Source organism: Lepus europaeus, unplaced genomic scaffold (assembly GCF_033115175.1).
Source record: "Lepus europaeus isolate LE1 unplaced genomic scaffold, mLepTim1.pri SCAFFOLD_568, whole genome shotgun sequence".
NCBI lineage: Eukaryota > Metazoa > Chordata > Mammalia > Lagomorpha > Leporidae > Lepus > Lepus europaeus.
In genome coordinates this window covers 1-53,000 of record NW_026909448.1, presented here as the reverse complement: position 1 = coordinate 53,000, position 53,000 = coordinate 1, and the positions used below count along the sequence as shown (strand labels likewise).

Here is a 53,000-nt window from a genome sequence, read left to right as displayed (position 1 = left end):
ATTTATTCATTTGAAAGAGTTACACAGAGAGAGAGAGAGGTCTTCCATCCGCTGGTTCACTCCCCAATTGGCGGCAATGGCCAGAGCTGTGCCAATCCGAACCAGGAACATTTTTTTTCCAGGTCTCCCACATCGGTGCAGGGGCCCAAGGACTTGGGCCATCTCCTACTGCTTTCCCAGAGAGCAGAGAGCTGGATTGGAAGTGGAGCAGCCAGGACTCAAACTGGTGCCCATATGGGATGCTGATGCTGCAGGCAAGAGGCTTAACTCCCTGCACCATGGCATCGGCCCTTAGAAGCTTAATTTGTTTTAAAGATTTATTTATTTATTTGAAAGTCAGAGTTAGAGAGAGGAGGAGAGGCAGAGAGAGAAAGGGGGGTCTTTCATCTGGTTCGCTCCCCAATTGGCTGCAACAGCACTTCATGCAGTGGCTTTACCTGCTATGCCACACTGCTAGCCCCGATTCTTTTTTTTTTTTTAAGATATATTTATTGGAATTTTGCCTCTCTTGGGGCTCCCCTCCAGGCCACTCTGGCTGGAGGTTTCTGTCTTAAATAAATTTTGCTTTTCTTTAAAAAAATTTTTATTTATTTGAAAGGCAGAGTTATAGAGAGATAAGGAGAGACAGAGAGAGGTCTTCCATCCACTGGTTCACTCCCCACAAATGGCCACAATAACCAAGACTGAGCCAGGCCAAAGCCAGGAGCCAGGAGCTTCTTCCAGGTCTTCCATGTAGGTGCAGGGCCCCAAGGGCTTGGACCCTCCTCTGTTGCTTTCCCAGGTGCATTAGCAGGGAGCTGGATGGAAAGTGGGGCAGACAAGACTCCAGTTGGTACCCATATGGGATGCTGGTTTGCAGACAGACCCAGGCTTAACCCACTGTGCCACAGGGCTCACCCCCTAAGATTCTTTTATTTATTTATTTTTTTAAGATGTATTTATTTATTTGAAAGGCAGAATTACATAGAGAGACAGAGAGGTGTTCCATTTGCTGGTTCACACTCCAAGTGGCTACAACGGCCAGGACTGGGCCAGGCCAAAGCCAGGAGCTTCATCTGGTGGGTGCGGGGGGCCTAAGCACTTGGTCATCTTCCATTGTTTTCCCAGGTGCATTAGTGGGGAGCTGGATTGGAAGTAGAGCTGGCATCTACCAGTGTCACAGACAGCACCTTAACCCACTGCACCACAATACCAGTCCCTGTTCTAAGTTTCTTACATATAGTAAGTTGTTTCATTTTTACAACAACCTTAAGAGGTGGGTAATGTTACCCCTGTTTTCCTGAAAAGAACATCAAGGCACAAAATGACTTGTTCAAGGTCATCAACTAGCAAGAGCAGAACCCACAGGGCCAGCGCTGTGGTGTAGTAGGTTAAGTATCCACCTGCAGTGCCTGTATCCCACATGGCATCGGTTCAAGTCCTGGCTGCTCCACTTCCGATCCAACTCTCTGCTATGGCCTAGGAAAGCAGCAGAAGATGGCCCAAGTGTTTGAGCCCCTGCACCCACATGGAAGACCCAGAAGAACTGGTGCCTGGCTACGCATTGGCCCAGCTCTGGCTGTTGTGGCCATTTCAGGAGTGAACCAGAGGATGGAAGACCTCTCTCTCTATCTCTCCCTCTCTCTGGCTGTAATTCTGCCTCTTAAATAAATAAATAAGGAAGAACAGAACCCAGAATTTGAATGCAGAAATTCTAGGTCCAGAATCCACTCTGCCTTGCACTGGAGAAGCTAATCAACCATCCTTTATTCCCATTTCTAGAGTTTCTCCCTTATCAAAAGGACAGTGGGAAGCCACCCAAGGGAGGGTCAGACACGGACAAAGAGTGAAGCTGAGAGCCTCTTTGCAGTCTGGTCATAGCAGCGAGGCAGGGGCCAGCTTGCCATCGTAGGTGTGGAACAGAGGCTAAGGAAAAAGGATCGAGACAGCCACAACGGCGGAGTCCAGAGGATTGGTGGCTGATCGGCTGTGAGGAGAGACAGGATTCTAGGAGGATGTTGGGCCCCTGAGTGAACCCGATACCCTCCCCTGAGGCAGGGAACACAGCTGAGCAGCCTTGAGGTGTGCATCTGGTGGGGGCACACAGCTGGGGGTTGGGATGAGGCTCCTTCAGGTTGTCCAAGTGCAAGCTCTGTTTAGTGAACATCTGGCCTCACGGGAGCTAAAGCAGGTCAGAGGGAGGGACCGAGCCAGACGTCGGTGAGTCATCCCCTGTCCTTGGTGATGAAAGCCGTTGGCTGAGATGATCCCTAGGAGAGAGCGGGGCCAGTGCTCCTGGGCTTGCGTTAGGTCTGTGTCCCAGTGAACCCAGGCTAGGTTAGAAGTGCATCCAGGCCACTTACCCGGCCTGGCACCGTGGCTTAGCCAAGCCACCCTGACCGTGCTCAGGACACTTTACCTTACAACTGGGCAGAATCATCAGCACAAGCCCGGTGTGCAGTAAGGCGTTTATGGAATGCTGTACTGCAGTGACAAGCAGGGTGGTTGTGTGCGGGTTGACTTTTGCACGAGGTCAAAAGTGAAAGCAGCACGTGGTGGGGATTGTGTTCTGGTCGGCGGCCTTCAGCGGAGCTCTGAGGTGCATGGACATTGCAGACAGAGTGGAGGATGAGGAGCTTCAACAGAAGACAGAAAGGCGTCACTGCAGAGGGGCCGGGCAGTCTGGCCAGAGTGGTTACCTGGGAGCTGGGGAGAAGTCGGGATTTGAGAACGCAGAGGGGGGCCGGCGCTGTGGTGTAGCAGGGCATCATGCATGGACACCGGTTCGTGTCCACCTGCTGGTGCGGCTGTGAGGTTCTGCAGGGGGTGGCCCAAGTGCTTAGACCCCTGCTCCCACGTGGGAGACCTAGAGGAAGCTCCTGGCTCCTGGTCTCGGCCTAGCCCAGTCCCGGCTGTTGGCAGCTGTTTGGGGAATGGACCAGCGGATGGAAGACCTCTCTCTCTGTCTCCCTCTCTCTAACTCTACCTTTCAAATAAATAAAAGTAAACAACAACAACAACAAAAATAGAAGAGCACAAAGGTCCCAGAGGGGGCAAGAAAAGGCTTGAAAAGTGGATGTGGACCAAGCCTCAGCTAGACTGGTGCAGGGTGTGAATGAGATTTCAAAGGAAAGCTCACTCTACGGGGCTGACTGGCTAGGAGAGAAAGCACGTGTCAGAGATGCTGAGGCCAAGGGACAGTGTCGCACCAGGGAGGTACTTGATTGGAGGGGGGAGGGGCACTCACAACCTTGGATTTGATAGACAACTGGAGACATTGCACAGACAGGACTGAGGGTTCAGAGGTGAGAATGGTTCACATGAGCATGATGGTTAACACCATGGAAGTAGATAAGGGTACCCAAGAGATGGACAGATGATGTCTTAGGGGAGGAATGCCCTGAATCGCTCAGTCCCAATGTGGTGGCCTGGAGTCCCACAACCACGTTTGGAGGGAAACCAAAGGGGGCCGTGACTGGGGCCAGTAAGGCAGTTTGGGTCCCAGCACCCAACTTCTTTTTTTTTTTTTTTTTTTTTTTTGACAGGCAGAGTGGACAGTAGAGGGAGCCAGAGAGAAAGGTCTTCCTTTGCCGTTGGTTCACCCTCCAATGGCCGCCGCGGTAGGCGCGCTGCGGCCGGCGCACCGCGCTGATCCGATGGCAGGAGCCAGGTGCTTCTCCTGGTCTCCCATGGGGTGCAGGGCCCAAGAACTTGGGCCATCCTCCACTGCACTCCCTGGCCACAGCAGAGAGCTGGCCTGGAAGAGGGACAACCGGGACAGGATCGGTGCCCCGACCGGGACTAGAACCCGGTGTGCCGGCGCCGCAAGGCGGAGGATTAGCCTGTTAAGCCACGGCGCCGGCCCCAGCACCCAACTTCTGGGGCCAGCTTGGGAGACCCTGGGAAGGTCCGCATTCTCTCTTCTCTGTTGTTAAAAGGCAGGACCCTGCTTGTCAAGGCTGTTTGCATCTTGCAGTAGGGACACTGCAGTCTCAGCTCTTTCTCTCTGATCTCGGCTAGAGCCTGTCAGAGGCACTCACTGCGCAGGCGTCATTGCCGAAGCTCAGCTGGGTTTGCCGCCTGTGCTTTTCCCCCTAGGTACGAGGAGATTGACTTGGAAACTGGCATTTTGGAGTCCAGGAGGGACCCGGTCCCTCTGGAGGATGTCTACCCCATTCACATGATCTTAGAGAACAAGGATGGCATCCAGGGCTCGTGTCGGTACTTTAAGGAGAGGAAGAACATCACCAGCGACATCAGGACCAAGTCTCTGCAGCCGCGTTGTACGATGGTGGAAGCCTTTGACAGGTAACTGGTTCACCCCCGTCAGGAACCCCTCACGTCAGGGGTGTGGTCAGAGCACTCGGCTCGGGTCTTTGGCCCCAGCGTCTCTTGGAGGTTGCCAACCCTGCTCTAAGCCAGCTCTCAGCCCGCTTCACCCCACTGCAGCTGGGCTGATTGAGGTCAGGGCTCCTATCTGTCCCTCTGTTTGTGTGCATGGTTGCGGCAGGCAGCTGACATTTGGAAGTTGCCTTTTTGTTCTCTTGTCCTAGCTGGGCCCTGGGCCACAGAGCCATCCCTGTGCAAGTCCTCAGGAGGTCAGCCTCTTGAAGGTAGAGACCGGCTGTGTTTATCGTAGCGTTCTGGCACTTGGCGCAATGCTTGGGCAGTATCTGATGTCACAGTCAGCAAACCAGAACCAGCAGGAGTCACTGAGCCAGATAATTGCCAATGATGTCCAGAGTCATTGGAATTACAATGGTGTGGGCTAGGAAAGCCATCTGGGGAAGAAAACAAAGAGCAGCAAAGCCACTCCACTGCGTTCAAACTTTCTCCCAAGTGACCTCTTAGAATTTAACTTAGTGAGGGTTTTGAGAAAAAGGATCCTGAGTTTGTCACCCTGAGCGTCATGTGGACTCTGTTTACTATGTGTTAGCATCCACTTGGAAGACAGGCCATACGGTCCTCGCTGACTTACACAGACAACTCATTATAGGCCCAAACAGTGTATTGACACAGCTTCTTCCTTTTTCTTTTTGTCTGCGTGGTGGTGGAATCAGGGGGAAGGAAAGCCATCAGGCTAGACAGGTCTGGGCGGTGTGGCCAGGCTAGGGCCGGGAAGAAGGGAGAGGCGAGGGCTTGGCAGCCCATGAGCTGTGGCATGTGGACCCTTGGTGACTCCTTCACCCAGGAAAGGGAGGCCTCTGGTCCAGTAACATGATACCACGTGGTGAGCAAGGGGCGTGCTCTCCACAGCACCTCCTGTACAACTCCCTGATGCAGGGCCAGGGCTGGGCTCCTAGAGTGTGCATGGGGAGGGTCGCTCTGCCCCAGGCATGAGCCTAACTCAGGCCAGCCTCTGCTGGAGGTAGAGCTTCAGCTATCAGTGGGAGCGGTGGACAGCTTGGACTGTGGGTCCCTGCATGGGAATGAGGCGTCTTGCAGCACCTTGCTTGCAAACTTTTTACTTCTTTCTGGACATTATCTTTGACCCATCAGATCTGTTGTCCAGCAGAGAGAAGTCACTGACAGCACAGTTGGGTGTTGCTGACTCTGAAGGTCTATCAGTCCAGTGCACTTGGCATGGTCATTCACTTAAGTACACTTGCTGAGCACCCACCCTGTGCCCAGCTCATTCTAGGCACTCAGGGTATCCTTATGAACAAGTTGGGGGTGTGCCTGTGTTTGAATTAAGGAGGATGGACGAGAATGTTGCCCGCCCCCTCCTCCCCCCTTGGCTGTTTGTGAGTGCTAGGTGCTGTGAAGAGCCTGGGAATGGTTGAGTGGGACTGGAGCTCTGGCTGACGTTTTCTGGAAGGCCTGGGTGATGGGAAGGAATCAGCCATCTGAGGATCGGGGACAGGGCAGCAGCTAGGCAGACGGAAGAGCCAGGACAGTGACCCTGACACTTCTTACTGGCACAAGAAGGCCCCTGTGGGTGAAGATGAAGTGAGCGAGGCAGGGGGGGCCTTCCAGGCCGGGGCGAGGGTGTGGATTTGGTCTGAGTGCCTTGGCGAGCCCTGCAGGGCATCAGCCAGGAAGTAACAGGTCAGCCCTGTTCATTCAGCACACTGTGGGGTTCTAGGACGGCAGACCCACTTCGGAACATGATGGCCTTCTGGGAACCCAGAAAACGATAGTTCTAAATCTGCTTTTTCAGATTTCCATTTTCATAAAATCGCTTCGACCTGTTTCTTCACGTGGGTGTTTCTGACTTGCAGGTGGGGGAAGAAGCTGATCATCGTTGCCTCCCAGGCCATGCGTTACCGGGCCCTGATAGGCCAGGAGGGGGATCCTGACCTGAAGCTCCCCGACTTCTCCTACTGCATCCTGGAGCGACTGGGCCGGTCCAGGTGGCAGGGGGAGCTGCAGCGAGACCTGCACAGCAGTGCCTTCAAGTAAGGGGGAGGATTTGCATGTGGGGCTCACTGACCACCACAACCTGCCTCCCAAATGCAGGGGCTGCTGCCTTGTCTTCCCTGGGGATTTTTAAAAATCTCTGACTGTTCTCTTGGGTTGGCTGGGTCAGTGTGTGTCGGTGCGTACGTCTGGGGGAGAGACTCCCTACACTGTGGTGCTAAAACTACCAGCAAACCAAAACGACGTGACCCACACCCTCCTCCCCTTCCCCCTCCTCCTCCTCCAGGGTCGATGCTGGGAAGCTTCACTATCACAGGAAAATCCTGAACAAAAACGGGCTCATCACAATGCAGTCCCACGTGATCCGGCTGCCCACTGGAGCCCAGCAGCACTCGATCCTCCTCCTCCTCAACCGCTTTCACGTGGACAGGTATGCTAGAAGGGAACAAAGCCTTCGGCGACTTGTACTGCAGCCACGAGCGTGATGCTTTCAAAAATCATTAGAGGCCAAATGAGAATATGACTGTGGCTTTCCAAAGAAGACATTTAGTTGTCTGTTTCTGTTGAAAATAAGTCCTGCTCACTTAGAAAGCCTGGAAATTAGAAAAGGACAAAAAAAAAAAATGCCTGCTACTCTGTAGCTCAACAATGGGAACTTTTATCATTTTGGTGAGAACTTTTTTAGTTCTCATTAAAGGTGAGAACCAAAGGTGTAAAAAAAAAAAAAACATCAAACTTGAGTTGCTGTGGTGGCAGAGTTGTGGTTGGATTATGTCCATTTCAGATTGGAGGTTTTTGCAACACAACCGTGATAATCCACCCACTGGGATAAGAAGGCAAGGTTCTGCCAAGTGCTTACAGTGCAGGATACTCTAGCTGGGTATCATAGCGTGGGCTGTGCTATTGCACAGGCTGTTGTAATAGGCACACTCCTTTTTGAGGACCAGGATGTCTCTGAGAGTAAGTTACCTCTCACCCGTTAATCCTTGCTGTTGGGGAGACTAATTTCCTGGCACAGCGATGGGAGAAAGAAAGCTTCCACCACCCCGCAGAGGTCTCACTCTAATTCTGGCAGCCCCATGCCCTCCTGAGTGAGAAGAACAGAAGCCAAGTGCAGGGAGTGAAGGACAAGTGGGTGCCTTTGAGTGGCCCACGCCTGGCCACCAGTGCCTGGAGTGGAGGTGGGCAGACGGACAGGGTGGTTGAGGAAGTCCCTGCCCTTGACCCTGGTGGCCAGGGCCAGCCTCCAAAAGGAAGGGGAGTGAACAGTCAGGATTAAGTGTCCCTTTCAAGTTGACAGTGCCTACTGCCTTGCCCAGGGCTTGGCCCAGACAGTGCGTGATACTCATGTGCAGCCTGTCCTGACTCCAAACCTCCAGGAACAAAAGCCGCCCCTGTGCTCCGGTCACGTGTCTGGTAGTCCTGACTCGCCTTCAAGCACACCCACCATCAAAATGTCCCAGACTCCTAGTTTATCTTTCAGTCTCTGTTTTGGAAACCTGCATTGAAGAGAATTCTGTTTGGTGAATTGGTTTCTAGTTTCTAATTAGTCACACCATCCATTAGTTACATGATGCTGTTACTGCACTTGTAGTTGGTGGGCGGCCTGTAATCTACAAAGAACGTAGGGTGAGAATCCTGGGGAAGGGGAGGAAGCTCCGGATGAAGTCAGGCACTGTACTCCAGTTACTGCCTTTCCCTTGGGCAAAGGTGCTGACCACTATGGACTGTGGTTTCTTCTGTGTAAGATGGCCATGACTCAGTGCTCCTACGCATGGTAGTTCATGTGCTGTACATATCTGCCCCTTCATTCATTCTTTCACCGATTGAGAAGTGGGTGCAATGTTGAGGTCTCATCCGTGTGCTCTGCCTTCCCCTTGGATGTGAGTCAGGCCAAGCTGCCCTCATGTGGCTGACCTGTGTCCCTGCTCCGGGCTCCCCAGGGCACACGCAGCCAGGAGCCCTGAGCTCTTCAGTTGAGTCTTTTGGTGACCATGAGCTTGGAAGTATTTATTGTAACATCCGCTTCATTATAGAAATGAGCTGACAGGTGGAATCGGGCACGCTGTGAAGTCAGATGGAAAGCAGCTCCAGATTGAGCGAAGTGTCAGGAGGGCGTGAAGTAAGCACTGGGTTTAGGGAAGGAAGACTCAGGCTAGCGTCTTGGACCTGAAGTTTGGAAAAAGCTGATTCACTTCTCGATGTAATTATCTCCATCTTTCTTTGCCGGGTGATTTATAAGGAAATGTTGTAAGAAAAGCTTCCTAGACTTCAAAGTGTTATAAAAATGTCAGGGCTCAGGGCTCACATTGTGGTGCATAGAGCATGTTGAGCCACCACTTGGAACACTGGCGTTCCATATGGGTGCTGGTTCTTGTCCCAGCTGCTCCACTTCCAACCTGGATGATGGTTGAGACCTTGAGCCTGGGCCAGACGGTGAGTTTGAAGAAGTCAACTGTGTGGTGTCTCTCGCAGGAGGAGCAAATACGACATCCTCATGGAGAAGCTGTCGGTGATGCTGAGCGCACGGAGTAACCGCATCGAGACACTGGGCAGGCTGAGGGAGGAACTGGTGAGCTGGGAGGGGGGGGCGTGGGGGGGGGGGCCCGGGGTGCCAGGCTGACCCTGACCTGTGCCCAGCCTGGCGAGCTGCCTCAGCCTAGACAAGGAATTGCAGCCCCGAGCCCTGCGGTGCACCCCAAAGGATCGGGCTGTCTTCCCTTTTGGAGGGTGAGAAAAGGCTCAATGCCAGGGCCCGATTTCCCTGCCCTCCCAGCCGTTGCTCTTGGCCCAGCTGTCAAGGTTCACACGGAGAGTGGTAAATCCTCAGGTTTATACTTCCTCCCGTGATTGTCCCCAGCGGGCTTAGGCTGCGATGACGGAGCAGAAGAGGAGAGGACAGGGCCCAGAGCACCTCGGCCCTGCCTCATCTCTGGTCCAGGAGCAGTGACTGAGTCACAGAGTGAGCACGAGAGGAAGAGCAGAAGGGAGGGGGGGTGCTGCTCCCTGCAGGAGTGCACGTCAGGAACAGGAGGGCGCCAAGACAGCCCTGGAGGTTGGAGCACAGAGCGTCGCATGTGAGGTGAAGGTTCGTGGGGACCTGCTCTGTGGTCACATATCACAGCCACGAGGACTGTCGTTGCCACTGGTCCTCCTGTGCCACACTGGTGCAGCTCTGGTCTCCGATTTCCTCGTTCGGAAATCAGAACTCGCTGCAGGGTCACTGCACGCCCAAGTCTCTTCAAAGCCAAGGTTATAAACCAGAGGCTTGTGGGTCACACCTGGCTTGTGAAAAATCAATTTGACTTAGCTTTTTCTTTTTTTTGAAAATGGAGATTTCATATACACACCTAGGTGTGTATTTGGGGAAAAAAAACCTCCATTTTCCTTTCTCCAGCTTCCCTTGAAAAATCTGCAGCTCTGAGCCTGCAGCCTGTCCTGACAACAGTGAGCTGGAGCTAGGTGTGCACTGGGCAGCCCCCGCCCCAGCCCCCTCCTTTGTGTGACCCTCAGACCCCGAGGCCGAGCGTCAGCGCCATCTGTGATCACGTGCACCGTGCTTTCTAGCTGACTAACAAAAGTAGGAAATAAAAGGCCGCTTGAGAAGGCCTCTCTCAGGAGACCCTAGCAGAGGTGAAGGAAGTCCCGACCCCCCACACTGGCCCTGGCTGACTTCGGAGATTGGAGACTTCTGCCCTGGAGTTGCTGGGGCAGGGAGCTGGGGCTGCTGTGCCCTGGGGTCAGCACTGTGGGCTGCATGAGAGACAAGAGTTGACTGCTGCAGGCCATTCTTTCACTTATCCATTCAACAAACACCGTAGCAGGTGTCTCCTTTGAGTCAGAACCGTGCTCCACCCTAAGAGGGCAACAGCGAACCAGGGTCACGGGTCTGTGTCACAGAGCTGTTCTAATGGAGGGGCAGGCGAAGAATGCCTCCGAGCTCAGTGACAGAGGCCGGGGACAGCTTCACAGGGCAAGTGACACTCCAGGGGGGCCCTTGCCCAGGCGGACAGGTGCATTGGCATTTCAACCGAGGAGAGCAGCTCACGCAGAGGCCCGGAATTGGGGAGCCCATGGGACGTTTGTAGAGGTCACTGGGGGTGGCTGATGCTGGGGTGCTGGGGGGATGGCTGGAAAAGAAAGGGGACCTATGATGCTGGTCCTTGGGCCAAAGCACTGCTGAGTGTTTGGGGAAGATGGACAGGCCAAGGGAGGGCCATTGAAATGGGTGGGGGTGGCAGCCGTGGCCAGGGAGGCCTGAATTGTTTTGAGAAGCATTTTAGGGGTGAAACGAACCGGTGAGTGGCTGAGCCAGGATGTCGAGGCGCAGGAAGCAGAAGGACCTGAAGATGAAGTCCATGTAGCTTCCATGGTCAGAGCGGGTGCTGCTGGCCAAGGTGCCTGGCCGTGTTGGGGCCTGGTGGATGTTTGTCAGATGGATGCGTGAATGAAGCACACAGCAGTTGGGAGAGAAGGAGGCACAGGACAGATTTGATTTTTTTTTTTAAAGATGTATTTATTTATTTGAAAGGCAGCATTACAGAGAGGCAGAGAAAGAGAGAGAGGTCTTCCATCTGCTGGTTCAATCCCCAAAAGGCCGCAAGGGGCGGATCTAGGCTGATTCATTCCAAGCCAGGAGCCAGGAACTTCTTCCGGGTCTCCCACATGGGTGCAGGGTCCCAAGGACTTGGGCCATCTTCAATGGCTTTCTTCAGCCACAGCAGAGAGCTGGATCAGAAGTGGAGCTACTGGGACTCGAATCGGCGCCCATATGGGATGCCAGCACTGCAGGCAGAGGCTTTACCCACTACACCACAGCACTGGCCTGACAATTTTGATTTTAAGATTTATTGAATGTGCAGATCTTCTGGGACATTCTGCTGGCCATGGCTGTCAGCAGCAGGAGTCAGAGAAGGCTGAGAGGGGTTTGGTGAAGAGTCAGTCTGGGATGAGGCTGGGGCCATGAACTTGGGTGCTGTCTCTTGAAGAGTGAGGAGGCTCCTGCTGCTGCTCCCTCTCTTTGCTGGGCAGATGGTACGAGTCCTTGATGACAGCCCCTGGAAGGCAGGATTACATCATCCTTGCTCACTTAGGGTGGTCCAGGCCTCATGCCATATGTTGAGGGCTGGGGGATTGATGGATAAGTTTCCATAGGGTCTTTCTGTGATGCTGGGGACCCGGCTAGATTAACGATGGACGCCATTTACAAGCCACTGGGTCTGAATGGGCCCCGTGGGAGTCATCTGTGGTTTTGGGTGCCCATATGTTCTGCTGAGCGTCCACCTGTGTGGAGGAAGCCACCCCGGGCGTCTGTCTGCTCACTGCCTCTCTCTTGGAGGGTAAGAGGAAGCCTAGGAGAGGCACAGAGCAGCCCTCAGTCCTGCGTGCCTCCTCCGGTCCAGTCTACCTTAGAGCAGTGGCACCTTGCCTTTCTCTTCCAGGTGCTACACAATCCAATAGCAGCAGTGGTCAGGAGGGTGGGACACAGGAGCCAGATGGGCCCAGTGTAGGACAACGCTGTGATAGCGGTCGCCTTAGGAAATGCCCTTTCCTCTCAATGACAGCTACAGAAAAGCAGCCCAGAAATGGGAATAAACAGCAGCTGACCTTCGGTTTCACCATCCGTGGTTCTGATAGGGAGCATGAAGGCCGCGGCCCTGGGGACAGCATGTCCTGCTGAACGGAAGCAGCCGGTCCTCAGCTCGCGCCAACTCCAGGGGCAGTGGGGGCTCGGGCAGCTGCACTTCTGGCACTGGTTGCCAGATCTTACATCTTAAGGGAAACCAGAATCTGGTTTCTGGTTTTTTGTCCCCCTGATATGAAATCTTCCACCCTGATGTTGGGAAGTGAATTACTTTTTTCAGAAACATGTAGCCGTGGGCATTTGGCAGAGCAAATGAGACGCTAGTTAGGATGTCTGCATCCCATATTGGCGTGCCCGGGTTCAAGTCCCAGTGCTGCTATTAATTCCTGCTTCCTAAGCTGGGGATGGCTCCAGTACCTGGGGCTCTACCGCCCACATGGGAGATCTGGATGGGGTTCCTGGCTCCTGGCTTTGGCCTGGCCCCGCCGCCATCTGTTGCAGGCATTTGGGGAGTGAATCAGTGGACAGGAGCACCGTCCTCTGTCCCTGTCTTTGACTTGCTCCCTCTTTGTCTCTGCCTTTCGAATCAATACATAAACACGTAGAGGGAAAGGCGTGCCTTTGACGGCCCCTGCGGTGAGACAGTGAATGCGATCGTTGTGGTCCTCTCCTCCTGGGCAGAAGTAGGAGCAGTACCCTGGATGTACCCTCATCGTTTGTTGTAACTTCATAGCTGAACGACTTTCTTAAAAACATCCCAAAAGGCATTTTAAGATATATTTTCTCCTATTTGTTCCCCTACCTGTAGGAGATGTATGATTAATATTCTTACATGGTTAAAAAGATCCACACACTGTGCAAGGGCCCATGTGGAAAGTCTGCTTCCATCTCTGTGGCCACCTGCCTCATTCCCACCCTGTGGTCCCCTTGGGGATCTCGTTAGGCAGACACCTGTCCACGTCTTGGCCTCAGAAGGTGGTGTTTGGAAACCAGGGCTCTGGGCCTCGTTTTATTCCTTGAGAGCATTCCTTGGCTGTGTTTGCTGGGCAGTGCCTCCAGCGTTTCTCCACTCGAGAGCCCAGTAGCTCAGGTCCTGCACTGGCTCACGTCTGCAGCTCCCCAGTGGTTTCGGATTCCTCGCTTGCGCCTGACAGTTGCTTTTGTCTTGGCAGGGGCTGTGTGAAAGGACGTTTAAGCGCCTGTACCAATACATGCTGAATGCCGGACTCGCCAAGGTCGTGTCTCTTCCCTTGCAAGAGATTCACCCTGAATGTGGGCCCTGTAAGACCAAGAAAGGTAAAGATCCGAGGCTCAGCTCTGGTCCCGGGTGGGCTGGGCTGGGCTGGCCTATGGCTCCTGTCCGTCTTCCCAGCCCAGCCTTTCTCTCCGGGTACCCTCTGCCCTGCAGTAGGATGATTCACTTATTTATGCAACTCTTTACCCCTCCGTGCCTGGCTCAAGTCCTTCCCTGTAAGAAGCGTGTGGGGAATGTTTGCCGAATGGAAGCGGGGCAGGCTTGTACCCCCCAACATGCCAAGTTCGTGGTGTCCTTTGCTCCTTTTTTTTTGGGGGGGGGACTTAAAAACATGCTATTTTATTTTTACATATTTGAAAGGCAGAGACAAAAATCTCTTCATCTGCTGGTCCACTTTCCAAATGCCTGCAACAGCCAGGGTTGGGCCAGGTGGAAGCTAGTAACCATGAAATCAATGCAGTCTCCCACGTGGGTGCAGGAATCCAAGTATTTGGCTTATCACCACCGCCTCCCAGGGTGTGCATTAGCAGAATCTGACGCCAAAGGTCGGATCCACTCTTTGCTATTTAGGTCAAGTCTCCAGAGGTCATTGAAAGCAGCATTGCAGCTACTCTGGGTGCAGCCTCCACTAAGCCTCTCTGTTCTTCAGCCAGCCTTCTCCAAGAACCTCTCTTTGTGCCACGTGGCCTTGTCGCCTGGCCCCGGTGCTGTTGTCACTGTTTCACATGTCAGAAAATTCAAGTGAAAATGCCGAGTAACTTAGGAGAGGTCAAGCGCTCTGTATGGTAGAGATAGGATCTGAAGCTTCTAAAGCAACGAAATGAAAGACGGGACGCCCTAAAACCTCCTGGGGTCCCTTCTTGATCACTGTCAGTCCGGATGAGCCAGAACCATTTTAAAAGCTGGGAGTCAGAGCTTTCAGTAAAAGAGGAGGAATAAATGCATTCATTTGCCCTCTACCCAGACACCCCGGTCGTGAAGAGAAGGGACTGGCAAGAGAAGATGGGACAGGAAGTGGCGGGGGGAGGGCTGGTGACAGGATTTTGACGTCAGACACAGGTGGACTGATGGTGACTGACTGAGCAGCTGGGGGAGCTGGGCGCCTGTGAAGGGTGGCAGTGTGGATGGATGGCTCAGAACCGGAAATAAATGGAACAGCTGCAGGTTGCAGGCACCTTGGAAGGCGCAAGGGTGGATGGGCCTGGCGGGGAGAAGACTGGTTGGCAATCTGTGGGAGAAGACGTCCCCCTGGGCCCCCTTCCCTATAGTGCTCAGCCTTTCCCACAAAGACAGAAGTCTGGCGGTATCCCAAGGCAGACATAGGACCAGGCCGGGGCCACTGCGGTGCAGAGAATGGGGACAGTGACAGTCTCTGTTGGTGAGAGTTCCCTCAGTCTCCTTTCCCAGTGGCGCTGCCTCTTGGTCTCTCCTGTCGTTTGATGGTGACATCCTCTGGTAGCTTCCTAAGAGGGAATGTGGACTCCTGGGACACTGACAGGCAGACTGCAGCCCCCTAGACCAAGGCTGGAGGCTGGCTGTTCTGAGAGAAGAGTCCTCCCAATACTGAAATCTGGGGGTCTCCCAGCAAAACAGCCACCTGTGCTGGCTCAGCCCACACTGGTGCCCACTCGATGACAGCCTGTCTCCTCCTGCTCCCCCCACTCCACAACACAGGACCTCGGCAGTGTTTTAGTTTATGTATATATGTATATAGTTTTACTTATTTGAGAGGCAGAAAGAGAAAGAAATAGAGAAAGGTATCTCCCAGCCACTAGTTCACTCCCTAAATGCCCCAACCACTGGGGCCAGGAGGCAGGAATGCAGTCCAGGTCCCCAGTGTGGGTGGGAGGAGCTCAGTTAACTGAGCTATCTCGCTGCCTCCCAGGGTCTGCATTAGCAGCAAACTGGAGTCAGAGTCGGATGTTGAACTCCACTGTGAGGGGCAGTCCCAGGAAGCTAGGCTAGCGAGCGGTGGAACAGGTACTCTACTGTGGGATATGGGCATCTTCTTTTTTTATTTTAAAGTTTTATTTTTTATTTGAAAAAGTTACAGAGAGAGGTAGAGAAAGAGAGAGAGGTCTTCCATCTGCTGGTTTACTACCCAGATGGCCACAACAGCCAGAGCTGCACCGATCTGAAGCCAGGAGCTTCTTCCAGGTCTCCCATGCAGGTGCAGGGGCCCAAGGACTTGGACCGTCTTCTACTGCTTTCCCAGGCCATAGCAGAGAGCTAGATCGGAAGAGGAGCAGCTGGGACTAGAACTGGTGCCCATATGGGATGCTGACACTTCAGACCAGGGCTTTAACCCACTGCGCCACAGCACAGGCCCCATGGGCATCTTAACCACCTGACAAAATGCCCACCCCTAGGCAGCATCTTAATGCTTCACCAAATATTTGTGGAAACTAACATTAAAAGAGTGGCGGGAGCCTGTGTTGGGGCATAGCAGGTTAAGCTACTGCCTGCCATGCCGGTATTCCATATGGGTGCTGGTTCCAGTCCGGGCTGTTCTACGTCTAATCCAACTCACTGCTAATGCACCTGGGAAGGCAGAGGGAGATGGCCCAAGTGCTTGGGCCCCTGCCACCCACATAGGAGACCTGCATGGAGTTCCTGGCTCCTGACTTCAGCCTGGTCCATCTCTGGCTATTGTGGCCATTTGGGGAGTGAACCAGCAGATGGAAGAGCTCTGTCTCTCTTCATCCCTCTCTGTCAATCTGCCTCTAATTAAATAAATCTAAAAAGAAAGAAAATAACAAACAGGAAGTAGAAACAAAGTGGGGAGCAGAAGAAAATTTACAAATAAGAAAAAGATCCTCAGAAAAGAGAAGGTATAGCATCCATGAAAGTAGAGCAAGGGGCTATGAGCAGAAAATAAGAAAGAACACTTGGAAATAAAAGAATTCGGACTAATCGCAATGATAGATTTAGTGAAGAAAACCATCAGATAAAGTCAAATCTCCCAGAGAGAACAAAAACTCAGAAGAGATAGAACATGGGAGAAGCAAGTTGAAGAGACTGAGCTTAGAGGCCCTCCACCTACATAATTGGGGGTGGGGAGGAGGGAGCACACCTAGGACTGAAGAGGAGGTTATGAGAAACGACGCAAGGCGTTTTCTCGGCTCTGAAAGAACTACGTTTCCAGATCCCGAGGCCTGTCAGTGCCTGTCCTAATGAACACAAAGAAATTCACGCCCTGCAACTTCAGAAAACCTAGGGTAAGAAGCCTCCAGAGAGGAGACCTCCGAGGGCCCTGGGGTATCCGAAGCTGGGGGAGTTGGAAGTTCGGGGTGTTGAGCCTTGCCATCGGTCAGGAACCAGGACAAGTTCAGGCATGTCTGTACTCAGGGCCTCCTGTTAGAGGCTCCTGGCGGATGTACACCGTGCAACGATGGGTGACACCAAGAGATGGGGAACTGTGGGGTTCTAGAAGCAGGGGCAGGAAGCCAGGCCAGCGAGTGGCTAGCGAGATGGCCCTGGGGAGAGCAAAGCCCTGAGTGACAGGTGCCTGGCTCTGTGTGTGTGTCTAGGGTTAGCTACTCGTCTGTCAGAGTCAGCATGAATTAGTGGATGGCACGCAGGAAACCAAGCAAACATGAAAAAGCAAAGGCACTGACTCCAAGGAGAAGGAAAAGGTATACAAGAAAAAACTGCTTTGGACCCATGGGCTTGGCCTTGTGGGTGGAGACTGGTTCCAGCAACGTCCTCAGTAGGATGTGCACTGAGCCAGGGCCAACCCACAGCGTCCCCAACACTTAGACCAGTGTCCTCGCCAGGGCCGGCAGCCCCATTTGTTGAGAGAGTGCGAGTGCCGGTCTATGGGAACTCTGCCCCTTGGTTTCCCGGCCACCCTGTCTAGCTTCCCTGGGGCTAAGCAGTCTTGTAGGGGAGATGGTGGGGCCTCAGTAGTACAAGGCCACAGGGGTGGGCACACGGAAGGAAGCCTCTGGGAGGTAGGGCAGCCATCCTGGAGTGGAACTTCATCTCTGGTTGTTCACACCCCCTTCAGTGCCGCGAGGACATGTGATTGACTAAATGACGGGCTCGCGGGGGGCGGGGTGCTAGCCTTGACGTGGGGAGAAGGTGAGGAGGGAGGGCTGGGTCCCATGGTGAGGAGGAAAAAGCTCCCGGAACCGAGCGGTGCCTTGGAGAACACGGCTGCTAAGGGATTCTCCAGTGCCTGCCGCAGAGGTGGGCTGATCCACTGGGGCCTGTCTTATTCCCTGACCTGCAGGATAAAGGTTGTTCGGTGTAGACTGGTTTGGGCTTTGTTTTTTTGTTTGTTTGTTTGTTTGTTTTGCTTGAAAGTGGAAAGAAAGCAAGGAGCAAGTTCAGTTCCCTAGAGAAGCCCAGGGAAGGCTGCTGTGTGACTGCAGGCCCCTGGAGATGCAAGGAACCCCTTGAAGGTCACAGGCGCCTGAGCAGACTGACGCGAGAGCCCTGTGCGCAGAGATCTCGTCTCCTCACTTCCTGTCAGGGTGACCTTCGGCACCTCAGTTTCCCCACAGTACACGTATTCCAGGGGTGTTGTGAGGCTTACAGGCCACGGCGTACACAGAACAGGGGCCGCACACTGGCCGCCCGCAGGCCAGCTGTCCCAGTGTGTTTGTTGAGGCTCCCACTGTCTCCTTTCATGGAGTTTGTTGCGGGTATTTAAGAAAAATTTTCACCCAAAAAGTCTGACCCCGAAGTGCTCTGTAAAAATAACATGAGGCAACCTTGAGTGACAGTTTGTTAATAGCGATTGGCTGGGCAGAGAAGCACCACCCCCTTTGCTCTCTGCCTGGCCCCCGGAGGGGTATCTGTCCATAGAACCTATCCATGGGAATGGGAGAAGGAGACTTCTGGAAGAAGGGTCAGCATGACTGGGAGCACCAGGAATGGGGGCTGTGTCTCCTCGCGTGATGAAGAGGGCAGGCCTCCGGTTAGAATGAGTAACACACGTGCACGCAGAGGCTCGCCCATTCCCAGGTGGTCCCAGCACCCACCCCTGCTGGCACACGGAGTCTCAGTTACTTATCTGTGTGGCTTTTTCCCAGCTAGGACGTGAGCTTCTCGAGGGTGGTAGCCGCACCCTATGTACTTTCTAACCATAAGGCCTGTGCAGTATCTCCATGGCACAGCTCAAGCGCTAAGTCGGTGCGTAGCCAGTGTGATTTAATTAAGCACCACTTCAGTTACTTTTCCTGCACAGGTGGAAGGGTTGGCTGCAGTTTACAGGGGGTTTTGCCTTGAGCCTTGTCATTCTGGTTTGCAGATTAACATAAAACCTTCCTTCTAGGCATTGTGGGGTAGCAAAGGCTTAAGTGATAAATAAAGATGATGCATCACGTCATGTAAATTTGCAGGTGTGCCTGAATACACACGAATTCGCGTGAACATTCCTGAAACAAAGAGTTTGGGTTTAGGCACCTTCCAAATGCATATTTCACTGTGTGAAGAGATGCAGTGCTCGGTTTTGCACAAAGCTAAAAAACCTTGGTCTTGAAAACAAGCACCCTGAGCTGATCTGTTTTGCAAATCGGGATTCTTCCCTGCAAGTGTTACCAGTCATCCTGTGTTTATTAAATTGTGTAGAGAAGGAATGCAGGGAAATAGATGTGAACGTGACAGTCCCGCAGAAGCACAGTAGAATCAGGCAGTGCAGAACTGCATTGATCACAGGTGGGAGTGACTGACGGGCATTGTGCTCCTGCAGCCTGAGGCCTGCGGCTGTCATTTGTAGACTCTCCCGTTCGGTGACAAGGAGAGTCCTGCACCGAGGTGCGTGGCAGATGGTGAGGGTCCGCACTCCCCTGGTGATGACGTGGAGTTCTGCCTTGCTGTGAGGATGGCTGGGGCCGGGCTGTTGTCTGCATTGCCAGAAGGAATTCAAGGATGTAACTTAGATGAAAGGCAGCAAGGAAGCAAGATTTAAAGAGTGATTTACAATCAAAGTGGGTGTAACAGGAAGGAGTGTGGGCGTGCTCACAGGACAGCTGCACCGCACCAGGTCAGGGTCCATCCCTTTATTTGACCTAGAGGCATACAGAGTGTGTCTGGGGCAGGATTAGGGTATAGCCTTTTCTAGAAATCGCCGAAGCGTCATGGCGTCAGGTGCCTGATGGGAGTGGGAGTGTCAGCCATGGTCATTTTAGCATAATGAGCAGAAGGTTAGCACAGGGATGCAGCCAGTAGCTGTATCGGATGCTTTTAGCCAGTGCCAGTTCTAGCAGCAAACACTGCAGAAGTTGCATTGTTTTTTGCCACGTGGACGGGGTGGAGGGTTTGGATGCCGCAGGTGGGGCTACAGCCCAGGGGAGGCTTCAGGGAAGTGCTGGTGGTGTCAGCTCCTCCTTGCCAACATCACAGCGACTCTTCAAAAATAAGCAAGTTCAACAAAATCTCAGGACACCAGATGTTTGAAAATCCACTTTATTCCTAAATACTACTAATGAGCAATCTGAAAATGAAATTTGGAGAACAATTCTGTTCCCCATAACTTAAGAATAAATTTAACGAAAGAAGAACAAAATGTATACCTTGAAAACCGCAGAACGTGGTGAGTAGAAATTTACAATTGAAGTCAATGGAAAAACATCCCATGTTCCCAGGTCGAAAGGCTTAACATCATGAGGATGGTAATTCTCCCCCAAATTAATCTGATTCCACACAGTCCATTTCAGAATCTCAAGCTGAGTCCTTTCTGGAAGCAGTCAGACTGTTTCTAAATTAAAATTCATAAGGAAAATCATAAGGGACCCAGAAAGGTAAAACAATCCTGAAAAAGAATACACCAGAAGAACTCACACTTCTCACTTTCACAGCTCACTGCAGCAGACATGGGGAGCCTTTTTCTGCCACGGGCCATTTGGGTAGTTATGACATCATTTGCCAGCCATTCAAAATTATCAGCTTTGTTAAAATTAGCTTGCTGTAGATTTATTGAATTTCGAGTTCTGCCTGTGGTTGCCTTGGCGGGGCCAGACCAAATGGTCTTGCAGGCTGCAAATGGCTTGTGGGCTCACTGTTCCCCAACCCCGCACTGTAAAGTCACAGTAAGCAGAACAGTGCGGTCTAGCTCAAGGACAGACATGTAGATCAGTGGAGTAGAATCGAGAGTCCAGAAATCAACCCATTGGTCTGTAGTCAGCTCATTTCCACAGGGTGGCAAGGTCATTTCCTGGAGAAAGAGTGACGGCTCACAAAGGGCCATTCAGATTCTGTACGGAGTCGCTGGTAGCCTTTGATGTGGATTTTATCAGGCCCAGAACCTCAGCCCACAGTGCCCCTGGAAAGATTAACTGGGAAGCTAAGGGAGTGGCGTGATTGAGGAAGGTCTCAGTGCTGCTTCTGTAAATCAGAGCCTCTGCGAGAACCCACAGGCAGGATTGCAGGCCTTAAGGTTCATCCGTCTCTCCCAAAGCCGATATCCCGGTGTTAGACTTCAGATGTTAGACTTCGAGATGTTTTCAGGAACTCACAGCCCTGATCAAACAAACTAATATCCAGTCTACCCTTAGAGCCATATGGATTGCAGTCTACCTTTGCCATTCCAAAGGAAGCAGGCTGGCCAATCAAAGGAAGGCCACATGTACTGTGGACCAACCAGAGGCCCACACACAAGCAGATCCCACCGTGCCTCCCCAGCTTGGAACTCTAAGATTCACTGCCTTGACTCCCGTGGGGAACCCAAGTGTTGAGCCTTGGCTGCCTGACTCTGTGCTGTGTGTTATGCAATAAATGTCTCCTTTTTTCCAATCACCCGATGCCCATGATTGGTTTACTGCACTCTGGGTGTGCAGGCCCAGTTTGGGGGGTTCTTTGGCAACCCCTCAGCTAGTTTTGGGGTAATTCTGTAACAGTTCCACTTTACAGGCAAGTCCAGAATAGGGACATGTGAAAGGAATTAGTGATTGCTATTTGTTTTTATAGATTTATTTATTTATTTGAAAGAGTTACACAGAGAGAGAAGGAGAGGCGGAGAGAGAAGTTTTCCATCTGCTGGTTCACTCCCCAGTTGGCCGCAATGGCCAGAGCTGTGCTGATCCGGAGCCAGGAGCTTCTTCCAGGTCTCCCACGCAGGTGCAGGGGCGCAAGGACTTGGTCCATTTTCTGCTGTTTTCCCAGGCCACAGCAGAGAGCTGGATCAGAAGTGGAGCAGCCGGGATTCGAATTGGCACCCATGTGGGATGCCGGCTCTGCAGGTGGCGGCTTTACCCACTACGCCACAGCGCTGGCCCCGATTGCTAGTTCAAGGGTAGAGGACTGACAGTTAAATGGGTTGGAGTAATGAAAAGGTTCTAAAAGGGACAGGTGAGGAATGCAGCCTGAGAATGCACTAAGAGCCATTGCCATGTACACCTTAAATGGGTAAATTCAATAAGACTGTTAAATTTTTAAGTAAAAACAAAGTGAAGAACAGGGTGCAGTAAATTACAGTCATTAAAATGGCAAAAGGGGACATTTGTAAAGCTGTAATAGGATTAAAGTGTACAAGCTGAGAAAAAAGAGAAATGAGTCATATTATGAATGACTACAGTGAAATGAAATAAAATGTAAAGACTTATACCACTTTGAAGCCAAAGAAACTGAAAATCAAACAAGAAGGATAAAAGGTGAAACAAACATAAAAGGAATAGGGAAAAATGATCAGAAGTTTTAAAAGCCTCTCAAAGTAGTGGTGATAGTGGGAAATGGTTAAAACAATTAAAATTAGCATAATTTCTTTAAGTTAAAAGTGACAAAAGTGGCATTAGCTTTAAAAAAAAAGTAATTACTGTAAGTAATTAAATGAGTAAAAGAAACAAGAACATTTTAATACCATTTTTAAAAAGTAAAAGAAAGGTAAGAACTGGAACTCAGGAAGAGTAACATTCCCCTCCTGCAGTGGAGAGGCCTGAGACGGCTCTCCCAAGGATGCCCGGGCACCCGGGAAGCGCTCTGTCAGGAACTGGGCTTTTCCTTCCTCTTCCTTAATCCTGCTTCTGTAGGTAGGAGGGTGTGCCTAATTAGCTATTCAGATGGGGTGGGGTTTGGGTGGGGCTTGTACTGCTCACTTCCCTGGCCCTTTGAGAATCTCAGGAGCATCCATGGTAACTCTGCAGGGGCTGGAGCACACCTGCCGTCATCTCTAGGGAAGGTGTCATGGGGTCTGGTACGTGGTGGGGAATGGGTGTGGATCAGCAGGTAGGGGGCGGGGGCTGTGCAGTGTGCGGCCACAGCGCAGGTGCTGCTGGCAGGCTCTTAGTGCCTCGCTGCTTACTTAGCTACCTCCTTGCTTGCCTCAGTGGGAGCTATCACCTCTCAGCAGGAAAACGTGCTTGGCCAAACTGCTTTGGAAAGCTCCTGCTGGGGGCAGGTGGGAGGCCAGAAGGGACTGGGAAAAATCCCCGGGGATCAGACTGGGACAGGAGGGACCTTTCTAGGATGTGGCCTGCTGATGGCTTAGGGGGATTGAGAAGTGGTGCTTCCTGAGACAGGAGGAGCCAAAGGCAAGTGCAGGCCCTTGTGGGCACATGGATGTCCATCCAGGGTGACAGGTCTGGCAGCAGAGGTGTGGTTGGCTGCTGTTACCTTCTTAGACTCCGAGCCCTTGAGAAAGGTCCGCTACGGTCCTTGGGGTCAGTCACTAACTCGGCCCCCGGATTTGGAGGGGTGATGATGCACAGGGTGTCTCCTGGTGACACTGAAATGCTAGACCAAAAACGTTCAGACTCGTACAGGTCCCTAAACCTTCACAAGCCCCCGTGTGGATTATTGTCAGCACCCTTCTTTGCTCAGGTGATTAGGAAGAAAACCGTAGATTCTTGCTGTCAGACATCCCCAAAACTGGTTGGCGGGGTTGGCTTAGAACCGCAAAACTGGGTCCACTTGCCTACCGCAAAGTGAGGCAATGCCTGGCAGGGGGGTGGTGGGAAAAGATGTTTATTGCAAGGTGCAGGGCAAGGAGTCGGCTGCCAGTGCACAGTCTGGGGGAGTCAAGGCAGTTGGGTGTTGCCATTCAAAGCTGGGTTGAGCCCTGTGTGGGTAGGCTTGGGTGTGGGCCTCTGGTAGCTCCCAGTGCGCTTGGCCTGCCTTCCATTGGTCAGCGACGAGGGCCAGCTTTCCTTTGAGACGGCAAAGGTGGACTCCAGTCTGTCTGGGTCTGAGAATCGCTTGGGGACTAGTTTCTGAATTGTGACTTCCTGTGAAAACTCTCAGAATAGAGGTTAGCATTGCCATGCTCACTGTAGGGGCAATCACAAAGTTACCATAAGTGGTACATTTGTTGCCCAGTGGAAGTCTTTATAGGTGTCCTGTATATAAGACGATGGGACATAATTGCTTAAAAGAGGAAGGGACAAGGTGAGATAATGGCAGATTCTTCTGTTCTACTGTGTTCCTTCTCGGGCGGGCAAGGGAGTGGGGATAGAAAGCCCATCAAGACCCTGTGGCAGACCCTGCGGCAGGCCCTGCGCTGCGTGTTCTCTGTTTTACTCTAATCCTTCTACCAGCCCAGCCTGCCGGTTATTCTTTTCTCTCACTGCTCAGAAGGCAGAGGCACAGTTCAGTAGCCTAAAGGCCGCAGAGAGGGTGGAGTGTGTGTCTGGAGCCTGGCAGCTGTCCACACCCTGTGCTGCCTCCCTGGGACACTGGGCGGGACTCCTGAGAAAGGGGGAGTCAGGCAGGGGAGTGCCTGGGGTCTGAGCGAGGCTGAGGACAGCTCCCAGGGGCCTGAGAGTCTGCAGGCGGGGCCTCCCTTCAGCCTCCATCCCACCGGCCCGTTGTCCTCATCCACCACAGTGACAGCTGCCAGTCAGGCCTGAACATCAAGCCTACAAAATAAAAATACGGTGGCCTTTGCATGGCACGCACAACTTCCGCTGTCTGCCTTTCTCCTCGTTCTTCTCTCTCCTCCCCTCTGCCCCACCACCCACTTCCCAAGAGGCCTGGCCGTTTCCACCTCTGAGCCTTTGCTCAGACTGTTCCTCCTGCCCAGAATGCCTGTCTGCTTCTGTCTCATTAGCCCGATGTTACATGTCCTTTAATACCCCACCCAGATGTCGTCTCCCTGCTCACCCTTCCCCTGCCTGGCCCCAGCCTGTCTCTTTGTCCTTTCCAAGCTCTATGCATGCAGGAAATAAGACCCTGCAGTTCTACTTTCTTGCCTGCTTTTATTTGGCCACGGTTATACAGCCAGCAAAGACTGGTAGAAGCAGGTGCACACCACACACTGACCCTGGAGTCCGGGCTTTTAACTTGGGTGTTGCCCTCCTCCATTATTCCAGTGCCACCCTCACTTCTGGGCTCCCGGCCTCTGATCAGGTCTCTGTGCAGTCATCTAAAGCAGTCACCTCCTCCAGATTGTCCCTGGAGCACGTGTAGGCATTTCCCAGACTGTCAGAATGATTCCCAGCACCGACCAGCCGAGCCCTGGGTCGGTGTGTGTGTGTGTGTGTGTGTGTGTGTGTCTGTGTGTGTCAGGGCAGGGAAAAGGGGATGACTGTCTGCATTCTGGGGCATCTGCCTAGCTCACCAGTCAGACCTTGCCTCTGCCTGTGACCCTGGAGTCCCTCTGTTCTCATCTGGCCCTGGTTCTTCCCCGGGCTACTCACGCCCTTTGGCTAGGCACCCCGATGCGCATGCTCGCTGGGAATGTGAGAAGCGCTGGCTGCTGGGTCCCCTTCACAGCCACACTGGCTTTTCCTGGATGCTGAGCGGTGCTTTCTGGCAGAAACTGAAATTGAAGGTAGCCTCGCCAGGTGACCTCACCTGCAAGACCCAAGCCCGATCCCACGACCCCTCAGAACCTCATCTTTTTCCCAAAATGGCGGTCATGGCACAGTTTGTATGATAGGTAAAATTGGTTTTAAAAGCACCTTGCATGATGCCTGGTTCTTCCTGGGCACTCGGTAAGGATTTGCTGCATCCCCTCTCCCCCTCTGCACCTTCGGAGTGTCTGGATGTATCCCGCTCTGCTATTGTCTTGCCAAAAGCCCCAGGTGTCTGTGAGCATGCGTGGTGGCTGGCTGCCCCCTCCAGCCTTAACTTGTGTGGGGACCAGGCAGGCCCCAATTCCACCCAGGGCCTTCCTTGTAGTGGCGGGGCAGCTCAGAGTGACAGGCCCATGAGCCAGACGAGAATGGTTCACCATGAAAATGGAAAACCCAATGCTGGTACAACTCTGGACAGTGGGGAAGGATGAGAGGGCTGTGAAACTCCCTGAGCATGGCCCTGTGGACTCAGGACATGTGGGTGGCACTGTTCTTCCTTTACCTGCTTTGTCTCTCCGGGTGCCCCCTGCAGCCCCACGAGGCTGGATGCCATCACTAGCTCCAGTTTGCAGGCAAGATGGTAGAGGCTGCTGGAAGTCCCCCAGCCTCCCAAGCTCTCTGACAGAGGCAGGGCTCACACCCCAATCCGTGAACTGCTCTGCTGCCATGGATGCCAAACGACGAGGCCCCGGGAGAGAGCTCCGTGGTCAGCGTGACAAGACAGACGCAGCCTGGGAAGTCAAACAGGGCTTGCTTGTCTGACGGAAACAGCAGCACATCAGAGCCACACAGCACGTGGCCTTAAAAGCTCAGCAGCTGCCCTGTGGGTGCAGCACTCCAGGCCTCCCAGAATCAGCACACCTCACTGGGCCCAGTGTAGATGTGCGTGAGCAGACCCACCTGCAGCTCTCTTCTGCGTGGGGTGCTCCTTGTCAGTCCTGGGCTGAGGTGAAGGCTGGCAACAGCTCGTAGCTCTCAGCTGTCACCCTCAGCCACCTTTGTCTTCCTAAACCCCGTGCTCTGAAGCAGAGCAGGAATGAGGTCCCACTCCTGTCCAGGAGCCAGGCCACTGTGACTACTGTCCAGCAAGGGGCTTGGCCTACAGAAAGATGGGACCGATTTCATGCTAGGTGTGGTGAGCTCATAGTGGCTGAGAAGCTTGTCTGGAGGCAGAGAGCCTGGGCTTAAATCCTAGTTCTGCCGCCTTGAGCCATCCTCTTACCACTCTGGGCCTCAGCTTCCACTTCTGTAAAAATGGAGCCTAGAGGGTCCTGCCTGCCGCAGGCTTGTGAGAGGTTAAGTTGTGCACTGCGCTGGTATGGTGCCTGGCCCACAGCAGGTACTCGGTTCCTCCCTACCCACACCTTCTCTCTGAGCCCCTAACGTTTGTCATTGTGAGCCCGTTTACTGACCGGAAAGTGAAGGGTGTTACACTCAGGGACTCCCAGGGCCCCTGGAATAGGAGGCTGCAGAGCTGGGCTGAGAACCCTGCCTGCCTGCCCCCGGAGCCCAGTTTATCCCTGCACCCCCTGAGACACCCACCCCGGCTGTCAGTAGAGGAGGCTGTGGCGCCCTTCCAGGATGGCAGTGATGGCAGATGCCAAGGCCTGCCGTAGGGTGCGGGCAACTTGGCTCCCTTACCGTGAGAAGAGCAGGAGCCGCCAGCCACGCTGCTCCGCTTCCCCCCATGTTTCCTTTGGGGCTGTGTCCTTTCCTGGCTCATCAGCCCCCCAAGGAAGGAATGATGCTGGCTGCGGGCTGCACCTCCCAGGTCTGCCCCCCACCCCCCCACCCCCCCCTGTGCTGTCTTATACCACTGCTCAGGCAGAGGCTGGAGCCCCTGGCCTCTGAGCCACTCGGCTGTCCCCAGTGCCCTCGCCCTCCTGGAACCAGGGTGCACCTCATCAAAGGTTTAGACCTGAGGCTGCAGAGCCACACAGCCCGGTAAACCCCAGCCCCTCACCGTCTCAGGGATGTGGGTTTGGCAGATCCACTGCTCCTAGGTGTCACGTTCACCCCGTGGACGATGGGCATGATAGCGCCTCCCTAGGGTTGTAGGATGGTCATCGTGGGTCATAGAGAGCTGGGGCAGTGCCCAGGACCTGGTTCACGCTGACGAGTGGTCCGAGTATTGTTATCAGGAGCAGTCGGTCGCCCCTGTGAGTGCCATGGTAGGGACAAGGGGTTGGGAGGGGTTTGACCAGAGGAAGAGCCAAAGGGGCATGGCTGGGTGGGTGGTGGCCAGTGCCAGCTGCCTTCACAGCATTGCACTGTTACAACAGCCCAGGCAGTTTCCCCACCAGCCTTAGTCAGCAGACTGATGTGTACACACAGGGATGCTACACAAGGATGGAGCACTGAGAGACTGGGCCCTGTAACCCAACCCCTCTTGGCAAGCAGTAAAGTAGTTCAGGGTACTGAACATCAAGGCCACCTTCGGAGACCTCTGGGAGGGCTGGCCCAGGGCAAAGGGTTCACAGGAGAGTGGGGACGATGGCCTCGGGCATCAGCTTGGCACGGAACGCTTCCCTGCTCACAAAGACAGGAAGTTTCCCGTCCCCAATTTTTGGCAGAATAAACACAAAGCTCAGGGAGCCTTCATTCCCGCCATTCTTGCCTGGTCCTCCACCTCCCGGAGCTGGCCCTTACTCCTGACGGAATCGGATCCCACACTGCTGGGGGGAAAGTGCTTTATCTTCAGTGTACAGGTTAGGAGCATGAGGCTCCCAGAGGCCACGCGGCTTAGCTGAGGTCACACTCAGGAAGGGGCAGAGGCAGGACTTGAACCCACAACCCTGGGGTCCAGAGGCTGCCCCTGCATGAGTCTCCTCCCCTCTGCACAAGCCAGAAGGAGCCGGGGTGCAGGGGCATGGGGTGCGCGTGTGAGGTGGACACACATGGGAGGTGGAATCCACTCCACAGGGAGGAGGGGAGTCTGTCTCCATGGTTACGCTGCACCTGAGCAAAACACCACACACAGACTGCCGTAGCCTTGAGCGTCAGGCTACGTCCTCCCGGCAGCAGCCTGCGAGAGCCGACTGCCAGGGCTTCCACCCTGCCCGCCCGCTCCCAGCGCCTTCCTTTTTCATTAGTTCCGTTATTAAACCTGGCACTTGATAACAGCCCAATGTCTTCTAATTATTTACGGGTTCACCTTCAGAGCACCCCGCGAGAGAGGATCCTGCTGTGCATTTCTGTAATATTCTGAGTTACCAAGATTGTCTCATTGATCCTCCCACTTAAGGCCCTGTCGGAGCTCCGGGAAGCAGTCTGGATGGTCCCCACGCACACCCGCAGGGACACCGAGGCCCAGAGGGGCAGGGACCGTGGTTGAGGGCTTGACTGCAAGTCAGTTCTTCTCCCACTCCTAGAAAAAGGGAGAGTAAAGGGGCTTCCTCTAACTGCCAGTCCTGGTCATTGACAATGGTCCCTGGGCAGCTGTGTTAAGAAGGATCCTGAGGCAGCATCCAAGATCTGTAGGAATCAGTCAGGGATGCGGGCTGTGTCGAGGAAGGGGCGGGGCTGGCACCTGTGCCCGTATTTCCCATTCCTTCCTAGGACAGCAGCCAACGTGCCTATAGAGGTTTCACAGTGGTTCCCATGCAGAAGACGCCATGGAGGCTCCCGGACACCCCACAATGCACGGGATGCCCTCACATCCAAGAACGGTCTGATCCCAAATGTGAGCACCCCACCGTGGGACACAGAGGAAACAGTGTCCTGCCTAGTACTCAGGACCAAAGTGACAACAAACAGGGCATGGTGGGTGGGTCCAGCAACATGTGAGACTCGGCAGGCCTGGGGTCATCATCATCAACAGCAACAGCAATAATAACAGGGTCTGGCAGCTGATCGAGAGAGAGGAGTCTGGGTTTTTATATTATTGTGGTTGTGACTGTGCCTGCTCCTGTTCTTGTGCACCAATAGTCAAAAATGGTTTCCACAAACCAAGAGTGTGTCCTTGGGGTCTATCAATAGGACCATTACCTGTAGCACAAGGGAGGGGACACTCTCCTCTCTGCTCTTGGTGTTTAGATTCAGTCCCGGCTGCCCTCCACTGAGAGTAGTGCTAGTGAATGGGACTTGGACTTCTGGAGGGGACCGGGGGTGGGGGTGACTTAGCTACAGGGAAACTGAGGCTGTGTCTTACTCCTCCACTAGCAGCCTGTGGTTCTCATGTTCAAGAAGATGCAGAGACAGGTCCTGCGCTCGTTGACTGCACACCTTCCAGGGAGTGTAAACCAGGCACATGACTCACGGTCATGGGGAGTAAAGTCAGAAGGGGGTAGGGGGCAGGGCTGGGGGGAGAAGTGTTTTAAACCAGGGAAAGAGAAGTATGGCCCTGGGGGCGGTCTGGGAGCATCTGGGGCTGCCTTCAGGTGTGTCAAGGGCTTCTGTGCGGCAAAGGGTCCTGGCTTGGCCTCTGCCACCCCAGAATCACTGCAAGAGAGAGGGAGAAAGGAAACTGAGCTCCAACTGGACAGGGCTATTCAACTCCTCTGTCCAGGGAGGCCCCAGAAGCTGACCCTGAAACTAGGATTTGGGGATTTGATGAGCAGTTTTCTTGGGGGGTGGGTCTTCAGCAACCCCTAATGAAGGAGGGGACAGTGAGGTGGGAGAGGGTGGCAAGCCAATGCAGTGTGCATCCCTGGGCAGGTCCCTCTGGGAAATGGGGGTCCTTGTGGAGGGCCTGGGACACTGAGAGCAGGATGAAGCTGGGGTCTTTGTGGACCAACATCCATTGAGACCAGAGCAGAGGGAAGCACCATGCTGTGCAGCAAGAAACCTGTGGCATTGGAGGGCCTGGGCCACTTTGGGAGCTGGCCATGGGGTGACATGAGTGGTGCCTGCCTGGCTGCCCATTTGGCAGGGCGGCAGACTGAGTCTCCTCTGTGAGCCCGGAGCCTCCAAGGGGCATTGGCCACTCGAGAGATGACGTCATCCCAGCCCTTCTCCTCCCACAGATGTGCTGGGTGTGTGCAGGTGGGTGGGCGTGGGGAGGAAGAACTTTCCCAAGCTGTTCTGTGTTTCCCTAAGCCACCCGCTGCAGCCTCACTCCAGAGAGTCCACTCCGTCGCCCAGCTGCTGGCCACATGCCCAGTTTGCTGACCCAAGCAGACGCTGTGCTGATTAGCGGTGCTTTCTCTGGGGCCTGAGGTCTCCTAGGAAGCCGGGGAGGAGTGGCTCTCCTCCCAGCCTTCTCTCTTCTGAGCCTGGAGACTCCAGCCAGGTCACTTCCCTCCCCATCTGCACTGTGATCCTGCCTCTAATCCCAGAGCTGGCATTTACAGTCCCGGGCAAACGTTGGCTAAGACTCGAGATATACTTATTATCTGAGCTCCTATGGAGTGGCAGAGACGCTGGGCGTGGTTGTCGGGACTATTACTGGGATGTAGCCTTCCCCCTACTGTTTTATTAAGCATTTTTGGAATAATAATAAGTGGACATGGTTTAAAATTCAGAGGAACAGAACCATGCATGGCACAAAACTCCCTTGTGCCCAGACACATACTTCCTCTCCTAGGGGCAGCCATCAGTAGCATTGTTCAGGCCTTCATTGGCTTCTATGGTTAATAAGTGGTGTTGCTGTCTGTCCTCTATTCTGCCGCTGTCCTGTCGGGGGCAGACAGAGAAGGCCTCTCTGGAGCGGTGACACTGGAGTTACCTAGAGGATGGTGCAAGAGTGGGATAGGATGGGGCAGCAAGTGCAAAGGTCCTGGGACAGGAACCAGGAGGCAGATCTGGAGGACTCTAAGGAGGCCCGTGAGCTGCTGCAGACCGGGAGAGACCACATCACGTGGGAAGGACCTGGCGTGCAGAGCCTCATGGGCTGCGGTGTCAAATTTGGACTTTCTTGTAAAGGCACTGGGGGGACTCCGAAGGCTTTGGTCAGAAATGACTTGCGCTTGATCAGAGATCCTTCTGCATGAGTGGGGATACCGGGTGAGGCAGACAGAGCAGGGTGGGCAGGTGGTGGTGTGGGCGAGGCACACTGGTGGCTTGGCCTGGGGCACAGATGGAAGGAACCTGAAGGCTGCAGGATATGGTTTGAAAGGAGAGCCAATAGGACCTGCTGAAAGATTGGAAGTGGAGTGAGGGAAAAAGGCTCTGAGGACGCTCCTCAGAGGTTGTGCCCATTGCTGAGATGGGGAAGACTGAGGTGGGAGTGGGTTTTGTTCTGGTTTGGTTAGGTAGTGGAGCAGAGGGGTCTTGAGTGCTGAGCTGGATGTGTGAAGTTTGTTATGTCCTTGGACAGCCTGAGAGAATGTCAAGTCTGCAGGGGAACAGCAAAAAAATGTCCCAGAGGCCAGAGAGGGGCCCAGGCCGGGGACCACAGTCTGGAAGACGCGCCCTGCACTGTGTTTCTGTTGGTTTCAGCCTAGCCACACAGGCTCTGCCATTCTCACTCATGTTTGTGACTTATTTGGTACTTTTAAAAAAAGATCTATTTTTATTTATTTGAAAGGCAGAGTTACAGAGAGAGAGAGAGAGAGAGAGAGAGAGAGCGAGGTCTTCTATCCACTGGTTCTCTCCCCAAATGGCCACAACACCAGAGCTGCGCCGATCTGAAGCCAGGAGACAAGAGCTTCTTCTGGGTCTCTCACATGGAAGCAGGGGCCCAAGCACTTGGGCCATCTTCTACTGCTTTCCCAGGTGCATTAGCAGGGAGCTGGATGGGAAGTGGAACAGCTGGGACTTGAACCAGCGCCTGTATGGGATTCCAACACTGCAGGCAGATGCTTAACCCTCTACACCACTGCGCCGACCCCTATTTTGTAATTTTCTAATTTCCAAAAGCAGACACGGCCTGTCGCGAATGTGAAGAGGTTGTGTGGCTGCTTGTATTTGGATTCTAGAGGCTTCCTTATTTGTTTGATTGGTATGTATTAAATCGGATTTTTATTTTATTTAAAAGGCAGGCAGACAGGAAGAGAGAGAGAGGGAGAGAGAGAGAGAGAGAATTCCAGCCATTGGTTCATTGGTTCCCTCCCCAAATGACCACAATGGCCAGAGCTGCACTGATCTGAAGCCAGGAGCCAGGAGCTTCTTCTGGGTCTCCCACATGGGTGCAGGGGCCCAAGCACTTGGACCTTCATCTGCTGTGTCCCAGGGGCATGTGCAGGAGGCTGGAGCCCGGCCTGGAACCCAGGTGCTCCGATATGGGATGCAGGTATCCCAGGGGGCTGGCTGGCCGCTGAGCCAGATGCCTCCCCCTTTGCTGAGTGTTTTGGTGACTTCACCTAATCCAGGCTGGGAACGAAAGCCTACAGATGCCGACGTTAAGGGAAAAAAAAAAAAAAAGGCGCCCGTCTGGTTTTCCTGTCTCTGTCACACACCTGCAGCTACTTCTGGCCTGGAAGCCAGGGGTGCTGAGTGGGCAGGAGCCTCCCAGCAAGGAGCCAGCACTGCCTGCTCGTCCGTGGCTCCCGTGTCCCCAGGAGATGCCACCTTGCCGGGACACATCCTGCTCCCTCTCCCTGAGAAGTCCTCACTCTCTCCCAGCTGGGTGTTTTCCAGCTCTGCTTACCCGAGTCCACGGGGCCCTGGGGTGTGTTTCTCCCCACTCAGCTGGCAGGCGTGGCACTGGGAAATGCTCCTCTCCCCCCGCCATGCCCCCATACTCCGTGGCTGCTTTTTGCACGTGGCAGGGAGTCCGCCTTCTGTCACGAACAGTGTTGCTCCCATTCGGGAAAGCGAGTCTTGACTTTATGTTGAGATTTGCATGTGGTGGCATTTGTGTATTCCTCTTATGTGCACAGCACCCTGCCCAGGCTGGGGTCACAGGGCCACAGGCCACCTCCACGGTCAAGTGCACCCGTCTGTTTATAGCCTGCACAGGCCCCGAGCTCTGGGGTGTTTTGCCCTGGGAAAGTTCATAGGGTGAGCACAAGGAGCAGCATTCCCAGTCTCAGTGTGGTGTGGGTGTGGTTAGCATCGTGGGCGGGGCTGAATCTTGTCCAGTCTGGTACCTTCCCATTCCATTCCCATGGTCCTGAGTTCCTAGGATGGCCCCTGGAATGCGAAAATGAATGAAGAAACTTGGTCAGTCCCCAGTGACAGAATCTGGCTCAAGCCAGAGTAAGCAAAATGGTCCATTTTTTATGAGTTCCCTTGAGGACAGTGGCTGTGTGGCTTCAGGCTTGGCTGGATCCAGGTGCTCAGAGAATGCCACTGGGTTTCCTTCTCTCTCTGTGTCTCAACTCCTTTGGTCCCTTTTTCTGTTTTTCTGTCTCCATCTCTCAGTTGATTTTGCTCGCTTACAGCCCTGATTGTGCAGTGATGTGAACGGCTCCATTTTTTTGTTTGTTTGTTTGTTTTGTTTTTTGACAGGCAGAGTACACAGTGAGAGAGAGAGATGGAGAGAAAGGTCTTCCTTTACCGTTGGTTCAGCCCCCAATGGCTGCTGTGGCCGGGGCACTGCAGCCGGCATGCTGTGCTGATCCAAAGCCAGGAGCCAGGTGCTTCCTCCTGGTCTCCCATGCAAGTGCAGGGCTCAAGCACTTGGGCCATCCTCCACTGCCTTTCTGGGCCACAGCAGAGAGCTGGACTGGAAGAGGAGCAACTGGGACAAAACTGGCGCCCTGACTGGGACTAGAACCCAAGGTGCCAGTGCCGCAAGTGGAGGATTGGCCAAGTGAGTCACGGCACTGGCCAAATGGCTCCATGTTTGTGTCTCCCCAAGTCAGGGGAGGCTCTCTTTCACCAGGTTTGGGTCCAGTGCCAGGCCCTGTACCTGCCACTGAGGCCTGAGCAGTGTGGAACCGTGATGGGCCAGCCCTGTGGTGAGGTCAGCATTCAGAGTGTCATGGACGTGGATGCGGCCATCCCCGGTGGTGTCTTAACCGCTGCACCACAACGCCTGCCCCTCCCTGAACTTTTTAAAGAACTCTTTTTTTTTAAGATTTATTTATTTGTCTTGAAAGGCAGATGGAGAGAGAGAGAGAGAGTCTTCCATCCACTGGTTCACTGCCCAAATGTCTGTAACTGCCAGAGCTGCACCAATCCAAAGCCAGGAGCCAGGAGCTTCTTCCGGGTCTCCCACACAGCTGCAGGGGCCCAGGGACTTGGGCCACCTTCCCCTGCTTTCTCAGGCCATAGGAGAGAGCTGAATTGGAAGTGGAGCAGCCAGGACTTGAACTGGTGCCCATATGGGATGCCGGCACTGCAGGTGGCGGCTTTACCCACTACGTCACAGTGCCAGCCCTGTAAAGGACTCTTCATATGTCCAAAGTTGTTGGTTTTTTTTAAAAGATCTGTTACTTTTTTTTTATTTGACAGACTGAGTTAGTGAGAGAGAGAGAGAGACAGAGAGAAAGGTCTTCCTTCCATTGGTTCACCGCCCAAATGGCCGCTATGGCCCGCATTGTTCTGATCCAAATCCAGGAGCCAGGTGCCTCCTCCTGGTATCCCAAACTGGCCATCCTCCACTGCCTTCCTGGGCCACAGCAGAGAGCTGGACTGGAAGAGGAGCAACCGGGACTAGAACCAGGCACCCACATAGGATGCTGGTGCTGCAGGTGGAGGATTAACCAAGTGAGCCACGGCGCCGGCCCAAGATCTGTTACTTTTTAAAAGATAGATTTATTTATTTATTTATTTATTTATTTATTTATTTATTTATTTGAAAGACAGATTGACACAGAAGAGAGGGACACACACACATGAAGAGAGAGAGAATCTTCCATCTACTGGTTCATCCCCAGCTGGGGTTGGGTCAGGCTGAAGCTGGGAGTCTGGAGCTCCATCTGGGTCTCCCTGTGGGTGGCAGGGGCCCAAGCACTCAGACCATTTTCCACTGCCTTCCAGGGGTGCATTAGTAGGGAGCTGCATTCGAAACAGAGCGACCGGGTCTTGAACTGGTGCTCCTATAGGATGCCGGCGCTGCAGGTGCTGGCTTAACCTGCTACACCACCACACCAGACCCCCAAAGTCATTTTTAAATACATTCCTGTTTGATCACCCCACCTCACCCCCACTCCTTGTGGCTTGTGTTCTCTGCCACATTCACCCTCAGGACAGCACAACCTGCAAGGCCACACAGGCACGTACATACACACGCATGCACACACATACATACAGACACATACACACACATACACACTATCCTTGTAGTGTGAGAGCTTTGCGTGTCAGTATTTGGTACCAGAGTAAGGTCTGGTCTCGGCCAAGGCTTGTATCCTAGAGAGCACTTGGATGTGGTCTCCCTCCGTCCCCCATCCAGCTCTCCCTCCATCAAGCACCCATCACCCAGGAATCCATGGTTCTTCTGCCTGCCCAGCCCCCATCTGTTCATGTACCCAGCACACCCCTTCCATCTGTCCATCACCCTCCCTCCCTCCACGCATCCCTACTCCTGCTCCTCCAGCTGCCCATTTAAGCCCACATCCTCCCCTTGGACAGATGTTTGTTGATGGCTGTGTGATGCTGGCCACTACTCTAGGCAGTGAGTGACCGGGGTGGGCAGGATGAGGCCTGCCCCCGAGGAGTGAGGGAGGGAGGGGACATGGAAGCTGAGCCCTCGGCGCCCTAGTGCCAGCCACTTCCTTCAGGTCAGATAACGAAATGGGCAGCGGTTGGCAGCTGTTCTTGGAACCATGCAATGCTTTCTCAGGCCCGGCCTCGGCTAAGTTCAGGGTCAGTTTTGGGGGTCAGGCTTGGTATTGCTGTTTCTCAGGAGGAAGACGTGGTCCTGAGAGAGCAGGGGTAGTTCCAGGGTGCTCAGGTTGGCTGCGGAGGGGCGTGCGCTTGGCTACAGGCCCTTGGCCCTTGGCTGAGGATCTGTGAGCAGGTGCGGGTGGTGTGATGCCCCTTGTGATGTCCTCTGGTGCCTCCAAATCACACCCAAGAGCCTGGCTGGCTGCTGGGGGCCTCTGTGGGCCCCAGGAGCTCCCGGAAGCCAAGACCTCCTGCTGTGAGGCCATTGGGAGCCCCAGCACCTCTGGAGGGAGGCGGCGCCCGCATCTGCCTGGAACAGGGAGCAGCCAGGCTAAGCATGGGCCTGGGGAATCCCCTCCAGAGAGTTCAATGTGCTCTGAGCTCGACGCTGGCTGTCCCTCAGTTCAGAGGAGCGCTTAGCAGGTGCGAGAGGCGTTCCAGATGCTGCAGCACGGGGCGGGCGGAGGCTTGCTCCCGCGGATGAAGACAGGAGCAGCAGCAGTGTTAACAGGGGCGTAATTTTCTTTCTCTGAGAGTTAACGCCTTACACTCTGTAGCCATCCTGCCCTGGCTGTCAATTCCTGGGTGTACAATGAGCGCCAGCCCTCCTGAAGATGATGCCCCTGGCTCCCGGGGACAGCATTTAAAAGCCACAAGCAGGATCATGTGGCGGTGAAGCTTTTCCTCCCGGCCGCAGAGGCCCTCAGTCCAGCCCCAGCCCTGTCAGTTCTAGCTCTCGCATCCAGGATGGTGACTTACCCCTCCCCCTGCCCCTGCCAGCCTCATTTGCATACCTGGAGGGTCAGGTGGCAATCACAAAGACAGGTGACAGGAGGGGACTTTTCCTCCCTGCCTGCCCTGGTCCTGGGCACCTCACATGGGAGACCTGGCCCAGCCCCACCTTGTCACCGCTGAGGGCCAGATAAGGAAACTGAGGCAGTGAGTGCACCATACGTTGCCTCAAGGCCCACAGCCTGTAACAGGTGAAGGCAGGGTTCACGCCCGGGCCTCTGGCTGCCCAGCTCCCTGTGGGTTTATGTGCAAAGACTGACATAATGACGTGTGAACAGTGATCGGCGATTGGCAGCACACAGTAGGGCTGAATCAGTAGAGGTGATGCTGCTGCTGGCATTAGCAGACTCTTCGGCTCCTAAGGGAGACTCCTGAGTATTTTAAGCAACAAGAATGAAAGTACAAAGTCGAGCTGGGAGTCAAGTTCAACTAGTTAAAGAGTCCCAAAATGTCACAAAAGATTTTTTTTTCTTTGAAAGGCGGAGTCAGAGAGAGATCTCTTCCATCTGCTGGTTCACTCCCCAAACAGCCCCAATGGCCAGAGCTGGGCTAGGCGGAAGCCAGGAGCCAGAAGCTTCTTCCAGGTCTCCCACCTGGGTGCAGGGGCCTGAGCATCTGGGCCATCCCTCATTGCTTTCTCAGGTGCATTAGCAGGGAGCTGGATATGAGTGGAGCAGCTGGAACTTGAACCGGTGCCCGTACGTGATGCTAGTGTTGGAGGTGGTAGCTTAACCCATTTTGCCACGATGCCAGCTGCACAGAAGATTCTATTAGATAGATTGTCTCTATCTGTTCCATGCAATGGCAGCCTCTAGCCACTTGCGTCTATTAGTTGGAAATGTAAGTTAACGAACATCAAATCAAGCTTAAATTAAGCCCCAAATAAAATGTGAAATTAAGAGTTGCTCACCGGCCCCGGGCACATTCCACTTGTGACCAGCAGCCACTGGGTGGGAAAGCTCGTGGAATCTTTGCTGCTGCCGCCGGCTCGGGCTATGCTGCTCCCTGCAGCCCTATCTCAGGCTGGAGTTGGAGGGCTTGTGGCATTTGGGGAGGTCCTCTCCCGATTCCTCTCCCTTCCTTCATCCAGTCACCACTGTTCCCTGAGCCCCTGTGGCTTTGCCCGCACCCTTGTCCTTACCCTTCCAGGGCTCCCAGCCCATGGGAAGACAGAGCCCCAGGCAGGTGACAAAGGCACAGGAGGCCCCAGGCTGCAGCGGCCCCATGCCCAGGCCCACCCAGGAGCTCGGCATGGCTGAACATGGCCAGCCTTGGACCCAGAGCCTTTGCTCTTCCAATTCATCTCTTTGCAAATGACCCTGACCATGCTGATGGTCCAGCGAGGCGAAGGGACCCTGCAGGTTCTTCGTTTCATCCAAAGACTCAGCTGCCAGAGCTCACCCAGTGCCTGCCTGGTGCTTCTCTGCCTGGGCTGCGGGTCACCCTTTCCCCCTGTCGCAGTCCCTGGGCCACAGGGAACAGGATTGTCACACCCAGCTGTAGCCCTCTCCTGTCTCAGACCCTCCCTGTCCTAGTATATGAAGGGTCAGTTGGGGGAGGGGTTCCCTGCTCTTTCACATGGCCCAAGAGGCACACGCCTCTCTCTCTCTCTCTCTCTCTCTCTCTCTCTCTCTCTCTCTCTCTCATTCATTTATCCACTTTGTATTGAAAGTAAACTGCATCTCGTTGCTGGAGAGGTTGCAGAGGTGTCTAAGACACTGCCAGCTCTTGTAGTCATGGTGAGGGTTCTGGGAACCAAGGAGGGCTTCCTGGAGGAGGGCTTGGGAGGGGGGTGGGCACCTTTGACAGAGACCAGCCCAAATGAAGGTGCTGGAGGTGGGGCTCCCGTCCTCCTGCATCTGCTGCTTTTCCCAGGCAAGGTCATGACCCCAGCAACAGTGGGCTCCCCCGCTTCCCTTCTGGCACCCCCGGGCCTGTTGATGTGGTCCGCAGGGCATGATCTTGGTTCATTTGCTCTTCTTGGGACCACTCCCCTCCACCCCAGCCTTTCGTCTGTGGCTCCTGTGCAGTTCATTCCCGGTGAGGGTTGCTGTCAGGACACTGGAGAGCTCCGGTCGCTCCAGGGGTCAGAAGAGCCCGAACCCCAATGTGGGATCACAACACTCCTGCTTAGGGAGCACCTGCCACGTGCCGGGCACTTTGGGGGGCTGCTGTGCTGTATATGGGGCTTTGGTAAATTTGGGAAATCCCCACTTTGTTTATTTCTAATTTGGAAGAGAGAGATGTCTCCCATCTGCTGGCTCAGTCCCTAGTTGCCTTCAACACCCAGGGCTGGGCCAGGCTGAAGCCAGGAGCCAGGAACCCCATCCGGGTACTTGGGCCATCACCTGCTGCCTCCCAGAGGGTGCATCAGCAGGAAGCTGGGTGGGAAGTGGAGGAGCCAGGGTTTGAACCAGGCCCTCTGGGCATGGGACATGAGCATCCCAAGTGGCGACCCAGCTGTGGCGCCCAGTGCTCACCCCAGCCCCCAGCTCTGGGCATGGAAAATGGGTTAGTTTGCAGCCCTTCTCAGTCTCAGCTCTAAGTGCCCTTGTTTTATGCACAACCGGAACAGCTATGCTTGGTGGCCCCGGCTGGTGTGTCATCTGCCCGTGTCTCATTTAATCCCGTTTGTCCTGTTTTCATTCCTGTTGTACGGCCGAGGAAGCTGGGTCTCCATGAGCTTCAGGAACAGGAGGTCCCCAGCCAGCAAGCGCGGGAGCCACCCCCAACCCCCACCAAGACATCTCCGCCTGCAAGTTTAAGGCCACACTCAGCCACTCTCCCCACTCCTGCCATCAGCATAAGCTCTTAGCTGATTTCCCAATAATCCTCCCCTGCCGTTCCGGGGCCTGTTATCATTCATTATTGCGTTGTGCAGCCTCATAGATTGTTTTATTTTCCCCTCCCAGCGGCTGTTGCCTGGGAGCAGCCAAGAGCCCGGCGGTGCGCGGTTCTGAGTGCCTCGTGCCAGAGGCACGCTGATCTAATTTACCTTCCGAGTCGGCAGCAACACCTTGTCCATTCCATTTCGGCTCATTTCCTCCCTGAGGCTTTCCCGGGAGGTGGTGGTCTGCTCGGCGCCCAGGATCTCTGCCGGCCCGGGAGCTGGGTGCCACACACTTCCCCTGCTTGTGCGCTCCGGGTCTGTGAAGGCGCCATTGCTCCCACAGCAGTGAGCCTCGAAGGTTGAGCTCAGGAACGCTTGTTCTTTGAGGAACAACACCCTCCTACCTTGGCAAGCACTTGGCTTTGGGGGCAAAGATCTGAATCCAAGTCCCTTTCCTGTGTCTTTCTTGCTTTGTGATCTCGGGCAAATTCTTGAAGCTCTCTGAACCTCCACTTCTTCACCTGTGAAATGGGCACAAATGAGGCACTTTTTGTTCTCCTTGAGATGGCAAAACAGAAGGAGTGCTTTGAGGATACCACAGGTGGATAAGGATGTGGGGACGCGGGGCTCCCCACCCGGGGCTGCTGGGAGAGCACCTGGAGTAGCTGCAGTGGGAAATTTTGGTCATGTGGATTAGAACCACACCCAGCCATCCCTATGCCTCCGTGACTGCCGCTGACTGATGCTGACCTGGAGGCCTGTGCAGGTGCACAAGGCGTTCACGGCAGCCTCGCCCCAAATAGAGGGAAATGTGGACAGACCCAGTGCCCGTCACGGTCAGTGGTGGAATCCTCTCTCCAAAGAGCAGGCTGCAGCTACTAACAGGAAGGGAGCGACCCTGTAGGCAGCCGAAGTGGACTTATTGTCACCTGAGAAACAGCAGCATTAAGAAAGAGACAGGGGTTGCTGGCACCGCAGCTCACTAGGCTAATCCTCTGCCTGCGGTGCTGGCACCCCAGGTTCTAGTCCCAATTGGGGTGCCAGATTCTGTCCAGGTTGCTCCTCTTCCAGTCCAGCTCTCTGCTGTGGCCTGGGAGTGCAGTGAAGGATGGCCCAGGTCCTTGGGTCCTGCACCCGCATGAGAGGACCAGGAGGAAGCACCTGGCTCCTGGCTTCAGATTAGTGCAGTGCACCAGCCATAGTGGCCATTTGGGGGGTGAACCAACAGAAGGAAGACCTTTCTCTCTGTCTCTCTCTCTCTCACTGTCTAACTCTGCCTGTCAAAAAAAAAAAAGAAAGAAAGAAAGAAAGAAAGAAAGAAAGAAAGAAAGAAAAGAAAGCTACAGGGGGAAAGCGTAGAACAATACATTTGATCTGAAATAAACCCAGGGAACAGGATTGTGTGTCTTCTTAAACAAAAACCATAGCAATTTTTATTCATTTATTTTATTTTGTTAAAATATTTTATTTGTTTGAGAGGCAGAATTACAGGAAAGAGAGAGAGAGGGAGGGAGGGAGAGAGAAAGAGAGAGAGAGAGAGAGGTCTTCCAGCTGCTGGTTCACTCTCCAAATGGCCAGGGCTGAGCCAAACTGAAGCCAGGAGCCAGGAGCTTCTTTCGGGTCTGCCACGTGGATGCAGGGGCCCAAGCACTCGGGTCATCTTCTACCACTTTCCCAAGCCATAGCAGAGAGCTGGATTGGAAGTGGAGCAGCCAGGACTCAAACCAGCGCCCATATGGGATGCCAGCATCCCAGGTGGCAGCTTTACCCGCTATGCCGCAGCACCAGCCTCTTTCATTTTATTTTAAAGGCAGAGCGATGTAGATCTTCCATCCACTGGTTTGTTCCTCAGATGCCTGCAACAGCCAGTGCTGCTCCAGGCCAAAGCCAGGAGCCCTAAACTCCATCTGGGTTTCCCACGTGAGTGACAGGCTCGCAAGTACTTGAGCCACCACCTGGTCCGTTAGCAGGAAGCTGGACCAGAAGCGGATCCAGACCTTGATCGTAGGCACTCAGATCCTGGATGCCGGTGTCCAAGTGACATCTCAGTCACTGCCCCGAATGCCTGCCCCCTGATAAAAATCTTTCAGACTTGGGAGCCCTAACATGTGCATGTGGCTTTGCTCAATGACTAACAACAGATTGAACCTCACAAAACCACCTCTGAAGGCAAAGCTAGGAGACTGCCACCAGCCTGGACACATGGCCGTGACCCCTGCCCCTGCTACCTTAACCATGGGGGATGCTTGCCATCCTGGCATCTCTGGTGGTCAGTTCTTTGATTCACATTATGGTGCTGCCACCAGAGCCTGCACACGTGTCATCATGTCCCCTGCAGGTCGTGTCTACATAGACACAATGGTTCTGCTGGGAACCAGTGCCTTGCCCGGTGTTATGGGGGTTCTGTTAGGTTTGAGCACCCTGCCTGGTGTCATCAGTGGTTCTGTTAGGACCCAGCGCCTCACCCAGTGTCATTGGTGGTGCTGTTGGGTTTGAGCACCCCGCCCGGTGCCATGTGGTTCTGTTGGGTTTCAGCACCTTGCCCGGTTTCATTGGTGGTTCTGTTGGGACCAAGTGCCTCATCAGTGGTTCTGTTGGGACAGAGCGCCTTGCCCGTGTCACTTTGTGGGACTTCGCCCTGCAGACGCCCTGGGAGGTAGCGTATTTGGGGACATAAACAGGAACGTCAAGGGTTATTAGGATGGAAAGTCTGGGAGGGCACCCACTGAGGCAATGACGGCCATCGGGGAGATGGCCCTGCAAGCGGGGCTGGAAGTATCCTAAGGAGATTTAGGGGGACTTAGCCACTGTTTGAATTTTTCTCAGGGAGAAATGCATTGATGCGTGATTTGGATGATTACATTTTAATAGAAGGAATAAATTGGGGAAAATAAGACCTTGCTGGCCAGAGTTGTTGGGAGGGTGAAGTGTGTGACGGGGGCTTAAGCAGCACAGAGCAGGCACTCGCTGAGAGGAGAGGGACGTGGGCAAGCAGCAGGGAGTCTTCTGGGAGCAGCGGGACTGGCAGTGTGGTCAAGCGGCTAGCTGTTCTGGAGTGCCGGGCTTGAGTTCAAATCCTGCCCTCTACCATCCGACACATTGCTTAATTCCTGTCTCTCTTCCTGGGTTTTGATTTTTTTTTTCTTTTTGGAAAATGTATTTGAGGTATATGAGAGAGAGAGAGAGAGAGAGACACTCATCCACTGATTCACTCCTGAAATGCCCACAGTAGCTGGGGCTGGGCTGAAGCTGGGAGCCAGGGACAAGCCCAGGTCTCCCATGTGGGTGGCAGGAACCCAGTTGCTGGAGCCATCACTGCTGCCTCCCAGGGTGTGCTGGAGCCAAGAGCTGGAGTCGGGAGTCGAACCCAGGTCCTCTGATGTAGGGTGCAGGGATTTGAACCACAGGCCATATGTCTGCTTCCTCGCTTCCCAGGCCTTACCACCTCTGTCACTCATCCAGCTCCCCCCAAACATAGTGGCTTAAAACACCAATAACCAGTGAAGCCGTTTTCAGGTGGCTTTGGGGAGGGGTCTCTCATGAGGCTGCCAAGTCTGTAGTCCTTGTCCAGGGGCTGGAGGGTCCCTCCAAGGTGGCTCTCACGTGGCTGCCAAGCCGGGGCTGCCTAGCAGGTTTTTCCCTACATGAACCGCAGGGCCTCCTGAGGCCCCTGACAATATGACAGCCAGCTTCCCAGACAGCAAGCAACCCGGAGGCCCAGGCCAGGCGCTGTGTTGCCTTCCATGACGGAGCCTTGGAAGCCGCACGCCATTGCCGTGCACCCTCCTTGTTGGCCACACAGGGACGCACAAGGCTGTGATCAACAGGTGCTGGCTGTGGCATCTCTAAGACAGAGACCCTGAGACCCGCGTCCTAGAGTCCCTGGGGAGGTGCAGGTGAACGCCTCCTGGTGTGGGTCACGGACACCTGTGACCTCAGCCATGTCAGGAACACGGCCGGGTGCCTCCCCGACCCCGGCGCACGCTTCCCCGTTTTCTCGTTCTGCATTTCGTCCTTGTAGCTCTGTCCTCAGGCTTCCCCGAAAGACACCCCACTGTGGCTGTGAGTAGCAGTGTTTAGGAGGAGCCTCCGGGGCTGTGTTTGAGCCCCCCGCCGAGCTGCTTCTCCTGTCTGCCATGCCGCAGGGTGGCAGCGGGATAGTGGGATCCCCGCGGTCGTGTCTTTGGGAACGGGCCTGGGGAGTCTTTGACTTCAATCACTCAGGACATCAATGCCTGAGCGCAGCTGACAGAGGCCTTGATGTGAGAGTAGACTTGGTACTGTCACCTCGGCACAGGAAACTCGGCCGCCTTCAGTGCTTGAGTTCAAGGCACCAAAACGCAAGTCAGCTCACAATGCCAGACACTGACCCACATTTGGGAAGTGGCCCGGGGTGCGAGGAGCTACGTGGGCACAGCAGTTGGCCCCTGAGTGTGTCATGGGGGGCACAATAGGGAGTGGTAGGGACTGTGGCAAACAGGGGAGCACCCGTCTTGGGTCAAGGACCACTGGGCAGTGTCGTCATAATTTCCACCCCCTTCTTGCTGTGTGTGACAGCCTGGCTCACCACTGCAATGAACTTGACTTTGGAGTTGTCTGGTCGATTTGCATCCAGTGTATATGCTTCTAGCACGGCAGCCCAGCACACAGCAGAGTTGAGCCAGGCCACGTTGTGCCAGGGGCTGGGGGGTTTCCGACTTTGTCCACCAGTTGGTGTGGTGAGGCTTGTCGTTTTTGTGCTCGGTCATGAGCTGGGGGATAGAGGTCAAAGGCAACTCAGGGCATCACTCAGGGTCAATGGCGCATTTGGGGCAGGCTCCAGGGTCACGGAGCCAGGGTTGTTGATGGACTGGAGGACATCAACAGTGGGGCAGTGCCCTTGACCTGCCCAGAAGAGGAGGTGGATTGTGACAGGCTTCCTGCCCAATGGCCATGCCCTCTCCCTCTCAGTCCTCTTTCCTGTCCAACAAATGGATGGAAAAGATGCTTTCCCAGCTTCCCTTGTGGTTGAGTGGCCTGGTTTTGGCCAGGTGGATGTAAGCAGGAATTTTTTTTTTTTTGGGGGGGGGAATGTTTCCCCTGAAGGCAGGACAAGGACGGATGAGTGAAGTCTTCCTTACAATACTGGGTGTTCCCTACACCTGTATTTGGAAATGGTTGGGTGACAATGTGATGTCAGGAGCTGCAGCAGCCATCTTGTGCCTCCAGGAGAAATTTCAGATTATTAAAGACCCAGGTGGTGGGCATTTAAGGATCAATCCTTAAACATCTGCTTTCAGCCTCAAAAAGAAAATCATTGATACAAAAGAATGTTCAGAATGCATCTCTATAGTCTAAAGAATAATAAAGAAAGACCTGTGTACTCATTACTTGAGCTAAGGGTTAGAATGTGAGTGAGTCTTAGATGCTCTGTGTGCCCCTCCGTTCTCTCCCCAGGGCTGGTGTTGCTCCTCCATTCTGGGTCAGTCATTTCCTGCCGTTCCTTACAGTTTTCCCACCTATGTCTGCCTGAATTATGTTTTTATAGATTTATTCATTTGAAAAGGCAGAGTGACATAGAGGGGAGGGAGGGAGGGAGGGAAGGAGGGGGAGAGAGAGAAAGAGAGAGAGAAATATCTTCTGTCTGCTGGTTCATTCCCCAAATGTCTGCAACAACCAGGACTGGGCCAGGCTGAAGCCAGGAGCCAGCGATGCCGTCCGGGGTTGGCTGTGCTCACATTTTGATATAAGCACTTCTGATAAGCTCCATCAGAAGTGGAGCAATGGAGACTTGAATCAGTGCCCCCATGTGGAATGCTGGTATTGCAGGGGCCACAAGGTCCATGCTTTTAAAAATGATCAGCCTAGGTGCTGATGCTGTAGCATAGTGGGTAAAGCCACCACCTGCAGTGCCGGCATCCCATATGGGCACCAGTTCTAGTCCTGGCTGCTCCACTTCCCATCCAGCTCTCCTCTATGGCCTGGGAAAGCAGGAAAAGATGGCCCAAGTCCTTGGGCCCCTGCATCTACATGGAAGGCCTGGAGGAAGCTCCTGACTCCTGGCTTCAGATCAGCGCAGCTCCAGCTGTGGCGGTCATCTGGGGAAGGAACCAGCAGATGGAAGCCCCCCCCCCCCCACTTTCTGTAACTATGCCTTACAAATCAATAAATCTAAAAAGAAGATCAGCTTCGAGTGACATGGGACCCTGGAATGAGGCCTCGCCGCTGGCCTTCGTCTTTGGGTTCTGCTGCCCTTGGAGTTTCTAATGGGAGGGGAGGGGCCAGTTGGATGTTCTCCATCATCAAAGCTGCCCCTCACTCAGTTTGCCAGGAAGTCAGCAGGAGCTTTGCCAGAAGGCCAGCGTCCCGTTTCTGTCCCGGGCTCTCTGTGTCTGGGCACCTTGAGTCGTCATCTCCAAAAGCAGAGGCAAACCCAGGAGAGGCAGCCTGGGCCCCGGCGGGCAGGGAGAGGACTTGTAAGGACTCAGCCTCTGACCTCAGGCAGACGGCTTTGCCCCGAGTTTCCATTTCCCCTTCTCTGAACGTGGGGACGGTCCCATCAGGCACTTCTGAGGACGGGGCTTGTATGCATCACGTAGCCCAGGCCAGCATGCCGTAGGGGCAGAATGAATGTCAGCGGTTCCTGCCCAGGCAGGGCTGCCTCGGGGCTGAGGGGTCATTTCTCCTGTGAGTTGTCGCAATCCACAAGCTCATCCCAACGAGAACCAGGCTGTGAGCAAAATGGAGTTGAGGGGGGTGGATGGCTCCAGACCTGGGGACGCGTGCACCCGAGCACCCTCAGACTCAACAGTGATCCTCATCAAAACGTGAGCAGGGCTGACCCTGGGTGGGGAGCGTTTGCTCCCTGCCGTGCTGTCAATCAGACGTCTCAGCCTTGAGCCCTGGGGTGCCTGCTTTCTCCTTGGAGGGCCTTTGCCTCTGATCAGGCCCATTTTCAACCACATCCCAGACACGATCGCCGGGGCAGCCTGGGCCATGAGTTGGTGGCTTTGGTAGAGGCAGGAATGGCATTGTGGCTTCTCCATCTGCACTTGCTGCATCCCCTGAGGGCCCAGTGACAGCTCAGAGGTCCTTGAAGCCACAAATCCAACACCACCAGCACCTACTGAGGCTGCTATAGACCCCAACTTTTGTCTTCAGTTCCTTAAATCTTGTTATGGGTTTCTTTATAAAAAATGTATCTACTTGAAAGACAAGAGTGGCAGAGACATATAAAGGAGAGATACAGATAGATGGATAGATGATTGATGCAGAGATATAGATGATAGTAGAGACAGAAAAACAGAGAGAGAGAGAGAAAGAGGGGGGGGGAGAGCTCGATTTTCTATCCACTGGTTCACTCCCCAAATGGCTGCAACATCTGGGGCTGGGTCAGGCTGAAACCAGGAACCAGGAGCTCCCTCCAGGTCTCCCATGTGGGTGCAGGGGCCCAAACACTGGAGCCATCCTCTGCTGCCTCCCAGGCATGTTGGCAGGGAGCTGGATTAGAAGCAGAGCATCCAGGACTGGAACCAGCCCTCCGATATGGGATGCCGGTGTCGCCAAGTGGTGGCTTAACCCGCTGCGCCACAGTGTCGGCCCCAGCTAAAGATCATTTCAGCTGTGCTTGTTCCAGACTGTTTAGAAATACTCACGTGCGGGCGGACCGTGGCTGTGCAGTCTCCCCATGGTTTCAGCCCCCCTCTCCCAGTCACCGCTCACAGGCGGCATCGGCTGCATCGGCAGAGCCTGCCTCGTGGCTGGGCGGCCAGTGCCTCGCGGGGGCTCTTGGCTTGGATGTTCTGGAACAAAGCCTGGCAAACTGGAGCCCAGGAGGCAAATCCTGCTTTGTTTTGTTTCTTCAATTTTACTTTTTAATTGCAATGAAAAGCACATAACCTGAAACTTAGCATCTCAACCATTTAAAGGCAGAGAAACGGGTGGGGGGGTAAGAGAGAGAGACAGAGAGAGAGAATCTTCCATCTGCTGGTTCTCTCCCCAAATGCCCACAACAGCCAGGGCTGGGTCAGGCCAAAGCCAGGAGCCCAGAGCGCCATCTGAGGCTCCCAAGTGGGTGACAGGGACCCAGGCACTTGAGCTGTCATTGGCTGCCTCCCAGGACACATCCGCAGGGAGCTGGATCAGAAGCGGAGCGGCTGGGATTCCCTCCAGCACCGGATGCCCGTGTCCCGAGCAATGGCTTAAGCTGCTGTGCCACAACGCCCCGCCCCCAACACAGCCTTTGGCAAGTATGCAGCTCGGACTGCTCGGCCTGCTCGCATCGTGGGGCCCCCCTGCCTGTGTCTGTAAATAAAGTTTTATTGGAACACAGCCACGCCCACTGCTTCCTTCCTGGGAGGCTTCATGGCCATAGCATCCGAGCCGGGTGGTTGAGACAGGGGTTCTGTGGTGCCCCAAGCCTGATCCATTCATGACCCAGCTCTTCCCAGAAGACGTGTTCTAGAATGATCAGAACGGCCACATCCTGCTCAGAGGCCCCAGGCTGAGGAGGCTCTGTGGCTGCCATCCAGCTGCCTCAGTCTCTCCTTTGTGACAGGACAGACCAGACCAGAATTGTCACCGATCGGAGTGGTTGTGACTTGGCTGACCACCTTTCTTGGGGCGAGCACCCCTTTTTAAAAAAAGATTGATTGGGGGCCGGCGCCATGGCTCACTTTGCTAATCCTCCGCCTGAGGCGCTGGCATCCCATATGTGCGCCGGTTCTAGTCCTGGTTGCTCCTCTTCCAGTCTGGCTCTCTGCTGTGGCCTGGGAGGGCAGTGGAGGATGGCCCAGATGATTGGGCTCTGCACCCACATGAGAGGCCAGGAGGAAGCACCTGGCTCCTGGCTTCAGATTGCTGCAGCACTGGCCATAGCAGCCATTTGGGGAGTGAACCAACAGAAGGAAGACCTTCCTCTCTGTCTCTCTCTCTCACTAACTCTACCTGTCAAATAAGTTTAAAAAAAAAGATTGATTTATTTGAAAGACAGAGTCACACACACACACACACACAAACACAGAGAGAGAGAGAGAGAGAGAGCGCTTCCATCTCCTGGTTCACTCCCCCAGATGGCTACAATAGCCAAGCTAGGCCCAAAACCAGGAGCCAAGAACTCCTGCCATGTGAGTGCAGGGGCTCAAGCACTTAGGCCATTTTCTACTGCTTTCCTAGCCCATAGGAGGGAACTGGACCGGAAGTGGAGCAGCCGGGACTCAAACCGGCACCCACATGGGATGCCGGCATTGCAGGAGGTGGCTTCACCCGCTATGCCAGAATGCCGGCCCCAAGCTCCCCTTTCTGAGTCACCACCCATCCCTGGCGCCACCAGAAGCCAAGGCCGCACCCCATTCTGCCTCATGACGCAGCCATTTAGTGCTTCAAACTCCAAGGTCCCTGTCCCTTTCCTAGACACCATGTGAGGCACGCAAGGCTGTGCTGCAGACAAAGCAACCCTGCAGTAGGGAGGCAGAGCAGAGGGCTGTTTCTCTCCTAGGTGGCACAGCCACACCCCACCAGTCTTTCCAGGGCCCCAGTTCCTGGGGGCAGCTGGGAAGGAGGGTGAAGGAGATCTGCCCGGGGTCTCCAGCCCTGACTCGGACTGTCCATTTGCAAGAGCCGTGCAGGGCCATGTTACTGCCCAGGAGGCCCGGATGTCTTCAGCCCCATTGAAGAAGGGGCCCAGGTTTTGGGTGACTGCGGCTGGTCTTTGCCACAAACTCTGATGCCTTAACCTGGTGTTTGGGGTCCACGCGCGTGTGTGTCCAGCTTTGGGAGTGGAAAGGCTGAGAGAGCACGATCCAGAACAAGTCCAGCCTCACATCTTCCTCCTGGTCCAGCACAGCCCCGGACACAGGGCCAGTGCACAGGGGTGGAGCCACGAGCAGGGTCCCTCACTCAGCTGGCAAATATCTGGTCACATTTACCACATGCCAAGCTCTGTTCTGGGCCATGGAGACCCAAAGACACACTCAGCTGCTCTGCCCTGACACATTTTTTTTCTTCTTTGGGTTCATGGAGGAGGAAATTACCTTAATGCCTCAGGGCCCTTGCACGTGCCATTCCTGCTTCCTGGAATCCCCTCCCCCCAGCTCTCCTCTTCGCTTGCCTGGCCAGAACCCACTTTGTGTCTCTTCCTAGGAAGAGACACGGACAGGGTAGACTGTTCCCTTCACCCATGCAAATACTCCTCCTTTGTAAATGTTAGCACAGCTGCATGAAGTAATGTTTTCCCTGCATCCAATCTAGTTTCAGGTCGGTTACCACTGTTGAGTTTCTAAGCTCCATGATGACAGGTGCATTTCTGGTTGCTCAGAGCCCTAGCAGAATGCCTGGGTGCAAGAGACACGGTGTCTTGTGCTTGTTAAAGTTCCAAGCAGCGCTGTCACCAGCTCACAGCTGAGAAGGCTGAGGCTCGGAGGCGCTGTGTCCCTGGCCTCGGCCCACACAGGGCCTGAGCCTGGGCACTGGGGCCTCTGCCTGCCTGCCTCCGGTGAGCGCCTTTGCCTTCACAGCTTTGCACAATTAGAGCAGCACACGGTGCATGCTCTCACGAGGTATTAATAGGGTATGTTTAAGGGGTGGTGGGAGGGCAGAGGAGGGTGTGACTGACTCAGGCTGGGGGAGCGATGGCTGCCTGGAGGAGGCGGCGACCTTGAAGGCTCAGAAACCGTGGGCAAGTTGGAACAGCTACAGGGAATGCGTGGGAGCGTGAGAAATGAGACCAGAGGCAGCGCTGGCTGGGACACCCCCGCTCTGGGGTGCCAGGGGGTTTGGACTTAGCTGGGCTGATGGGAGAGAACTCCCAGGCACTTGCGAGCTGAGGAGTGAGGCGAAGCAGAAGGTTCTGTCAAGATCCTTGCCTGAGGTCCGGGCTGCAAACTGGCACTTGCTGGCAGGCAGGCAGGCTTGGCCGGGCTCACTCAGGATCTTAAAATGGAATTTGTGGCCAAGTGTATTAGCATGGATTTAAGGCCAGTTGCTGAGCCAAACACCCAACATCACAGAGGCTTACACGACACAGGAGCACGGATTTTCTCTCTCGCATGCGAGAGATCTAAAGGAACCAGGCACCTCGGCCCAAAGGCATCTCCCTTGCCTACATGGTCTCAGGTGGCCAAAGTCATGGGCGGTCCCCCAAAGAGAAGGGCTGAGTGTGCCCAGAGAACAGTCTTTCTCCCAGCCGAACTTGCAAATTCAGGAGGTTCTGCCTTCTCTGGGACAGGAGGAGGAACCCAGCAGTACTGGTCGCATGTGGCCACAGTGGACTCCAGCCCCGCAGGGTGGGCCGCTGTTCTCCAATTTCCCGCAGTCTCCGCCACTACCTTTTGTGTCCCTGACCCTGTGTGGCGGTTGGCATCAGTCATCTACACCAGCCCCTCGTGAGTTCACGGCCATGCCCTGAACAAAGGATGTCCTGGAGGCCACGGAGCTGGGACCCGTTTAGGCAGAGTGGCTGGCGCGAGGCAGTACTGGCTCAGGGCAGTCTCAGCCCAGGATTGGGATGGAAGTGTCACTTCCTTCCTCCACCCTGGCACGTGCAGTCACCTGCAGAATCCTGGGACTGCAAGGAAACCTTCTTGGAAATAGGGGTGGGATTTTGTGCACCTGCTTTCCTGGGGCATCCCCAGAGGGGAGGGAGTGTGCCCAGCCTGTCCTCTGTGGGGCTCTCAGACCCCTGATGCCATCCAGAAGGGGCTGATGCAGGCACGAGGGAGCCACGCTCCTGCCCAGCTGCAGGTGCGTTTTGTGTTTCAGCCCCGTGGGAGCTGTGGCATGGGTTCTCCCCATCCCTGCTGGGACCAGTCATTGAAGAATGGTTTCCTGCACAGGGGCACTGGCCGCCGTGGTCATTTCCATTATTCTGACCCCAGGGTGAGGTGGGACAGGGGTGTCTGGTGTCTGTGTTCTGGGCAGGTGTCTGTGAGTCCCCTGGAGCATGGGCAAGCTTGCTTCCTCACGGGCGCAGAAGCCCCGTGGGCAGGAAATGGCATTGGGATGGTAGACCCTCAAGGCTGTGGTGGTACAAAACTTCCCCATAGCACTCTGATTTTGTTTGCTCCACCTGAGCCCCAGCTACCATCATGGGTTCTGTGCCTCTGGGAGCCACATACCTGTGGCCTCATTCCCTGTTGACTACCGGCTCTCTGGGGTCCCAGCCCTCCTTGCCAATCCCAGGTTTCCCAGAGGCCTCCTTTGCGTGTGGGGTCTGGGTTGCTTATGGGTGACTCCCCTCCTGACGGGGGAGTGAGCATCAGAATACGATGCTGCCCCCTTTTGGGTTTCCATAGTGACAGGGCCTCTCAGAGAGCATCTGAGGATTCTGCTGACTGCACTGGAGGTCTGTGGGAGGTCCCACTGCACAGCGCCGGCTCCACGGTGCATCTGTCACCTGGCTGGCCCCACTCCTCCCACCTGGGCTTCCCAAGGAGTTCCTGCCTCACTCACGCAAAGCCCCCTCTCACTCCCCAAGCCTTCCCTGTGGCAGTGGACATGCAGCCCCATAGGCACAGGTGTGTGTGTGTGTGCAGTGTGTATACGTGCACAGGTATGTGTGTACACATAGATGTGTGTACATATGCACAGGTGTGTGTATGTGCAGTGCAGGTGTGGGTACGTGTGTATACAAATGTGCATACGTGCAAAGGTGTGTGTACACAAGTGTGTGCAGTGTGTATATGTGTACAGGTGTGTGTGTATGTGCACATGTGCACAGGCGTGTATATGTGCGGTGTGGGCATGCAGTGTGTATACGAGCACAGGTGTGTACATGTGCACACATGTGTTTGTGTATAGGTGCGTGCAGTGTGTATATGTGCACAGGTGTGTATACGTGCGGTGTGGGCATGCAGTGTGTATACGAGCACAGGTGTGTTCATGTGCACACGTGTGTTTGTGTATAGGTGCGTGCAGTGTGTGTATGTGCACAGGTGTGTGTACGTGTGCACAGGTGTGTATATGTGCAGTGTGGGCATGCAGTGTGTATACGAGCACAGGTGTGTATAAGTGCACACGTGTGTTTGTGTATAGGTGCGTGCAGTGTGTGTATGTGCACAGGTGTGTGTACGTGTGCACAGGTGTGTATATGTGCGGTGTGGGCATGCAGTGTGTATACGAGCACAGGTGTGTTCATGTGCACACGTGTGTTTGTGTATAGGTGCGTGCAGTGTGTGTATGTGCACAGGTGTGTGTACGTGTGCACAGGTGTGTATATGTGCGGTGTGGGCATGCAGTGTGTATACGAGCACAGGTGTGTACATGTGCACACGTGTGTTTGTGTATAGGTGCGTGCAGTGTGTGTATGTGCACAGGTGTGTGTACGTGTGCACAGGTGTGTATATGTGCAGTGTGGGCATGCATAGTGTGTATACGAGCACAGGTGTGCACATGTGCACAGGGGTGTGTGACATGTGCAGGTGTGTGTGTGTGTGTGCCCGCACACGCACTGGGATACTCTGGTGCAGGCACATCAATGGAACACTTTCTCAACAGAGTCATTTCTGTCCCTGGGAGGAATCCTGGGGCCAGCAGCCAGGACAAGACAGTCGCTTCACTCAGTCACCCTGCGTAGCGGGCTGAGAAGTCGGCCACTGTGCCCATTTTACAGATGAAGAAACTGAGGCTGAGAGCAGTGCAGCAACTCCCCCAGGGTCCCCCGCTGGGGAGGTGTGCCCTGAGCCTCGGGGGCAGCCCTGCTGACCTCACAGCCAGGCCTCTTCCTGCTGCAGCTCTGCCTCCTCAGAGATCCTTTGCTGGGGCTCGGCCTTGAGTTTGCTTCTGTGGTGAGCCTGGCCTGGGATGGCAGAGGCTGGGGGCAACAGCAAAGCCCTG

The 53,000-nt window shown here is 54.4% G+C and overlaps 1 protein-coding gene across 1 annotated transcript; it reads left to right on the top strand.

The window, feature by feature from the left end:
* Positions 1-4,041: 4,041 nt before the first annotated feature.
* On the top strand, positions 4,042-29,163 carry LOC133755576 (general transcription factor 3C polypeptide 1-like; the record flags this gene model as incomplete). Its single annotated transcript, XM_062185662.1, has 6 exons — positions 4,042-4,287; positions 6,201-6,377; positions 6,626-6,769; positions 8,815-8,911; positions 13,096-13,219; positions 28,472-29,163. Coding segments are annotated over 6 exons (811 nt in total), but the record flags the coding sequence as incomplete, so codon positions are not given.
* Positions 29,164-53,000: the final 23,837 nt, after the last annotated feature.